Genomic DNA, 72089 nt, shown 5'->3' on the forward strand with positions numbered 1-72089 from the left:
AGTCAGATGAAATGACTTGGGATGTCAGTGCGCGTCTGAACGCCTCAAATCACTGCGAGAGAAGTCGAAGTCAGGACGAGACTGAGCTCCTGGCTCGGGGCTAATTATCCAGCAGTAATTAAAAAAAGGAAAAGGCATCGAAAAGAAGCAGCAGGGTGATGGTGGTCGTAAAACATCCTGGAGAAGGGTCCAGATAGATAATAAGGCCCTGCGGGGACACGCTGCGACCCTGAGGATAGAGTCCCACATCCAGGAATATTAAAGCCGAGTGTGCCTGCGTGTTTCTGCGTGTGTGTGGGGGGTTATTTTATTTATTGAGGCATGTGACTCCGGGCTTTTTGTGATTAAAATGGCAGCTCAGACACCGCGGACGTCGGGTGAGGTGTAGTGCCAGGCGGGAGGGCACGCGGGGGTAAAAGTGCGCGGGGAGAGACAAACTATTTTCTGCAGTGAGGGAGGAGGAGGATCTGTGGCCGGGAGCCATCCGAGGAGCTGCTGGAGGAGATGCATTCTTTTTTTCTGAGGAGGGGGAGGAGGGTGAGAGAGAGAGAGAGAGAGAGAGAGAGAGAGAGAGTGAGAGAGTGAGGGGGGAGAGAGAGAGAGAGAGGGAGAGGTGAGCAAGGCACACACGTCGCACTATCAACTGAGCCCATCTAAGAAAACAACTGCTAGGGAGTCCGGCTATGCGGATCTGCGCTGCGTAAAATTAACGCCAAGTTTGAGCGGCCGACCGGAGGAGCGCAGCGCACGGACGCAGCTGGCCGTCATGGCCCCTGGCGGATCAGGCTCAGGCGGCGGACACTTCGGCGAGTGCGGAGCGGGAGAAGTGGACGCTGCGATCGCCCTGCCGCCGCTTCGCTTGCTGCTGCAGACAGTGTTGAGTTGAAGGCGCAGCGGCTCCGTTTGCCGTGTGGAACTTGGGCAAGTACATACACAGAAAAAGAGAGAGAAAGAAAGAAGGGTGAAAAGTGCGGACGGAGCGGACGCGCAACCACGACCGCGGGGCTTTAGGGACGCTGGCGGGGGAAATATGCTGTTTTGTGGACTCGTCGGGTCCAAGCTGGTGCCGATCGGAACCGAGGAACCACGGTGTCACCGAGCGGAGCTGTACAGCGGCACCTCTTGAAGGACAGACGCGTAAAGACAGAGGGGGGAAGTTGAACGCGGTCGCAGGGTTTATAATGGATAAAGGCTCGCCAAAGGTACGGTGGATGTTTCTCTGTAACCCGGGACACGGACATGTAGAGGAGAGAATATGAGATTTAGCCTTGGCTCAAGTTCTGTATCAATCGACTACTTTTCCAATTCAAATCGGATTTAAATGTCGCCTTTAAAATATGCACCTCATCATAAAAACCAAAGCGCTCTGCGGGCACAGATATTCCCAAACTGACTGCTCCGCCAGTTCCCACTCACTTTCTTAGATTAATTAAAAATCTTGGTCCATGTATTTACAGGCTTATTAGACGTGTCTGTCTTCCAGTTACATATTAGAGCGCCACAAAGCGCACAGCTCCACATTTCTCACCCCGGAGAAAACCTGACTCTTTCTTTTTTTTTTTCTTGTTTTTTCACTCTCAATGCACTGCACGGTTTTCAATTCCCCCTTTGAAATAATTCATTCAAATGAACAGCGCTCGCTGGGCGGACTTTGAAGTATACCTGATCCGCCTCTTATCGCCTCTTTAAGACCCTATCCATTTTAAACTTTTAATTGCGTTTCTGTCGCCAAATCCACTCCTAATCGGATTGTCCTGGCCACATAGCTATCTCAGCGCTCATCTGGTGGCGAGGAGCTGTGCTCCCTCATCTGGAAATTAAATAAAAAAAGAAGGGAGGGAGAAAAAAAAAGTATTTTCGATGCACTTTCCCTCCTTGATCCGTGCATGTCCACAGTTTATCAGGCTGGGTGTTTGCCAACCCAGGTCTTCTTGACGCCGTGCCTCATTCTAAGGTTATTATTTGGGTTCCCAGTAACGTTTTATTCATGCAGCTATAATAATCTTGATGCTGCTGCCTTCTGCTGTTGGTTCTGCTGCTGTGGCAGCACATTTCATTGCCTCATGTGCTTGCTTATTCCTCCCCCCGTCCCCCTGAAGCTTATTTGATTAAATTTAGCTCTTTTAATTTAGAAAAGTAGATCACAGATGTGTGTCAAAGGATTGTTTCTCCATCTCTGCCACAATGAGCCAGCGTTGGCACCGTCTCGTCCACACAGCAACACAGGAAATCTGGAGAAGCTCGCAGGCAAATTGTTAGAATCCTGAGTGTTTATCACCAACTTTTCAAATATTCGTCTCTTGTTCTTTTCTCCTGAAAAAATATCCTGTGCCAATTGCTGCCTGGCATTTGAAATCTAGCTTGGAAATAAAAATGGACTAAATTCAGAAATCGTATGTACACTGGGAGTTGTGCTGGTCGGTGGCTGCTGCAGGCTTGACAAACCCGGTAGGACACCTTAATCCCACGCTCATGGCCGTTCCTGTGTTTAAGATTGAACCCATCCTGCCCATTATTGTGTGTCATCTAACTCTGGCCTAGAGAGTGGAGGTGATGGGGGGGGGGGGGGTTAGTTTAGCTGAAAGCAACCGATGACAAACAGTATCGTTCAATCATGTGGGGGGAGACGGAGGGGAGGGGGGGTGGTGTTTGATGGGTCATAAAACTTGGAGTAACTGATCTAGGGTTCTTCTATAATCCGGCGGCCTTGTGCTTTACCACTTGCCACCCCATGTTGAAAAACGGCCTGTATTGATCATTTATCGCAGTTGGGAGAACTAAATTATTTTCCAATCCCATTTCATTTGACAGCGTGTGTATGTCACTCCGGCGAGAGGAGTGGGCTGATATGCAGGGGGTCTCTATTCCTCGACTGTCCCCCCCCTTTGTTTTTGTAATTCCACTCCACACAGCTTTAAATCTGGAGTTTGATGATGGTGTGTTCAGGCCCGACACGTAATAACTAACTCCTCCTTAGGCCACCAGCAAAACAATCCACTCTGTTTACTGTAAGCGCTTTGTTTACTCCTGTACCTCGGCCCACAAGACAGTCGTAACTTGTTTTATTTTGTTTCCCCTTCCAAGAAATATCCTGTGCATCTGCAAAGGGCAGATGTATTATTAGCCGTATTTCTTTATAGCAATTCTTCCATTAAGCCTGCGTGATGTTGCTGGGAACCTCTGTGAATCCACAACTCTCTGTCCTTGCAGTGGTCTATTCCCTCCTTTGATAGAGCAGAGGGGATGAAAAGCCCTCTTTATGTCTGCGAAACCGGATGTGCAAAGAGCTGTTCTGAATATTTATCAGATGGTTTGAGTCTTTTTTTTACAATATCCATTGCATAATTAGAGATCAGCATTGAACGGTTTGTTATGTGACTCTGTCTTTGTGTTTGGGGGAGAAGGGCAGGGGGAGAGCGAGGGAAACACAGTTGGTATGCGTGTATGTTTGTATGTCAAATAAAGAGACAGAGGAAGAACGGGAAAAGATAAGTCCTTCTTTCCTCCCAAGAACAGGCCACCCCTGAAAATACTAATCTAGCATTTCGTTGTTTTCCCACAGGTCTCTGGATCCAAATGTCACCCCCCTTGGACTCTGCCCCAGTTGGGGACCAGCAGTGTGTGACGGACAGGCAAGTGGGGCCTGTGGTGGCTCTCTTCTGCGTGGCTTCAAATTGGCCCTGGCTGAGCTCTGCATGGATGAACGAGTGAAGAGTCCTGCTATGGTCTGATGTCTCAGCATGGATGGAGTCAGTCAGAGGACTGGCCACCACTAATGAGACCATCGCTCTTCAGCTGAGGACTAGCATTTACAGGATTACTCCCACGGTTTCCTGCTCTTTTCCCAGCTAACTGCATCATTATTTAACTCTCCTCATTGGACTTTTTTCCTGAGTCTAGTTTTCAGTGGATATATATATATATATATCTATATATACGTCATTGCGTTTTTTCCCCCCACCAAGTTCTTTTTATTGTTGTTTCCGTCTTCCCATTTTTTTTCACTATGGAGTTTCTGGCTGGACCCTGGAATAAAGATTGGGCTTCATTCTTGCAGTTTTGGTTGACTGTCATACTAAGCCTCCAAATGCAATTCAGCCCAGTTGCCTCTTGCCCGGTTGAGTGTCGCTGTGACAAGTTGTTTGTGTACTGCAATGAACGCAGCCTGACATCAGTGCCTCTGGGGATAGAGGAGGGCTACACGGTCCTCTACCTACACAACAACCAGATCAACAGTGCTGGCTTCCCTATGGAACTTCACAATCTGGCCTCTGTGGAGACTGTCTATCTCTACGGCAACCAGCTGGACGAGTTTCCGATCAATTTGCCCAAAAACACCAAGATCTTGCACCTCCAGGAGAACAATATCCAAACCATTTCCAAGGCAGCCCTGGCTCAGCTAACTCAATTAGAGGAGCTGCACCTTGATGATAACTCAATCTCCACAGTGGGGGTGGAAGAAGGCGCCTTTAGGGAGGCATTGAGCCTCAAACTCCTCTTCCTCACCAAGAACCACTTAAGCAGCGTTCCCATTGGCCTTCCCGAGGACCTGAAGGAGCTGCGGTTGGACGAGAACCGCATTGCTGTCATTGCAGAGGAGGCCTTCCAGAATGTGACGCGCCTGCAGCGCCTCCTGCTGGATGGGAACCTGTTGACAGATGAGGGCATTGCGCCAGGGACCTTCCAGGACCTAGCCAACCTCCGCGAGCTGGCTCTGGCCCGCAATTCACTGACTTTCCCCCCTCCCCTCCTACCCAGCCAGTCACTGGTCAAACTAAGCCTGCAGGAGAACCAGATCAACCTGATCCCTGTTGCAGCGTTCGCTGACCTAAACAGGCTGGAAAAACTGGATGTCTCCAGCAACCAGCTCCAGACTCTAACACAGGGTGTGTTTGACGGACTGTCAAGCCTAAGGCATCTCATAGTTCGCAATAACCCCTGGAACTGTGACTGTGCAGTGAAATGGGTGGTGGTGTGGCTCAAGTCGTTGCCCACCGCCATCAACGCCCGGGGTTTTGTGTGCCTGAGTCCAGACAAGGTGCGTGGCATGGCAATCAGAGAGCTTACGCTGGATATTATTGAGTGCCCGGTTGAAGAAGATCAGCCAGCCTGGCCCACACTCCGCTCTACTCCCCCGCCCCCACCCACAACCACCCCTATCACCACCATGATCTTCAATGTCATCACAACATCCGTCCCTTACTACCTTGACTCACCCTCCCCACCCTTACCCCCTATCCATGTTAACCCTCCTGGTCCCCTTCCTCCTTATGAGGACCCCCTTCAGATCTCCTTCAATGTGGTCAACGCCACCAATATTGAGGTTAGCTGGGATTCCTATTTCACTGTCACAGGCTACAAGGTCACTTGGGTCAAAAGGGGCCAAACCCAACTAAACGAAGGAATGCGGGAGCAGACGGTGAGCGGGGGCCGGCGGCATATTAGCCTCCTTGACCTGGAGCCCCGGTCTGTGTATCGGATCTGTGTACACGTGCTGGACACCCTTAACTCCTACAGGCCTGGAGAGGATACTATATGCTCCGAGGCCAGGACCAAGCCTGCTTTGTCAACTAAGATTCCTGGCAGAGACCAAGCTCCTCAAGAGAGCATCAATTCAACTCTGCTCATGGCTGGGATCATAGGTGGGGCGGTTCTTATCATCCTGGTAACGCTGCTCAGTCTGTTCTGCTGGCACATGCACAGGAAGAGCCGGTCAGCTTCGACCAAGTGGAAATACAACCGCGGCAGGAGAAAAGACGACTACTGCGAGGCAGGAACCAAGAAGGATAACTCCATTCTGGAGATGACTGAGACCAGTTTTCAGATAGTGGCGCTGAACAATGAGCAGCTTCTCAAGGGAGATTTCCGCATTCAACCCATCTACACGCCCAATGGGGGCATTGGATTTAGAGAGTGTCACCTCAGTAACAACAGTATAGTCTACTGCAAGAGCAGCAACGTGCCCAGTACAGAGTTCTGCCAAACGTGATGCAGCAGCAGACAGTTCAGAGGCAGTCACACATGCATACACACACACAAGAAACACTTCACAATACATGCATAACTACACACACATACACTGTTTGTGTAGACAACAAAAAACATTAAAATCCTAGTGAAATATAACTGTACTATATATATTTCCAAGTTCTGTCTACAATGTAATTTATACTGTGGATAATAATGTTGGATTCTCTGCTATCTTTTTTATTCTTAGAAAAGAGATACAAGTGTTTCTTTTTTTTATAATCAGCAGGGTTTTGAAAGTTGTTTTAATGGTCAGTACTGTACATGAACATGGATTCGTACAATCACGGCACCCTGGGTGTAGCTTCGGACAAACGCTGTCGGCCTTGGAAAATGTTGGGGCGCTTTGAGGGCTGGGATCCTTTGCTAACCACAGAATCAAAAAAAATGGCCTTTTTACGCTTTGACACAGTGAAAACACTCCCCAGTACAACAGAGCAGTAGTAAAGACAACACAGCACAGGGGAAATCCAAACACTGCTGATTAGAGCGCTATGGAAATAAAGCACTGGTTCATAGGTGGCATGTTGTAAAAAAGAATTGAAGTGCACTTTTCTTATTAGCGGAAGCACGGCAGGAAACGAGCAGTGGTTCGGGATCACATGGAAGGGACTGTGGCTGCTTGTGCTAGGGAGAATGTCACCGGTGCTGTTAGAAAGCCTGCTCTGAGATTTCCCTGAAGTACCCTAACACCAAGAGTATCTTTGTTCGGGTGTTTTACAGCCGAACAAAGGTGCGCTTAGTTAAGGGATGCGTTTGGAAAACTCTGGGAAGGAGCACATTTTCAGTTTTTCTGGTGAGGACGTGCAATTATTAACATGAGCTTAACAAGCAACAAAGGATTATTGTCCCTAAGGAGTTGCATGGATGTGCTGAGACATCCAGAGCCCTTTTGAAGAAATCCGCTCATTTGTTCTGCTTCTTTTTTTTTTAATGCATTTTCCCTGTGTTTGGGCAAGTGAGGCCACAAGGGGGCAGTTTCTCTCATCGTCATGTGTGGGACAGAGGAACAGCGGGCGAGACAGAGGGATCACTTTACCTCCAACATTCCCTTTTGAGTCCATTGCACAGACGGCATTACTCATGGTCAAACAGCATTGTTTGGAGTGTTATTGCTCATCGAGCTACTTAATGATGTGGAAACATTAAAAACTAACAGCGTTTTCTGTGTTTGGTGGCTAAATAATATGGATTTTCGCCACTGTGGTCATTCATGAGGGAGGGGGGCTGTTCCTCTGTGTGTGTGTGTGTGTGTGTGTGTGTGTATGTGCATGGAGTGTGTGATGAATTTACAGAGGACAAACACATAATGCTAATTAAACACCCACTTATTTCAGCCTTGTCTCAGCGTTCATTAGGCTTTTTGATAAATTAGGAAATTACAACAATGAGATCGCACTCCACCCATAATCCTCGCAGTGCACAGTTGTGAGTGAGCAGCTCATCTCGCCTCCCATCATTTATCCTTTTGTCTCCCGACGATGAGACTGTCTCCTTCATTTATGGTTTGCACACCTGAACAATGCACAAGATAACCTCCCTACATTAGTTCCCACAATGACGATCCTCAACCCGTTTCCCCCTCACTTCCTGTATCTTCCCGTCCCTGGTCTGTCTTGCTCTCTCCCTGTCTCCCTGTCCGTCTCTGCACCCCTGATCCCTGTGGGGGCTCAATTAAAAGAGTTTTCCCTTCACCTCGGCTCATGGGCGGTGGAGGCAGCTCTTTGCATGTGAGGTGCCAGTGACAGGTCTTCATTATGCACTTCTTAAGGAGACTTTATTTGATTTGACAAGATTTTTTTTCTGATGGGCCAAGCTTACAGAATTCCCACCGCCGACCCCGTCGCTCGCCCCCCCCCCTCATAATCCTCGACCAAAAAAGGGAGAAAAATATGTAGACCTTGTTTTCACTTGGCTGCGCGGAGCTCACACTGGGAGAGCGAGTGTGTTAACTCTTTGTGCTGCTGCTTGAACTGAATGACTGCAAACTAGGCCAAACAATTTACAGTGAAATGATTTTTAAGGGCTTGCACTCGAGTTACTCCTGAGTGTGGAGATTATCTCTGAGAGGATTTACCTCAGAGGTCAGAACATCTCAAAAGTAACTGCACTTACTCTAACGTCAGCAATAGCTCCGACCACGACTTTAATTTGAAGTGGTCCACAGTTAAATTTTGATCAAGCCACCGATATTCATGAACACAGCTTATTAAGGAAATTATCTATATTCACATCATGATGTTGTGTCCTAGAGTCTTATTTGTATTGACACATATTCTATTTATTGGGGGTTTCGTTTCTGTAACTTTTTTTTTCAGGCAATTGGCAACAGCTTGAAAAAACTAAATCTATTTATTGGGAAAAAATTTAGGAAGAAGGTTAACAAAAGTTCAACTAATCTCATGTCTGTCTAATTAATATGAAGCTCCCACTCCAAGCCACTCATCTAAGCTTAGCATAAAGACTGGAAACAGGCGGAAACAGAGAGTCTGGCTTTTTCTTGCCATGAAACCACATCGTGTCAGTTTTTCTACATTCGTGTTTGCACCCATTAAACAAAGAAGATATATTGTGTTAATCTGTGAGCTTTAAAATTGCTGGAAGGCAGGTTAAATTAGTTTTACCTTTGGAGAGACAGGTTCATATTTGCCTTACAGACATGAAAGTGGGCTCAATTTTCTCTGTCTTGGGAATTGGTGAAGCAAATTGTTCGTTTAAGTGGGAACATTTAAATAAACAGGATTATAGAGGAATGAATTTAATGTTAATATTGATCTCATTCCCCTGGCAAATTACATAGACTTTAAAGGCTAAAACGTTTAGCATGAATACATTTTAATACAGAACGTTGTGTAGATGTTTTTATTTTCATGAGCGGTTTACTGTTACTGTGATCTTCTGTGGTTACCAAAGCATCTCCACTTTTTATTTTACTCCTTTTCTACTAATATCCACATATCAGCACACCCAGTACACAGACCCACCAGGTTGCCCTGGCCGGCGTGTTGATTTACCCTGCTTAACAATCATGAAGCTAACTAGCTGAGCACCTAACCCAGCACCGGTTCACCAGCTGACCATCACCCCCACGCGGAGATACATTTACATAAGATATGGTTTCGATTGTTTTTTTCCTTTGAAGATTAAAGCCCTCTCTCTCTCTCGAGACACATGCTGACATGTCATGTCAAACTATTGCACCATATATTATCTCCCCCCATGTCTGTGAATGTGTAACGGAGACAGATATTTGCCTTACCTTTTATGCAGGACTGAATGATTAGCTCAAGAGAGTTTTGAGTAGGAGGAGGGAAAAGGAGCGAGGTAAGAGAGAAAAGATGAGACACAAAGAGACGGCAGAACAGAAAGCACATTTCTCCAACAGATTGCAGCCACGGTGGCAACAATAACAGTATTAACAAGGAGAACAACACTAAACATGACACCGAGTAGCTAACGAGAGACTGTTCATCCATAGTGCCAGACCTTAAGCGGTGCATAGATAATGAGTCAACCGGGACCGGGAAGGAGCATGGTGTTTGCGTCGCAGCGTACATTACTCTTAATTTTCTACTTGCTTGATGAAAGAACGCGGCAGCAGCGCCGTGACCAATGGAATTACACGAAATGTATTAAAGTCTGCAAGCGTCGGTTTATTACTGTTTCAGGGTGCCGAGAAGTAATTTCCCTTAAAGCTCATTGATTCACGTTGAAATAATTATGTTCAATCACAGAGGGGTCAGTTCAGACTAAACACACGAGAGGCTGAAACTGAATACGTTTTTAAATCATCTTTTTCTTCCTATAGGCAAAACCCTTCACTGCAAATAGCGATTATAGCCAGTGACATTCATTCAAGGATTTTTGCATGTACTGTATTTAGCTTCGTAGCCTTTCATTTTGTCATACCAGGTTTTGAACTTTAAAGTTTGTTGGGTTTTTTTTGTGTTTTTCCAAGCAATCACCCAGCGGTGGTTGAGATACAGTATGAGCTGGAATTTTACAGTGCATGTAAATCAGCTGGGTCGGGACATTCTGCCGTTCTGGCTTCTCACCGAGACGTTTTCTTAGGAACCAAAGTTAAATTTCTGTTCTCATGACGAAATGTTGATGTTGTTCCATGTATGTGCCTTGAGGTTGAACTTACAATGTAAAGTCCTTGAAACCTTTAAATGTTTTTGCACAAACTGTAAATACTTAAGTGAAGCTTTTTGAAAATAAAAGAGCCATTGGATTTGAGCAATCACTCCTTTTCATTCAGAAAGAAAAACAAAAACATTCCCTGTATTTGACAAAGAAAATGAAGTTTTCTGTGTGTGTGCTAATGAACGACCTGACATTCTTTCTCTTTTAAATGAGTTTTGTGCTGAGGAGTTTTTACAGAAAACCCAGATAAATCTCTTTTGGGTCAGACACTGGGGATTCTGGGTCAAAGATTTGTGCTGCACCACACCATTCCAACTTATCCTCTTATTTCTATACAGGAAGCTTCAGACATCTTAGCGTGGCCACCACAGCTTAGTGTTTAGCTTGGGAAAATCCAGGATACTCTTTCATTCTGCATGTACGGCACAACTAAATCCCAGAATGGGCTCTTTCTCCAAATCCCTGTGTTCTGCAGAAGTCCATCATTTTGACTTCCCCATGACCACATCCCAGTGTTGCTTTTGCAACCTCCAGCCCGCGGAGGAACCCGCACTAGCCCAGTCTTAATTCACTATGACAATTAACCACATGTATTCGACTGAAACACAAGAGGGTGTGCCATTCTTGTATTTTGAGTGGTAAATTGGTATTTTCTCAAAATCCCCAAATGTCAAAATATGATTTGTTATTGCAGAATTGAAGCTTTCTGAGGGAGGCCAAGTGGGTTGAGAGAGAACCGAGGCTTTATTGGCACTAAAAATCTTTTGCTTTGCCATCGCCCGCTCCGTGTGTGTTGTGTAACCAGCACCATGAAAAATTCAGAATGTGATCTCTCCCACGGTGCATTCATCAGGATTGAATAGTCAGTCCATTGCTTTCAACCTGGCTTCATTATTTACCCTTTTTTTTTTTGCGCAATAAAACGTTTGAAATGACTTACTGAGTAAACTGCCAGTTTTTATTTGTTGACAGGAAGTGTTGTAACACTGTCTAATAGCATCGATCAACTCTGCACGCTATATGTTGCCCTTTGTTTAATTTATTAATGCATACAAAAATAAATCTAGCATCCATTCAGTTTTAAAAACAAGTTAATATACATATATGACGAGTGTAAGGTAGCTTAAATTATTAGGTCTTACAGCTTTGTAAAATAGTTAATAAGTTATATAAATATATACTTCCCATTTATAGCATGGCTAGACGACATTTGATCAAATCAGATGTGATTATATTCAGTTGTGCCAGTTACATTAGTCAACTACCCAGCAGTTCCATGTGGTGTTTAGGAAGCTGACTTATAAACAAATAAAGAGCTCCTCGGCTTGTATTTTAATCCACTGAACTATGAGTATCATTGTCATGACTATATGCCAATATCTAAAAAAAAGTTGTTAAAAGCAGCTTCATCTCAAATCACTGCAACAGTAAAATCCATTTAAAATTTGAACAAAGTAGTAATAATAATAATAATAACACACCAATTTATATATAACTGTCATTTTCCACATAGCAAGTTGTGTTCTTCTTTTATGCATTTAGCTTATTTTACTAACTAGCATTTCAAGTTTTTTTACACACACACATACTATACTATATGTACAGTATATATGTGAAGAAACTGAATAAGTCCTCCATTGAACGTTATAACGATGTACACCAGTTGTTTTGGTGGCACTTATTTTAAATCAGCAATCTCTAAATCTCTACTGAGTAAACAATGAACCCACAAGCAGGTCAATCTCAAATTTATAACTGGTGCAGTCAGCTTCAAGTAACAAAGTTAAATGTAAAAACAGTCTTCAGTGTTTTCTATCACCATTTGTCTCCTAAAATTTGTGAATGATGTGGTTCATTAAAATGAAAGAGGTTGTGTTTATTATATTCCATATGCCACCGACAGAATAAATATGGACTTCTGCCTTTGAAATGTTAACTGAGCAGGTGTTAGCTTTAGCAGGTTTTTTCTTCTTTTTTAATCTTTCTCCGCCAAAAGAACATTTCATTTTCTTCTGGTTTCTGGCTCCCTAACAGCTTCACTTTGTGATCCTCATTTAAGCATCTTCTCATCAGGCTCAATATGGAGGCAAAGTCATTAAAGGATGCAATTTAACGCAGTCTTATTGCAGGTATTACAAATATCGACACCTGGTCCACTGCACATTGAAGTGACTGGTTCAGAGCGGTGCTCTGTTGTTATTCCCTCCGTTCATTGCCCTCAGTAGCCTTTAATTAAAGACTGAATGCAGGTGAAGCCTTTGCCTCCTTCACAGTACGTCAGGCTAATGCGTGTCAGGATGGGTCACTGGAATCCTGCCCATGCAAGAGTGAATGCCATGAACATTAAGTAAAAGCAGACTAAATCAATTTAGTATCACCTGCATCTGCTTCATTATATGAAAATGCTAATGAACAGCAAAGTGCTTCTCTTTTCTTCCCGTGTGCAGCTGGAAGAAAGTTCTGTGTCTCTGCTGTTTACTGAATGTGCTTACTATATTTGATGCAAGTCATTAAAATGTGATTTCCGCGACATGAAATAGACCGAAACACATCCCAGAGTCAGTAGAAATTCATCTGACAGCATTTAAATATTGAAGATTGGGGATATTTCAAACAAGCACAGATAAGGTGGCTGGTTTATATTAAATTTGTCCTCTCGGTTTTATATTACAGAAGTGAAGATTACCATGTGGGGGGAATGCAAACAGCATTCACGTCCGTTTTTCTCTCTCAGTGGCAAAGAAAGATTCAGATAAGCAAGGTTGTTTTTCCCTTTAGCCCACCGAAATGAATCGTGCCTGACAAGGCTTTAGTGTCTGCAGAGAGACTCGCTGTCCTAACAGGAAAAACCACAGCACTTTCTTCCAAAAAAAAAAGTACTCAATAAAAATTGTTTACTTCCCTTTTACAACTTATGAGAAGTGAGTCGCCGGCCGTCAGGGCCTCTAATTGGTGACAAAGTGAGTTTTACACTGTCTAACTGCCTGGATCCTTTCAGGCCCAGGAGGTCTTTACAGGTGTCAACACAATAAAGGCAACCCTTGCTGTTTACAGTATGATGCAACCCACTAACACAGTCTGGCAACAAATGCTACCGCTGTGCAGCGTGCAATGCCCAGTTGATGTTACTGTGTCCTAGAGGCACTGATTCAACCGTCAACTGGTTCTCTGGAATTTTGGGTTTCTGTTTATTCTAAGCGAGAGGTTTGACACCAGTGATCCCAGCTCACACAAAATCAAACTGTGGCCACTCTTACACCATAGCGCCCAACACCTTCATCCTTGCTCTCATACTGGAGTTATGTATGTTTTATGGACATAAATTCACAATGACGCCCTCAGAAAGTGTAACTCACAATGATTGAAGAAATGAGAGGATCCTATCTGAGTGGACAGGTTTGAGTTCTGACTTGGATTCTAACTGAAATTGCTGTGATTGAGAGTGAAGGGTTTGAACGTGCTTTAATGGTCTGTCACAGCCGGTGCTAGCGCTGACTGTGTTTGTGTGCAGAGCAAACGATAATGACTAACTTCCTTTTTTTTTAATAAGAATAGCAGTGTGCACCTGGTCCTCACACCCCATGCGTGTTCTCTCTCCGGCTTCCAGCACACAGTGAAAAACCCTGTGTTTTGATTACCTACAGCATCTTCTCTTCAGTGAACTGAGCCAATGTTTAATGAGCTCAGGGAGGCACAAACATATATCATACTCCAGACATATAAATAGGTTTCATAACTCTAAAAAAAAAGAAAAGAAATACCCTACCGGTTTTATATAATGTGCTTTCCAGTTGTTACTGAAAATGACACAGCAACTATACAACTTTAAATCTTATTTTAATCTTTATTTTGTTTATTATCTATGTGTTATTATCTTGGTGTTGGATACAGCTCAGAACCCACCAGTCTGTCTGTCATTGTTAATTTGTGCTTTTCTCTCCATTCTTACACTAGATTAATTTAAATGAGCCTAACATTGACCTTCTAGAACAATCTCATGACTCTACAATATAGAGTATAACTTGAGTTGGTGATTTACAAAACCCTCTGTTTGTACAAAGGCAGTATTAGACTTCATCAACTGAAGTTGTTGCTTCATTTACTTCCATTTCTTCAGGGAAGCTGTGGGTTAATCTATTTATTAATCCCTTTAAAAACCATCAGGTTGATAGATGGTTTTTAGTTTTTTGGTGGCCTGGACTTTTTTTTCTTACCTTGGCCACCTCCCTGTTTCCCTTTGTACCATTTGAGGTTATTCACTGGACTTGAACTTTTCAAATTTCAGCAGAGACGGGAAAATAAAGCTTTGTGTGTGCACGCGTGCGCTCTTGCGTGTGTTAAGCTGCCGTCGTTGTGGTAACGACAATCTCTCCACCTCTTTCTATGTCAGACCGAATGAGATGATAGTGTCAAGTGATGCAGAGGGGGGAAGAAGAAATTAGATCTTTTAATATGAACATGACATTCTAATCTTACCTAGGTAAGATTGCTATCAGTTAAATGTCCTCAAACAATCAAGTCAAAGTACTGGCAGTGCAGAAATATGCTCCCTGTGTTACTTACTCATCTGTTGTTGGATTCCTGATACTGATGCGTACATGTGTAAGAAGCATTTTGCTGTTGTAGCTGGTCAAGGTGAGGCTCATTCAATTTAATGTAATACTACTTTACATAGTGTTGAGCCAGCATTCTCACATAAATGAATGAAGTACAATATTCCCCTCTAAAGTTTAGTGGAGTGGAAATTAGCATGAAGAAAGTAAAGTTCAAGATACTCCAAACTGTATTTGAGTAAACCAGTGTACTTTCTCAAGCTGCCTGTTTTCTTGTCCAGTGTTAAAGCTCCACAGCTACATCAGAATTGGTCCTGGTCATTAGTGAGTCCTCCTCAAACAGTTTTACTATATACTGTCACTTTGTATTGTTTGTGTGCTGGACGTTGTGTGCAGAGCTTTTTATAAATATGTCTAAGTTGCAGAGTGAATTTTGAAAACATTGTGTTTATCCTACCTGGTTAATCTCCAGTGAAGATTTTATAGTCATAGTTTTTTTTTTGATAAATTGAATCAAAATTTACTTTCGCGTGTGTGCTTTCTATATAAGATTAAATTATTTACCGAACTCATGTTATTATGTCTCTCAAGCAATCAACAAAAGTTTTCAAAATAAAAGCTCTGTTATTCAGCTCGATATAAAGCATTGCTGCAACAAAACGACGGCTGTGCTTCTTCTTTGAAAAAGGAAGCGACCCTATGCATGTTGTTGCCATTATGAACACCAGCATCTGTCACCGGTCAGTTTAATATTATGAAATTAACTCATTAAATAATCATAATGATTTGACGGCAATTTTGACACACGATTTGACCCAGCTACTGACCACTGCGGATGTTTATCCGAGACGTAGAAGAAGACATGTTTTAACTCAGTCGGCCGACTGAAGGCACTGCCCCGCCTCCGCTGACTGCTTCAGAGAACTGGTCGCCTGTTTATTCAATTGTTATTAATATTAAACTTATCACGCGTCCAAATCGCACCAATATCGACACAGCAGTCCCCCGGGCTGTGGAAACCTGTTAGGATGAATAAGTATGTCTATGTACCTGGTTGGATTCCACTGTTGTTCAGTTGTGCCATTATAGCTTCAACGTTATACAATACCAAGAATCTGGTTCATTATACATACAGGGATTCTCTTAAAGCGTCAGTGTCCTATATCCGCAACCGTATGGTCGGCTTCAAATATGCATTATGAATTTCCTCATTATGCACGTACCCGGTGCATGTCACGCTTGGTGCCGTTAGCTCAGTCATTAAGAGAGATCACAGAGCAGACTGGTACAATGTGTGGATATCAACCTGTTACGTTGCAAAGATCTTTGTTTTAATGTACCGGTGCATAATTTCCCTCATCTCCATAAAAATGTTTGCATCCATAACTGAGTGGTGCTGAGCCGACTCAGTTCATCTGGCGCGTGGACTACCAAGTTCTCCGAGGCCGTTTTTCAATCTAACAATATAAACGGCTCCACTGTCTCTGACACATTTTTTCTTTGGTATAAAATTCAGCTTCAGATGTTAACACATGAAGCTACACAAAGAGAACCTGGTGCATATTTGTATGCTAATTGGTGATTTCTCCACCGAGCGTCGGGTGCCGTGGAGAGGCTGTTATCACGGGGAAGGTCATTTCTCCACCCGTTGATGTAGAAAATAATTGACACGGACCTAAACAGCATTTCCTGTTTGTCTGCTTTCCCTGATTGAGAGGAAATGTGCTTCTGCAGACAGCCACCTGCATTTTTCAGGCATATATAATATTAATGTTCTGGAGGGGTGAGCTGGATGAGACGCTCAATAGAGAAGACGTTCGTGCATGCACGGCACATAACGGCACAACAGGGATTGGGGCAGAAACCCTCAAAATTACTCCACATTTGCAGGAAGTTCCTAGCTCTGCCTGGCAGTTGTTTTTCCTGATGAAAAAGTTATTTGTGGCTCAAGTAAAAAATGAACCGAGCATTTTTCAATAATTAAAACACCACCTGTCGAGGGAAACTTAGAGCAAATTCCCCAGTAGCCGGCCAGATTAAAGTTTAACTCTCTCCCCTTCACCACATGGAGCATGGTAGCACCTCCATATGTTGAGCCGGTGGGTCAGGGGAGTCACAGTTCCAGGTGGGACGGAGCAGCTGTGACCTTGTGGGAGACTCAGCGTCTGGTAAGGGCCTGTAATGAATGAAGACGCTGATGAATAGTGACGGCGAAAGGCTCCGTGGCTTTCTGTAGGTGACCAGGGGGGAAACTAAAAATGGTTTCTCCTTTTTTTTTATGTTCATGTTCATTACAAGTTCAGAGAGTGCAAGGCTCCAGTCCGGGGACATTTATTGGCACTATTGAAATATCACACCAACCACTCTGGAGAGGTACAAGCTGAGGGAGGAGGAGGATTAATCATTGGGCCAGTCAGGACCAAACTCAAATATCTGTGTACATTTCAACCATTTGGTTCAGTTTCAGTGCTTTTTGTCCTAATGAAAACATGTGAAATGGCTAGAGAGTGGCTGGATAAATACTAGATGATAGCAAAATCCCTGAAATAAAAATAAAAAAGCTGCAAATTTAACTGCTTATAATTTATTTGTGACATATAAACATATAAACAGCCAAGGAAGGCCTTATGTGATGTATTTATGACACCGATTTATATTCTCTGGCACAAATAAATATGGCAGGTGGTTATGACTTGGAAATAAAAACAAATGCAGCATTTACAGGAAAACCCAAATCGTTAAATAAAAACGGGCCAGACTGGTGGAGTTAGTGGTGGAATGTGGAATGGACTCTCTCAGTGACTCATCCACACTGTAAACGCACACTAATTAGTCATGTTAAATTTACTTTGTTTTACTTTTTTTTCATTAGATCAGTGCCATTAGATACATTCTGTTTATGTTTTTTAATTAATTAATTAAATTAAACTCCAAAAAGCAAAACTGTAATCATTTTAACACAGCATAGATAATGAGTCAAATTAAGTGTCCAATGGAAAATTAAACTCAGTTGATGTCTTCTCGGGTTGATGCTGTTTTATCAAACTTTTTTCAGCTTTGCAGAGCAGTCGGCTGATGTATGTGAAGTAAATGCTCTGGGATCCAGTTTCAACATACTTCCATTGTTTCAGAGACTGTTCCACCTGATCATGCAACTCTAATGTTAGAGCAGAGTGAGGACTGTCCTGAGCCATAACGTCTCCTCCGCTCCTGAACTCCTTGCTCTCTGCTGCATTCTTTAGGCTGGAGTCACAAAGACAAAGTTATGGGAAAGTAAAGTGTGGTACTGCAGAGCTTTCAAGAGCAAAACATCGTCTCCCATTTGTATTGGAAAGAGCGCTGAGTGTTTGTTTGTTCCCTGGCAAACAACGCCGGTTGATGTAACACTGGAAAATAGCTCTGGATGTGCACTCAGTCATAGTCAGTCCGAAATTAGAATTCGCTTTTGCTGAGAAATCAGTATATGATGAGTAATTGTTTGGACTTGTGCCGTTATTGTCCCGAAAAGAAGACATTTTAGGGATAATTTATTCCCCTGTCATGACAGCGCTCCCAACATTAGCGATCTCCAAGGACTGTGAACGCTGACTGACAACAAGGGTACACATAATCTGATTAGTGCAATATCTGTGTCGGGCCAACTAAAAATAGTTTGTTATATCACTTCAGTCCCAACAGCCACACACAGGCGGTTAACCAGCTGTCAGCAAATGTTAGGGCGAAAACACACCACCACCAAGCGGGGTACGTCAACACAGCAGCATTGAAGCAACCACCTTAGCGGAGGCTATATGTGCACGTGTTGATGCACTGCTCCTTGACACTTAAAGCCACTGTCCTATTTTCAGCCTCGCCGCTCCGGAAAACACTTTGTCCTGCTATGACGCTTGCAACATGTTTTCATTTCTGCTTTGTACCAGCACCGGCTCGAGCTCTCCTACGTGTGTTCAACTCTGTGTGTAAGCTGCTCCTTCTTGTTGTGAATTGATACATGCTGTAGTCACAGGATTTCACCCAATCCTGAGACAGTGGTTCAGATCCTGGTTTGGTCAATACCTCCCTGCGTAGAGTTTAACTGTGCCCCCCCCCATGTCTCTGTGGGTTTTCTACTACGGTTTCCGACAAGGACATGCATATTGGGGTTAGGTCGATTGGATAATCTTAATTTGTGTTTGTTAGTGTTTGTCTCCGGATGTTGGCGCCGACCCTGGTTCGCGTCCAAATGCCTAAGAATAGGTATTTGGACGCTGAAGGGTGGGAGACATTTGTAGAAATTAAAAATAATAAGTTAAGACTGTTAAGATTTAGTATAGCATTAAGGTGTTATTTCACCCACTGAGTTGAGGCTGAATGGTCTCTTCCTGGAAATTAAAAAAATGCCTTTGAAACACACACCGAGACAGACGTAGTAAACACACACACACACCGACACACATACAGACGTAGTAAACACCGACACACGCAAGTATACATGCCTACCAATTAGCTTGCCAAAGCTAAGTTATCTAGGTTGTCCAGCTGTTAGCGATGACTCCAGCTGCAGCAGACACACTGTAACAATAGAAATGTGGTATGAAGTAGACGGCTACTTGCTTCCAGATGTCTTGCAACTGTCCGGGGATGTGTCCCCCCCCCCACAACCCGCAACTCTCAAAGTTATAGATGATGGATGGATGAATGTGAGCTTTGACAATCTGGTCATTTACCACAATATGATCAAGCTAGTTTTGAATTTAACACTCAACACAACTGCACTTACAATCCTTATTGTTAAATGTATTAAATATGAAACAATTTAACGATGTGCACAAATGCAGAAACATATTTAACTCAAATTTATTTTCACAAAAAGGGAAAACAATTCGAGTTGAAGTTTGACTTTTACTTATATCGTGAAATAAATTTGAGAATCCCCGCTAAGTTGACACTTTATCCTCATGTTGGCTCTACTTCATGTGGAACATTTCTATTACAGCTTCTGTAAGGAAATTAAAGAATGCAAGCGCTTTTCATTTTGTGATGTGCAGTGATTGGTTTCCCTTCTCATTTCGCCTTCAATTCAAATAAACTCTAAACTCCTCACATGGTTTTAATAGAATCATAGAACAGCAGGATCATGTGTGTGGTAACTACAGTAAGTGTTTTAACCACAGGGAAATCATTGCAGTCTAGTTCTGTCCTTGGCTGCAGGTAATAAACAGGATATGTATTACGGCTGCTCCCATTTCTCTCCCGCCACCTTCTGACAACTTCAACCTTTTAGACATGTTGAAAAATCAAGAGCGTCTCATTCCCTCATTCCCTCCCATTCCCACAGTTTCATCCCTGCTCTCAGAGAAAGAACAAATTCTCACAGTCCCAAACAAACATTTCTGTCTAAATTGGGAGCTCATTAGAGTCGCACACATCCAATGAGAGCACAAGAAAAGCGAGACATGGTAAATTGATTCTCTCTGTATCTGGACCATAAAAGCCGAGTGCATTAGCATTAGACAAGATGAATGTTGCATTTGAGATCAGCGCAGGGGTGAGAGTGGTGTTGAATTAAACAGACATGTTTAACAAGCTGTTAACAACTCTCACCATCCCGACTCTCCCTGTTTTTCTTCATCCCCCCTTTTATCGCTGTAAGCGGCGCAGACAAAAGACAGCCGTGGCCTGAACGGGAGCGAGATCCCAGGAGAAGGCGTGGGGAGAGGGGGCCTGCTGTGGCGAGGCGGCGACGGTTCACACAGAGCGACTGAAGAGGAGTCCACCCGAGAAAAAAAGCAGAAGCCCTTTGTCTCACAGCTGGGGAAAGTGCAGCTCCAAGCTGTTTAAATGTTATGGCGAGTAGGAGCGGTTCTTACGAGCCCCGGGTCCGTAGCGCACATTACATGTTAATGACTTGGAACTCAGACAGCAGAGCAGAGGCTCAAACTGCCAATTAAGCATATGCTGCAGACGCCACTGGTGTTCAGACACCACCATCTGATAGCGTTCAGGCTTGGCCTGCAGAGCTGAATTTCTCCATGGGACGTGGAGGCACTCCAATGGTGAGTCATTAGCCACAGACATCCCTAAAAAACCCACTGAGGAGTGTAAGCAGCTGCTGATTGGATATCACTCACTCCGCTCCACTCTGCGCCGACGCTTTCTTGTTTTGTAGGGCGCACCACTGTCTCTCTGTTTCTCGCTCATCTGTTTAGTCTTACACTCGGTGATGATGTTGTTTGTCTGTGAACAAGTAAACAAACTGTACTCCAGCGCCTCAGTACTTCAGTGATTCTGTGCAAGTGCCAAGCAGCTGAGGAATGACTTGCCTTTAAAGTGGCTTTCAGTCTGTGAAGTGTTATTACTGATGTGGAAAGAACTCCTCGGTTATTAAAATACATTAGAATGGAGGCTCTGAAGGGTGGGGTACTTTTGCAAAAATAAGTTGAGACTCATTTCAACACCTGGTTGTAGGCTGTAATAAACCCTGCATTATTAATAGATGCACCTTTTTTCTCTGTAATATTTCAACCCCAACAAATAACCAAAGAACCTTCAATTTTAAATAAAAAGGGATATAAACCAAATCGTAAAACCCCTGCACCAAAGAGCACCTTGTTGAATATTTTTTACACTTAGTTCTCCAAAGGGACATGCTAATGTTTATGCCTTAAAGCAACTGTAAATATTTTTATATTAAATTGGATTAATAAATTAATGTAATTAGAAACTTCAGACAAATTATGAAATTTTTTCGCCGTTTCACTGGTGGTTATGGAAATGCAATACTTGGGACATTTCTAGGTACTCATCATTGTAGCAAAATACCTAGAAATGTCCCGACCAATCAGAATGAGCCAGGCATTTTTAGGCACTTATCATTGAGGCCAAATGTCTAGAAATGTCCCACTCTTTGTGTTAGGGGAATACAATACGTGGGACACTTGTAGGCACTTTACATTAAAGCAAAATGCCTAGAAATGTCCCAGACTAGTGGTTACGGAAGTCCAATACTTGGGGCACTTGTATTCACTTAAAATTATAGCAAAAATGCCTAGAAATGTCCTGACCAATCAGAATGATCTGGACACTTCTAGGCACTTATCATTGAGGCAAAATACCTAGAAATGTCCCACTCTTGGTGTTAGGGAAGTACAATACGTGGGACACTTCTAGTCACTTATGATAGTAGCAAAATGCCTTGAATTGTCCCACACTTGGTGTTAGGGAAGTACAACCGCAGAAGGGGTCCGGATCGGACCCCTTCTGCGGTTATACAAACTACCCCTGTAGTTTGCCTAACAGGTATGTAGAACTCAGCAGGAGATTCTCCTTTCAGACACAACAACAGAGAAATGTCTGGTATGTTCAGACGAGGGTTGACAGGGCATGCAGGAATCAAGATGTATAAATTCCAATGAGGATCTTAGTTTACAGAACATCAACATCACAATCTGTCCATATCACCCAGAGCTCTCTTTGTTGGTGTCCTCTAGATGTATGGCATCGCTATTTATCCTGAGGTGTTTGTAATCTATTTTTTTGTTGTTATTTTATGTCCTTCACATGTCCTGTTGAAAATCTCCTGCTGTTTTCAAACATGGCATCATAGGACATTATCTGGATTTGTTATTGGAGGAGGAACTGCGGAGAATGTCTGCAGTCACTGTCTCAACTCGCTTACATCTCTTGAGCTCGAGATAATCGGAAATTATGCAGAGTTCATTGCCTGTCCGGAGGCAGTTGGTTTGGCCCCTGGTCCCTTCAGCCCTCCCACACAGACTGAAATAATTGTATGACTCAAAATGACACATTCCTTTCTAAGAAGAGAAGTAATTTACAGAGGCTTTACCTTAGAGGCCAGGTGACTAATACCTCCATGATACTAATGTGCCAACTGGCTTTCACAGTCTGACTCAGACTCAGGAGTTGTGCTCCGGCCACCCCTGGTCCTCCGAGAAAATAAATGTGCCAAATAAATATAAGCAAAAGTTCAGTCAGCTATTTGAGTCTCCCAATTCTCATGCACATGCAGTTCCTGATAATTCTCTCTTTCCATCCAATCACAACCTGACGTGCCTGCCTTGAGCCAATCACCTGTAAGCTGTCAAAGTAAAAAAATGCTTTCTCTCTTTCTTCACCTGTCAGTTCAGCACAGCGAACAGAGAGTAACCCACCTCCAACCCCTGCACCAACTCATACTGGCTCGTCTCCCTTCAACCATCCAATCAGAAGCTCTTTGTGAGATGTCCAATCTGCGTCTACCATCCTCACCACCAGTGTCTAGTCTCCGCTGGGGTCTAAACACCAATGTCTATGAATTGAGTTTTATTGTAATTGGCTCATTTTCCTTTGTTTCTTTCTAAGTCTTCACTGACTGATCCGCCTTTCACCCCCTGACTCTGGTGGACCGGGCAACATTCAGACTCTGGGAAGAGGCTCATGCCCCCCCCAGGCCCCCTCTCTAGTTTAAACCAGCCTTGTTTACATTATCGACTAACAGTGTGTGTGATTAAGCTTTTTCTGATGGAAGAAAAAAACTCAAAGTGAAAAGAAATCTCTACACATTGATTTAATTTGAGACCAAGGATAAAACACTAAACAACTGATGGCATAATTCCCCCACTTTGAGTCGATACTCAGCAGAGGCTCCCTCTAGCAGCAGTTACAGACTTTGACTTTATACGTAGCCGTCTGTTTCAGTTTGCTCGTCTGGACACTGCAAATTTCCTTCCAGTTTTCTTTGCCACACTGCTCACGCTCAACCAGGCTGCACAAGGTAAATGGATGAACAGAGGGTTCTTTTTTCATATGCAGCTACAAATTCTGGATTTGATTGAGGTCTGGACTCTTCAGGACAAAACCGGCTTTGCTGCTTTTGAAACCGTTCCTTGTAGTTAGTTTTTTTTTTGTTTATCTTCTCCTGCAAACTTGCAACACACACTTTTTGCGTGCTTTGCTGAATTCTATTGATCTTTTCCTTCTCAAGCCATCAAGGGCCTGCTGCTGGGTGGCTTCCCCACAGCATGGTGCTGCGAGCGTGGGGATGATGGTTTTTTTTTTTTCCTGGCACCCTACAAAGCGAGTATTGTTGTCACGGGATGTTTCATCAGACCATGAAACTCTGTCATTTGAGTTATTTCTTTTCTCTTTGTCACTCTAAAAGCAGTAGCCATTGAAGGCCCCGGGCAACAGTTTTTATACGCACATCCCAGCACCAAAATTTGCCGCTCTTTCGAAGCAGCATAGTTTTTTGTGTGTGTGTTGTTGGCCTCTTTTACACTATGCGATTTGAGACTGATTTGATGTGATTTTCAGCTTAACGGACTGATTTTCAGCTTCCCCGAGCGTTGTTTGTTGCGCAGTGTAAAGGGGAGCGCGAGAAGGGATCGGATGTTTCCAATGGCTGGGTGAATTTTTGACATGTGAGAAATTAGTTCGGCCATCCTCAGAATCTCAGTGTGTTTGTCCAAAATGATAAGACATAATATTAGATAATGTAATTCATGGTTGGCAGCAATTGCACAGTCAGAAAGAATAATGGGCGATAGAGGGGCTCTTACAGTAATCACTATGTAACTAGCGATCAATTTACAAACCATATCAATGTCTTTTAAGCCACCTGCTTGTCAATATAGTGATGCCTCTTTTTGTGGAGACTTCGGCAGCAATATACTACTGTCATGTCGAGTCAGATGATCAGACCGTACGGTGTGAGAACATAAATCGGGAGCTTTGGCTTCGCATCTACTCAATTTACAGTGTCACACAGTGTTCGCCCTACTTTACTGGCGTCCTTCTCACACAGATTCTCTCACCTGCAGATTTACTGCTGTGCTGTATTATTCACAATTTTCTCCAAGTGACCTTTCTTTACTCTGATGTGCAACGTCTATGCAATTTTCACTGATTGGTACTTTTCTGTAAACTTGTAGTGGATTTGTTTGCAGCCTCATAACATAAACGCAGCATTTCATGTGCTTGTTTGGTGGTGTGAAAGCTCTGGCCTGATAACATGGGTGCCTAAATAAAAAACAAGACATTCCTTGACAAAGACGCCACTCAAGCAGCCAGTGTGGCCTGGGCTTTAAATGGTTGCTTCAAGATCTCATGCAGGTGTCATTGGGTACTGGGAGATCTGATAAGGTTAAATGCGATTGAATATGACCGTTATAAATTTAGGCTCATTAAACCATTTAGTGACGCCCTGTGCTCTGTATAGAACATATAATTATTGTTTTATTAAAAAAAATAGGACAAGATGGAGAATATCCCTTAAACAAGTATTCAGCACTATAGATAAGATGCCAACCACCAGTGGATGTAAGGGACATATCTGTAGTTGTTTACATTACTGTTGAATGGTGTTTCGACCTTTAATCCCAAAACACACACTTTTATGGCAGGCCCACCACAGGTTGATCCATATCTTCTTGAGGCCCAGTTGGGCTCTTTGCTCCTGATCCTCCTTATGTTTGTTTTATGCCCTTTGATTCCCAGATCTCTGAGCAGCATGATGCTGGATGTTGCAATAAAGCTCTGTTGGCCAACCTCCATGGGGTGAACTATTGCCCTCCAGCCACATTGTTCTGACTCATATGCCATCTCCGCATACCGCAGCCTGTTCCTCTCATTTGCTTCATCAACCGCATCCTACCAGAATGATCATTAATATTGCCGAGATGGTGAATGAATAAAGTAGAGCTCACTGAATCTCAGTGACAAAGACATGCAGGCAGCGATCCAGCTCTCTGAGGATACTCTAGATCGTTGTTGTACAAGGCATATACCAGGACCTCATATTGTGCTATTGTTGGAAGAACAGTCTCTCCCTGATATGCAAGCAGCTAAATCAACAGTGACAATTCAATTTTCCACCTTCCACGACTGTTCAGCCACTCCTGAGCCCAAACCACACACATCTGCTGATAAGCATCTCCACACACCGAGGAAAGTTGGTGCCAGAAGCAGTTTGCACCGCATCTCTTTGACCTTGGCATGATTGCCTGTGAGGCACTTTAATTTAATCAGCTTCCCCAAGCTTGAAGCTGTGCTCATTGTTAAGGCGAGCGGGACCAGGGTGCACTTTCCTTGCATGTACACATACACATACACATTCACATTCGCACTCACTCTCTCACACACACACACACACAAGAAGGAATACTGCTCCTCATGCCGAGGCAAGGTTAGCAACAAACCAAAGCTCCTGGGACCTGGGTCTCAAATTCACACAAAGGCCAAACAGACAGAGGAGCTTGCCAGGCATCTCCATCAAACAGGCCGTCTCTAATTATGTCATCAATCAGGGACGAGATGACGGGCAGGTACTCAATTAATGGCCATTGGAATGCAGCGCAGGGTCTTTGGGCACGGAGCCATCTCTGTCATCTTAGGCAGGCAACAGGACACACACTTGGAAAATGTATGAGGCTGGGCCGAGGGCAGACACATGCAGCCATTGTACGAGAAACAAAGAATGCTAAGGCTGCATTCTTTCGAATATTAATCTGCTTCTGTGTAATTACATGTCTGCATGATCATACAGCCGAATTTGTTGATTAGTAGCGGGATGGCCTTCGTTTGTTTTCCCTGTGTGCAGTCTTAATGGCTGTGGTGGTGGCTGCTTGTCCACCTGTTCCACATACTGCAGAGGATGAAGAGATAATGTAATGTCACTATTTAATGGAAGTTAGAATTGGCCCAGTGAGGCGGCAAATCCTGTTTTTCATTCAGCACATTGTAGAAAATAATCCTGATGAAGACACGACATGTAGCTGTCCTCCCTGCATTAGTGACTGTCACAACCAGCCAAACTCTAATGACAGAAGGCTAATGCTGAATGCATGCTACCCACACTGTTAACAGAAGGCTACAATGAAAACATAGATTCGACTTGACTGCTCTCAAGCATAGGATGTTAAGCACAAAGAAAATTTTACTTACGAAACCAGAAATAAAAAAATCCTCTCTCATGATGACCTTTGATGAAGATAATTATTATGTAGAACCGCTTTGTGCCATTTAAAGGTACCATCTTTAAATGGCACCTTTAAATGGCGCCATTTAATGCTGGTCAAACTGATTTTGTGTCATTCAAGTCATTGTCTGGCTGAGCTTGCTCATTAGGGAAATAAACAACTCATAGGACTCGGAGACTTTTCAAAATTGATTTAATCAGGTTTCCAACATTTTTGATTACATATTATTTATTTTCAATGCTAAGAAGAATGTATTTATCATTTTACAGCCGTTCTTTTTTTCTAATGATTGTGTATGGAGAAATTGATTTTTGGGTCGTTGAGCTTTATGTGATTTGAAATCCCCGGCTATGATCACTGCACTATTTTAAAGCCTACAATCGCATGACAGAACAAGCATGTGGGTGACACAACTGCAGAGGGCGGTAATGAAAATGCAGGCTCAATATTTCACCCATTGACAGATGGCGTTAATAATGGAACAAAATAGAAAAGTTGTAAGAAGACAAAAAGGAATTTCAACAACACAAGTTTCCAAATATTAGGACAAAAAAAATGTGTCCACAAATATCACACAATGCAACCTTACTGTTAAGTACATAATGCATTCAAATGGGTGCAATATGTTATTCATAATTTTCATGTTTCATCTTCAAAATAAAAGCTGTAGTTAATGAAACTTGTGAAAAATTATCCACTTTTAGATAGGTAATCCTTTTAGCAGTTACTATTTAGCAGTGCAGTACGTGTATGTTAAATAATAGAATCTATCTATAATATTATATAATCTAATAACAATGCGTTAGGGCACCAGATTCAATCATTTGGCATTCCATTGTGTTGGAAAATGTGACACCATTACATGCACTTCTGTAGAATGAGAGAAATTATTTCATTGACAAATTGACAACAGCATTGGACCTTACATGTTATCGTCGTCATTTCATCTCACAAACAGATGTTGAATCTACATCATTTGTGTACCGAGATGCAGAGGTCCGCCATCAGGCCATCGTTTGGAGCGATCTCAAATGGACTTTGATCAGTGATTTGGTTACAGAATGAATCGCACTGGAATTAATGATGTTCGATTACCGAGCTAGCCCACATGCGAGATGCTAACTGCACTCATTAGCCCCTGAACTGGGCAGGCGTGAAATGGGCGCCCACGGTGTGTCAGTGCTAGCGTCTGCCTCAATATGCAGCGCGCAGCATTATCAGCTGCTGTTTAGACAGGGCCAGCTGATATATAGGAGGGCAGAAATGCACTTAAACTGATTCATTTGATTAGTATTGGGTGTGTGCTATTTGTGTGCAGACGACCTGTGCCGTTCTGTGAAGGGTTTGTGCCTGTTTGTGTGTTTGGTGGAGTGTGTGTGTGTATGTGTGTGTTGTTGACTGATCTTCTTGCAGTCAAACCGTGAAAATACCTCCCCAACAAGTGAATTAAGGAGAGGCCAAAACTTATGCTCACACAACAAATTCTATATTTTAGCTGGATCAATACTTTTCTGCAGTGAAAATTCCTTTTTTCCCCTTGAACTTTATATATAATTTACCTTTTGAATTTAAATTACTGCTCACAAAAAACGTGGGGTTATATAGAAGCCAAAGAGTTGCTGTGGCAAAGAGGAGAGATGAAATCAGGATAACTGACTATTGTCCAGTCACATTAATAATTGTTTGTGCACCTTTCAGGCTCAGTGTTGTTCAGATTTTCCACGTAGTTTTTGGAATTTGTTTAATCAGATATTGATTTTTTAATTGAAGCTGAAATAACAAAATTCCCACAGACTTTATAAACCGTGGCTAGTTTTCTAGTAAAATAATGTTAGCGCCATGAGAAGTGAATTAATGTTTCAAACTGACACATTTTTAAACAATACCTCTGTGAACAGGGTCTCAAGGGGGTCATAAAATCTGAGGCTATCTGTATGTTGCTGTCAAAGTAAGTATTCTCACCAGTTTAAATTTAACTTCACTTTTGTTAATTTATTTATATAAAATACAAATTACTGTATTCTGTAAGCTAGAAATGTCACCCCCACTCATCAATAATTTAATATCGGGCAGTGAGCCATGTTTATTTTTCACTACTATTTACCACTTTTCTTTCACTGCATTTTCACAGAGACACACACACAAAAGCACTAGTTCATATACCCAACCTGATAAGAAGCTCTAAAGTCAAATGTTTGCTGCTTATTATTGCCCGATGTAACCAAGCTCGACCTAAACCTTTTGGTCGGAACCCAGTGCAACCCATCTGAAAAACAATCTGCAAAACAATGTTAACACAGTATGCATGTGAATAATGTGGCAACTGTTTGGGGTTTCTCTAAAAACTTAACGTCTTGTCCATATTACGTTATGATTTGGCTCTTTAATTTGGACTGAACAGAATATATTTTCCTTCATTTTGCCAAACACTTTTGTGTTAAGCACTTTGGAAGCTGGTATAGAAGAAGTGCTTTACTAGTAAAGTTATTATATATTACAATGTATGTCATGCAGAGGAGTAGTTTTCACAGCTCAGACTGTTAAACAAATGCCCCACCGTCCCCTGATTGACTCTCCTTCTATTCATCCTTTCGATCGACCTTTGTTACGACAAAACTTCATGACAATGTGAACGTCTTCACGTTTTCCTTTCGCCCTGTGTCAGTCAACAGGTCATAGTTTTGGACCACTTCCATGGATATGCAGAGGGCTGAGTTAACCTTTAATAACAGCCTTATAGTGCAAAGTGTTGACAGGCAGCAAAATCCATGGACTCTAATAACGAATGCACTAAAAGATAGCTGGGTATTCAGGACACACACTAACAGGGACATCATCAGATATTCATAGGAACATAACCGGACTGCAACAACAAAAAGAAAGGTCCCAGTGTTTTGGCCCCCACCCACCCACCTCCTCTTATCACACTCCAGTCTTCACACTGGCCCACATTTGCATATGACCGTACTGCTCCTTAACCATGTTACGAGTAAGAGGGAATCAAGGACAACTAGAGAGGAAACAAGGTAAATACCTTCAAAAAGTGGTGGTGCAAAATTCTTTAACTCCACTGTGATTAATTCAGAGCCATGAATCATACGTCCGCCTGCTCCTCGCTCCTCTCTCTCCCTGACACTCTACTTCTCTGGGGATGCGAGCTCAGCCCGTCTCAATGAGACACGAGGGCAGACACAGATGGGTGAGGTCTTAATATAATGATACAGTCAGGGCCCTGATAAAGATTATCAAAACAGCTGCATTGACATAAAAATACAGGTAATGCACACATTACTGTGTAATAAATAAATGCATCCTTGGATTTCTCAGTTTCATATATTGTCTATCAACGCCTCAATAAAAGCTGGCACCCAAACACATCTTTACTGGTCCAAACAGAGTGTTCTACCGATAACAACAACCAACATGCTGACTCACGGCTAATGTTGATAAAAGGTGGTTAGCAAAATAAGGATGTTGTAAGCCACATTAAAAGCAGTGCCGGATCTAGGACATTAACCTGTAAAGGGGACACAGTTTACAAAAAAGGTTAAATTATATATCCAACATTTATGCACATCTCCTGATTTAGTAAGGTGTACATTTAAATTGCTCCTTATTTACTGTTAACCCTATAGGTCAGAGAAGAGCTAGCTGACTTATCACTGGCAAAAGTTTACAAATACTTGTCGAAGCCAACTGGTTTGTGCAATTTGTTAGCTAGATACTACGACCTATCCAGATAGTAAGAGGAATGTTACAACTAGCTAGCTAGTTGGCAACTACGCCATGTATGCAAACGTTGCTAGCCATACCTGAATTTGAGCATGCAGAATTTGTTAAATTCTAATGTTACCAAGATATATCTGCAAATTGATTTCTCCTCAACTCAATTATTTATTCAGATTGATCACAGGGATCTTACTGGGTTCCTAGACTCAAGCGTAGCCTAGTCTGGTGCCAGCCAGCTCTTTTTTATTCAAATATACTATTTAATCAAGATATTGCGCTCAAAGAAGGAGGAGTTTCAAGATATGATTGGGCAAACCCAGTTAAAAAAATTAAACTATCTACAAGATTTATGAGCCCTTTAGACAAAAAGAGAAAGTTGTGTTGGCCTAAAAGACCCACCGGCCCTTTGGGAAAATGCCAGGTCTGCCAGATGGCCAGTCCAGCCCCAGGCACAGATTGATAATTTGAAATGTTATGAATCTGTGCTGCAGAGGAGATTTCCACCTGGCAGCAACACAATGCACAGAACAATCAGTTTCACTTCATGACTTGACTAGCACAGGTTCTGATAAAGGCTCAGAGGTTCTCTCCAATCAGCCCCCACTGCTATGCTAAACTAGCCCAAACTATTTCTTTGACTGGTATTGATCCGCGTGATGTCTTTTCAAAGTCATCGCTATACTAAATTAGGTGATGTTGTTAATTTCCGCTTTTTGTGGGAAAGCATCACATTTGTATATAGTACCAGCCTATAGTCTTTATTTGTCTCATAAACTTCTGTATGTTTTGTGTCTTCTAGATATTTTACTCACAGTTTTATTTCTTTTTTTATAACTAGCAGTTTTCTCTGTACTGATTAATCTCCCCTGACTTGACTGGTGAATTTTCAAAGGCCTCAATCTTTGTATTTAAGGGTGTATTAGCACAGGCTTAGATACCGATTCTGGAGCGCTTAATTTGGGCTTTTAACGAACTGTGTGCTGAAAAGGTCAAACAGATTAGTTCATGTGTATGTCAAAGCAGTGCTGTTAAAGCAGTGCATGTGCAACCCTAACCCTAAACCTCTGACTTGTTTTTTAATCCACACATTTATAACCATGCAGCTTCAGCGCTGTACATGCAATCAAATTGGCTTCACCTCCCCTTTTCCTCACAGTCTAATTTCTGACAATTTATCTGCAATATGACATTCTGAAATGAAGGCCTGAGGGCACGAGCAGCTCTCCAACACATAACAATTCATCGCATACTCCAAACAGCTGTCACTGTTAGTTATACTTTGACTAAGGGGACCATACATTATACAAATGAGACATTGCACCTTGTATACGACATGTAATAATTTCATTTGAGCCACAAAGTCTCTACACTAGTCTTGCAATGCAGGTTGTATTTTCAATGTTGGATGAAAAAAAAAACAAAAAACTTATGACATGTGATAGACAAACATCCTAGATTTCAGTATATATATATATATTATTACTTATTATGTTAGATTTATTTTTGCTTTACTTCTCTTCAAATAGAGCCTAATACTCATGAGTAGCAGAGATGTATTAATTAATTAGCAGTTTCCAACTACTCTGAACTATTCGTCATTTAATATAATTTCTTGTAGTGTTAGCATACTGAATCCAACCATCAGGAAATCTGGATGAGAGGAATGTTACGGTGTAGGCTAATAAAGGCTGACTGGGTGAAAGAGCAGAATGGCGCCAGGGAGCTCGCCTGGCCTCAGCCCCTCTTGGGAATCACAAAAGACCTGCAAGTAGAGGGGATCATGGCCCTGCCAATCCCTGATACCCTTTGAAAAGGACAGACATTGTCTGGCGTGCGCTCTGATGCCTGAAAATAAGCATTCCTCTGGGCAATTTGAGCTGTTTTGGGTGCCAGGAAGGAAAAAGGATCTGGCGATGCAAGGGTAACGTTGGCAGATTGAGAAGACTTATTCACAGCTGGTGTTTTGTTTGTGCAGGTGAATTCATGCATTTGGGGAAGTTTTATTTGAAATTTGATTATGTATTCACTGATCTTCAGGAAACATTGTTTAAACTGTAAGGAATTCATTATTATTATGACTTTATATGTATAGTATGTACATATTCTGAAGGTGAATAGGTTACTTTAAATATGAATTATTTCATTATGGTTCAACAAATGAAACATCGTGGTTGGTTCATGCAGGACACAAAGTCATGTACTCGGCTGTCATAAGCTGTCAGCTGCTGATACTGGTTTATGCGTGCTCATCAGTCACTCACCAATCACAGCCCATTCTTACAACAAAGCGGTCCCTTTAAAAACGCTGTCCTTCTCACTGATCCCTGCTCAGCTACACTGCCACTCATGCTCTGCCGCCGGCAATTTGCCTCCACCACACCAGCCTCCACCATTTAGTACTGAGTCCAAACATGGTTGTGGTAAATGGTATTCATCCTGAACAAAATGTATCTTGCCTGCTACGCCCACTGTTTTTTTTTGCATCTGTTTCATCTTTGCATGCTGTGTGGCTAATCCAGGGAACATCCAAAGAATGGAGCCATCCGCACCTAGAATAACTGTATACTGTGGAAACCTTCAGATTTTTTTGCCCAGTTTGGACCACTGTAAAAAACATAGCAGCCTCCATAGACGTGACGTGCTCCCGATATAAATATAAATGATTTAAATATAAAGACCCATTCTAAGATAATGAAAACAACAATGTGTAAAATTGTGATGATCACACACTAGTCATTTTATATTCAGTTTCTGCCAATAGTTCCCTTCACCCAAATCTTACACACTGAACCCTATAATGCTAGCTTAGGCTAACTAACATTAAATTTATACATTACTACATTTTCATTTGAATGAGTATCCACTTTGCTACACTTGGCATTCACACTGCTCTGGAGTTTTAGAGCGGACAAATGTGGCAAATCAGAAGCAGCGTTTTATATGTGTCTCTGCCTTGACTTCCTTTCTTTGTCCTGTTTCCCCGCCCTTGTGATCGTCTCCACCTGCTCCTCATGTTTTTCACCTGTGTTCCATCAGCCCTGCCTCCCCTGTGTATATAAGTCTCTGTGCTTCCCTTTGTCAGTCTGTCGTCCTACATGGTTGTCTTAAGTCACCGCCCTGTCGTCATTCCTTCACCGTTATCCCTCTCTTGTGAGTTTTTTCCTTGTTGCTACTGTTTTGATCACAGTGCTTTTTCGGTTCATGGATCTTTGCATTTTGATTGTTGTGTAAGAACTTTGCATAAAAGGACACTTTATTTTAGAAATGGAGATGTTAGGAAATTATGAGACGCTCACAGAAAACACTTTCTATTTGGGTCTTTTCACTCAGGACATAGCTTTTGCTGACACGTCAGGCTCCTATCACATGAAGGAAACAACCTGCGTTACCAGTGTAGAATGCAACATGGATAATCAATCGCAAGCCTTGATGACCTCATGTTGTGCAGTTAAGTTCTGCACTTTACAATGATACAACTGCTTACATGAGTAGAAGCTGACCTGTTATGAGAGCAATCTGTGTACAGTAGCAAGCACATGCCTTCCTGTTGTCACTGGCACATGCATGACCAGTGTATGTGAGCAGTCCATGATATGCATTTCCAGAAATGGGATCAAAACTGATGCGGAGCCGAAACACTTGTGAGGACAGGAATTAAAACGTAGTAGGATGTAGCCTCAATGGGACCTTATCATGTCCTTCCAGTAATGCTGATGAATTCAAACACTCTCCAGCTCTTTACAAACCCTGTTAAGCCGATACAGTAGGCTTGCCAGTTCCCAATGTTAGCAAGGCCTAATTACCCACATCCAGTCTGGTTCCCAATACGCATCCCCTATGATAACCTAATACAGGCGTGTCAGCTAATATCAATCTCCCAGTAAAAAAGCAAACATGCCCAACTCCAAGTTATGAAGTGTTGGAGGTTTAATATAACCACTAATAAAAAGTTTATTTACTGTACTTTTAAGGAAGATGGTAAAAGAAATTCTACTATTGAATAATGAGTGTTAAACTCCAGACCTTGTAGTTATCAGAGATAACATGACATTCCCATAATGTTACTGGTCATTTTGAGACGGTGCCTGTCGGTAGTGGCACATTGTTGCAATTCCATAGTGAAGTGGAACAGGACAGTCCAGCTGGAGGAAGTACTGCTGCATGACAAAAGTGGTTCAATGATTGCCATAATCACAGAGAACGCGTCTCAATCACTGATAGTATAGCTGACTCAGAAGCTTGACCGAAACGTTTAGCAGGTTAGAACAGCTGGCGTGTCTCCGAACGCGGCAGCTGAAAGGATTTACTCAGAGGGGATGAAAACACTGCCGGCGCTCATCCACATATCAATCAGTGCTCTGAGTGCTTTCACATGCAGTCATGAGCAGTGGATGAGCCGAGATGTCAGAGGAAATTGTCCAGGCCAAAGGGAAATGGAAGCACTCATCACAGACATCAGAAAAATTGTGGAATGATTGCATTGTGATGTAGCACGTCGGGAATATATTTAATTTACGAAATGCTATCTCTTTATGTCTTTTGTCTGTTTTGTAAAGGGACACTGAACACCATCAATCAGAATAAAGATATAGGTTTATGAGTTTACCAAACCTTTCTCTTTTTTTTCCCCTCGCCCTGCCATATTGGGCCATAGATCTACAAGGGCTGACACTTCGATGAGCCCATTCCAAGCGAGTGATATTGCACCATAGATTTTAACAACGTGACAGAAACACCAATACAGTGCTGAACAAAAAGGCATTAAGGCAAAGATAAACCTCTGTGAAAAGCACATAAATCTGCGAGGGCCCTGGTTTAAGATGGAGCCCAGAAGGGTGAAAGCTACCTTTAATCAATAAGAACCTCATCAGAAACGGTTTCCGTCACAAAGATGAAACTTATACCAACACTGCTTTTACGGTTAGTTTTGCAGGCCAAATTATTTACTAATTGGGAAGGCACAATTTATCAGTATTTATAGACCCTATATTTTTAAAAAAAAGAGGGGGAAACCCTTCTTCTTTTTTAGATTATTTAATCCATCCGAAAAGGTTCTTCCTGGTGACCGATCAATAGTGGCGCTATTCTCTGAGATGAAGCTCGAAAAAAAGGTGAAAAATGTCAATGTATGTCATTGAAAAGGATTTATATGCAGTTTTATAGTATTGCTTTCTACAATATTCAATATTTCAATTTGGGTGTCAACAGGATTTCTCTCAACAGACATGTGACAGGTATTCTGTTAACCAATATTATGCCAGGATGGTCATCTCAAGTGCTAATCCCCAGACTCCATCACTTAAGTGGACAGTGGTTGGTCACTGAGCCGAAGGTTCAATGTGAGACCTGGGATCAGCTGATGCAACTATCAGCACTCCATCGTAGTCGATATAAGGTCGGCACTGTGATTGGCATAAATCAGACTAGTTTATCACATCATGTATTAGGGTTTGGGTTGAATTTGTCCAGATCTATCAACCTTTTTGCTTTATGTCAGCTGCAAATAAATGTTGTGTTTAGGTCTAACTGGCAAATAATGCCAAACTAAGATGCTGATAAACGTTGACATCAGCATCTTGGCACTTTTATTGTTAGGATGTTTGCTTAATGCTGTTTGCATCCTTATCTAACTGCCAACAAATCTGTGGACACTTGAGGCTTGTTTGACCTTTTGTACTTTTAGACTGAGCACTACTATTCATTCTAGGTGACAATCTTATTTGTCATTTTGTCATGACTCTAGACATTACCTCGGATTCTTAAATGAAAAGTGTTTAAGCTTTGTCTTGTCATCAGGTTATTTTAGACATATCCGTCTCTGTTTGGCAAACTTGATGCAGTCATTAAAAAAATAACTCTATTCTCACAATGTTCCTGTGTTCAAATCAACAGAAGAATAACAGGAAAACATATTGATGGTGATTTTTGTAGGAAAGGCAGCATCCAATGGTTCGCATCCACAGGGGGCACAGAACTACACAGACAGCTCTCTTCAGTGCTTTAGGCCTTTGTGCCTTGTGGTCAATTGTCATGTTGTATTAAACATAGGAAAGAAATGTCGTCTGAAGAATCTTCTGAAGGAGGCCTTTTGAAGAAACCTTCAAATGCATCTTTGAAGGTGCATTGATCTGGAAAAGTGAGCAAAGGCAGAGAGATCAGCGGTCACCTTGTGTCAGTTTGGAAACAAACATTCAAACCATGTAATTATCCAGCGCTGTGATCTCACAGTAATTGCAATGATCATTTTTGTAGCAGTTTACACCAATCTTGCCTCCAGCCAGCTCAGATCCACACTATGTTGATTCATTCTGGTGGTTGTCAAAAATATGTGTGTGATACAGGTCTTTGTACAAAGTAGGGCAGACTATTTGAAGTGTGACTAAAGGCAGAGCAAATATTTAACCAAGGATGCTTTCACACATGTAGTTCAGTTCATTTGATCAATCCACAGCAAAACATGATCTGTATGAAGTCAAATTGACCAACACTTTGGATGACGTCATTTTACATCTTGGGCACGACATGGACCCAGATGGTGAAATCCATTCCCAGTGACTGACATCAGATCATTTAGCACTGTACTGCACCAGTCATTGTTTTTATTGATCTGACGGCTCAGATGTCACCAAAAACCGTCAAGTCAGTTGTTTAGGTCATCAGTGAATAATACTCTGTTTTCTGGATGTTGCTTATTAATAAAAGGCGACAATGCGTCTTATTAATTTTTTGGATCCCCCAAACGTGAAGCCAAAACATCACATAACCCCAGTGGTGTATAAAGTACTTGAAAGCCATACTTGAGTAAAAGTACAGATATCTTACCTGGAAGTGACTCCGGTAAAAGTATAAGTCACCCGTCAGAGAATGACTTGAGTATATTTGGTTACGCCTCAAATGTGTTTGTCTTCTCCCGGAGATCCTTGACCTGCTCTGTTACACAAGCAGTAAGAATATATTTTTAACAATACCCTATTTGCACTTCTTTATATATACGAAGTAGAAAGTACAGAAATGTGTGTTCAAATATAGTGAATAAAAGTAAAAAGTCATCAGGAAAAATCAGTACTCAAGTAAAGTACAGATATGTGAAAAATCTACTTAAGTACAGTAACGAAGTATTTCTACTTCGCTACTTCCCACCACTGCATAACCCCCTATGTGGCTGGCTCAATTATTGGTCCTAAACTTTGCCTTTTTACGTAAAGAGATAGGACATGGACCAAGTAAAAAAACTGTTTATATAAATGTTTTGGTTGATGTATGTCCTTAGTTTAGTCTTAATTAGTAAGATGAAGAATTAAGAAATGTAGAAATAAATAAATATATATAACAAATGTAGCAATACAGACATAGGCTTTTCCATCAAAGGCTGTATTTTTCTAATTTAATTTTTTTTTTTTTTTAAATTAATTATAATTATAATTTTATTCAGATTGACAAAACTACAAGTGTGAACATTCCTGATTTATACATTTCAAACCAGTGTTCCATAAGCTGTTAATACCGAAGCCAAAGACATTGATAACTACTAGATTAACAGTACTGAGATGATGATCAACATTCACATAGATTAAGAGGCCACATGTAAGGGAAAAAGAGTTGAGGAAAATGTCTGACCAAATTACATTCCGTGTATAATTATGACTATTTTCCACATTGGAAGCACAGAAATGTAGCCCTCACAGCAGATGGCATATCATTTATTCATCTCACATATAAAGCTATTATAAAGCTATATTCAGAAGGTCTTAAAATATCATTTTCAATCTCACATCATGGCAAAGTCATACAGAGGCTCTCTTCAATCAAACCGAGTCTGAGTTTACAGATCATTTGTCTGACCAATGATAGAAGAAGATATAAAGGCGTACAGTACATGAAGGTCAAGGCCACAGACATTTCTGACAGGCAGTAGAAGGATCTTTAATTTTTTTCCTGAATTTTACAGCATTCTATTTTTGACAGCTCTGGGACCCCGTATGTCGTCAGTATTTCATGTAATTCCACAGGGTCAGCACAGCCCTTGGAAGCCTTGTGTCCTTCCTGAGCCCAGCGCACACGGACTGCAAACACCTCGCGGCTGAGGTGACCTTATCCCCGGGCTTCAAACAGGAGGGTATCAGAAAAGGCCAACAACTGCAGATAAATCAGATGGTGAGAACGACAAGCGTCTGTCAACTGACAAAGCCTTTTGTGCTTTGAGAAGAATGATGAAGATAAAAATATGTTTGTGTAATCTCTCCAATCGGATTATGTGTCACCTTTTGCCGCGACGGAGTGACGGCGGTGTTGTGTATCGACGCTGTAATCTTTCATAATATAATGTTTCAGCGTCTCCATGAGGAAAAAAAAAACGAAAACATGTTGGCATCTTAGATTTTTGCCTGGGTTTCTCATCTTCAGTAGTTAAATCCCACCAGCATGTCTGCATGCTTATTGTCTTGGAAAGCTGCCTGGCACAAATCTAATATCAACCGAGAGACACCAGTGAAGCGAACACAAAGGGGAGGGATGTTTGTGAAACATGATGAAAGATCTCTGACAGCAGCAGGTAGCTTTGGGTGCAAAATCACCTAATGGTTCTAAATAGTCAAAGATGGCCCGTAAAAATCTTTGAAGATATTATCTCATGGACGGAAAGACAGGACATTGGCAAATCCATTCCTATTCATTTTTCGTTGTTACCATTAGGACTTAAACTTTATTTTTAATTCATAAACCTTTTGTACAAGGAACATAATAGACCATCTCTGATGAATTCTCAGTGGCATTGTGAAACAAATGAGAGTGGAAGTGGATTGATATTTACCGTAACAGCGGAACAAGTGGGAGACATTCGGCACAAACACGATGCTCTGTAATTATCAGCCTGCAAATATCACCCATCTGTGCTTTAATGTGTCCACTTTATCCCACCAAACATTTCTAAAAAGACAGTAATTAGTTTGTACTCGGCTGAGAATGTGGGTCCCATTATATTTTGGTTTTGGCCGAAACGCTGCAACGGCTTCCTCTCAACGCCGCAGCTGAGATTTATTAAAGTTCGTCTGGTGATGCTGCGCTATGATCGCTGGGTTCTGCTGCACACTGTCGGGGAGTTTTAGAAGCGTTCATCAGACGTATTGGTCTCCTTTTCAAAACATATGTCGAGTCAATTTCCGCCCATATGGCCTCCATAACTGAGATACTTGAGGATTATCTGGTGTAAGCGTATATCCAAGATGCAGTAAAGGTGGTGTTTTATCGTAAGTCGTTACAGGCCGCAGGGTGTTAGTCAATACTCCTTACATCTTTGTATAAATTGAATTGACCGTGTGCTGAGGCCTGGCCGCCTTAGTTATGGTTGCTCCCCCCCGAGAGCCCTTTTCAATGTGCTATATACAATCTACACAGACGATGGTGACAGATTTATTGCTTAAAATTATTACAGATTTTCAAAACAATGGATCCTTGAGTGCACAGAACTGTAGATAAAAGCATGTGTTTTCATTTCTACCCACAAAATGTTGATGATTTTTTTTGCCACCTGCAATGAACTGTTGTGTGCAGATGTGCGTGCACACACACCACACACACGCGCATGCACACATATGCATTTATTACATACAGTGTATAGCACCTTCCAGGTACTGGATTCAGTCACCACACAAGAAAATGTGTTGATCTGCGTTCAAAGCAAGTAAACCAGCATTTACTCCTTATGTGTCTGTTTGCGTGTCACGTGGTTTTGTGTGTGTGTCGGCATGTTTGTGTACATATTGTAAGCTGGTTACTGGCTGTTAACCCTTCAGAGGGGACCAGTCCGCGTGCTGTACATGTCAACTGGATATGAGCTAATGTGAGAACATACAACACAATCGCCTACTCATTTCCGAACGTCAGTCAAGTGAGATCTGGCTGTGCCGCAATAAATCACTCACTGACACACAATGTAATTGGCCATGTGATGCAATGAGGTATGCTCGAGTATCTGATGGCCAGAGGGCCGCCTCTTAAGACAGCTCTCACTTTGCTCTCCAGCACATCATAATTACTCTGTTTCCCTACTGGCTTGCAATCCGTCTCCATAGCGATCCATCTTTTTTAACATTCAGGGAGCGTTGGCTTACACGTATAGGTAAGCACGCACACACATGTACACAAACACACGCACTTCTCTCCCTTTGCATTCCTCTAAACCCCCAATTAATCTCCGCAGCAGACCTTTCACAGTCATTTTTCACACATGTTCATATTCAAACGTTTATAGGATCGGTAAATTAGTATCAACATCACGCTCCGCTCATGCAAATGAAATATGGGGGGGGGGGGCTGGGACTGGTTATTCATTATGAAAGGTTTTCAATCTATCAGGCTGGATCTGAACTTTATTAGTGACTTGTGAATCCTACTGGCTGGAGTCTGGGGAAGCCTCAACGCTGCAGTGTTTGTTTTTTGTATCTATAATGTATCACACTATATGTCTGGGTACCAGCGTTCACATTACATCCAATGATTTCCATTTGACATGTTTGTATATTAAAGGGACAGAATCAATGTAATCAGAAGCTCGCGGATGAAGCAGTTCACTGTTACAGCCTTATGAAGACTGTAATCTACACTTCATGGGGAGATAGCTTCAATGATAGCCCAGGGAAAGGCTTGGTACAGCTTGAACTCATCATTTATAAGATTATATAGACTTTCAAGGGCAACTTTTTGGAGTAATTTTTTGCTCATCACATCTCCTTTTAAAATGATTCCTTAAGGCTTTTTCAATGACATGGTTTCATTGTCATGGTTTTTGGGGGGATGGGCTCAGTTTAATCATAGGTCATTTACTGCTGATATCCTGAGGTTGTGCATGACAGGAGGAACAGCAGTATTTTCAGCGACAGTCGGAGGGAGCCAAGGACAATTATAGCCAGTTAAAGGCGGAAAACACAAAAAGGAGTATTAAGAAAAGACAACAGCAATACATCAGCAAAGGATATGGGCAGGTGAGTCAAGGAGGTAAAAAAAGGAATATGTACAATTTCTCTGTTGATATAAACTAATTTGCTTTTTTGAGACTCATTGGTTCACTGCAGTTTCAAGGTGGAAAAACTCCGCCATGGTGTTAGCCGCTCATCCTGCTCGTGATATGTTTTATATCATATTAAAAAACACTTATAGACACGTTAACAAGTAATTTTTTTTGTTATTTTTATTGGTGTGATTTTTTAAATGCATTTAAGCAGTGTAAACAAACCATTAACCTCAAGCTACAGTGTATATATAAAAGACACATTTATCACCAGCTCTTCACCCTCAGTCTGTGAATAAGTGCATATATACAAAGACAAACAGAAAAGTCAAAACGGCAGAGCTCAAGTCAATTAATAATAACACTCAAAAAATGAAAGAGAAGAAGAGATTAAAAAAGAAAAGTAGAACTATCTGCCACACAAAATTAATTCAAAAACTTAAATTTGCAGTGTTGGATTATAGTTTCTGGTTTGGAGAGGCGTAGTATTTAATTGGCAGGATATTTGATGGACTTAAAGAGAGTGCATGAAAAAGCTTGAATTATGCAAAACGATTGCAAAGTGTCAGATGTTGCTCTACACTCTGTCAGGCAACATATCCAGTAACAGCGACGCAGCGCCTCTTCACTTTGTTTTGTCACAGCTGCAGCGACTTAAGACCTGAGGTAGAGGTCGTGAAAAAAAAAAAACTAACTCACTGAAGTAGAAATTGAAATGGAGACTGAAGACGAAGAGGATGTGTGGGTTTTGGCAAACATCAACAAATTCATTCTCCTTGTGAGGCCTTTGAAATGTGACAGTTTGACAAGTGGAAACCTCTGGAGAGATGCTTCCCATAACACTGCAGGAAATGAAATATGGATTGTCAGGAGCCATCCATGAAGGACACAACTGGCCAGACTTGGGAAGCACACTTACTCTCTCTCTCGCTCTCTCTCTGTGTGTGTGTGTGAGTGTGTCTATGTGTTTGTGTATGTGTGTATAAACTGAAATTAGATGCAGAACCCTAATAAGCAACATCGGTACATGTGTACGGTAAAAAATTCATTGATGTTTTCAACCTGTCAAACCTCTTTAATCATGTAGCCACCGATCTGTACTGATCACTTCACTCTTGTCCTGACACTTCAACATTAACGGAGAGACAGAACATGTTGCAGTAGTGTACGTGTTTGAAGAACTTGGATTAGAATCATGGCTGCGTTTTTTGTTGTAATATTAAAGAGATAGCAATGGTCAGGTCACCACTGTGTTTTGTCTGATCCATGTCCCATCCACCAACAAGGAGGAGGCTGGATTTATACTGCAGCCAGCCACCAGGGGGCAACAGAGATGCTTTGGCCTCAGTTTTGGCAAGCTGCCATATCATCAATCTTCATATAAAGTCTATGATTAAAACAGCTCACTGATTTTAATGTTGTGGCTGATCGCTGCAGTCAGTTTTTTCTGATTCATCTCTGGAGTGATGCGGAACCTTTTGCAATAATTCATTCATTTCCTGAAGCTTCGTGGCTTCATCAAGTCAAAGAAAGTGAAAACAGATGTGCCACAATATTAAGCCCGGTGTTACCTGTTTCTTGCGGTTCCAGTTCCACTGAAAACCGCCTCCAGTGGGCACCATATCCTTGGAGGGATTCATTTTTCATTTACTAACTAATTTATAAGTTTAATAGGGGCCATTGTGGCAAATGATTAGGATGATCATGAGTTTCAAGAGCGCTCTCTGCTGAACTTGTCTGTTCTGCTTGAATGTAGAAGATTAATTTTGACCAGGAATACATCATTACCACATTTTCCCCATGTTAGAACAAATGTTTGAATCTTAAATGTCGGACAGCCCCCTAATGCAGATATGCATGGTTCCAAGAGGATTAATCTAACAGAGCGTCAGGCTTACCGCCCACTTTGTAACTCAAGTATATTTGTCATTCATTTAAAGGGGACATTTTATGAAAATTCCACTTTTTTAGTGCTTCTACACGTTAATTTGGGTGTCTACCATCCCAAAAGCTCTGGACTCAAATCTAGGCGATTTGTTGTGGTTCCTCATGTCAGAAACTATACCCTATAGTGCGCCCAATGGGATTACGACCAGAATTTACCTCACAGTCAGTCTACATGGCATAACCCCCCCCCCCCCCCCCCCCCGAGGCGGAGATCTGGCGGAGGAGGAGACCGGGCTAGGTTACGAGCCACAGTCACCTCCTCAGCTAGGGGCGGTGGGTGTTAGCTGGGAAGCTAGCCGCGGGAGGACGCTAACCAGCCGGGGAGCAGGATGGGAGGCGGAGGTCTGGCCAAGAAGCAGAGACTGCGGTCGGGGTAAGTTACGAGCGTTTGTTCTGGGGACGTGTCGGTGTTTGTTTACGGGTAGCAGCAGCCAGTCTGAGTAGGGTTGTTTTAGACAGGGTAAAAAGGTGCTCTTTTAAATGATCCTTGTGGTATTTTGACCAAATATATGGTCTATAAACAAAATCTCTATTCAGAATATTTATATTTCCAGAGCCCCGCTGTTGAGCTCTATTGGCTCTGATTATCACCTTACTTGTGCTCATAGGTGAAATTAATCACACTCCCTGAGAAATATGTCACCATCTTTTTGTTGTTCAATTCCCATTTGGAAAAAGGTACAGTTGTCCTGTGTTGTATGTTGGTTTTGTCATGAAGCGACTCTCCAAACCTGCCACCATGATCCCACTAAAGTAGGCCACCACTCCAGATTCAACCAGGGTGCGCTGCAAGGAGGTGAGGGGTTGAATGGTTCCCCGCTCTTAGCCATAAGCCTGAGTGACTGTCGGGGAGCAGCAGAGCCAGCTCCCACTCATCACTGGAGTGAGAGGACTGGGACACTGTGGTCCTAATAACAAGTCCAAGATGAATCCTGAGTTCAGCAGAGAAACACTGTGTACCTTACTCTAATTTCAGGAGTCAAAAATATCAGAACAAGCTTAATTTGGGTTGAATTATTTATCACTCAGACACTTAGATGACACTGTAGTGCGCTTTCTGTAAAAGCTTGATCTCTTAAATCCAGCAGCAAAAATTAGATGAGTGATGTATTTTTTATTCTGTGTGGGTGTCACCAAATACATTTTTAATTTCTTTGTCTATTTTTAACAAAAGCTTTAATGTATGACTGGTTCTAATGCATAGTATTACATAGTTTATGATACATTATCTTTTATCACTTGATGTTTGAGTTAAATAGTGGTAATGAAACTGATAACACACCCAAAATAGCAATGGAACACAGGCACAATTAACAGTAACGAAGCTAATGAAAATCTCACTTTGATAGACAAAGTATTCGTCGCAAATATGTCAAAGATATGAGTCTAAAGGTGCTTAATTAGCAGAAACATCTATATTAATAAACAAATGTCTGCTGTCTATAATAAAGCCTAGATTTGAGTCCTGGTTGATATGGAAACAGCGGTGATTACCTGCACTGCTGATAACTGAGCAACTGGTTTATTTGTTAAGCAAACACACAAAGTGTGGTGACTTATACATTTCATATACTGCTGCCACCTCACAATTTGAATTTGATCTGAAACAAAAAACACATTTTTGTTCTTTTACTCGTTTATGGTTTTGAAAAGTAAACTAACTTTATGTGACTTGCGTTTTTTTTTTTGTTAACCAAAACTGCCTGATCTACCTATTCATTCGTCAGTCCCAAAGGAAAAATGAGATAAGGAATAGAGAAACTCTTAAAACAGATGGTTTTGGATTTGTTTGTTTTTCTCCATTTTTTTATTCTGACCCCAAAATGTCTATTTTGTTTTGAAGCAATTCTTATTTTTATAATTACTAATGAATTACACATTATCCAAGGATACCTAGATGCCTACCCAATCTACCAGTATTAGGAGATGTTGGAATAGCATCAGCAGGGATTTAATACAGGTATGAAAGTGTCTGTATGATGCCAAAGAAATATATGCAATGAATTGCTTGTGCATGTGAATTCAAATTGATTCCATGGTGAGAAGGATATTAACTTTATTTAAAGAATGTAAAGACAAAAAATGGCTGAAATAAATCTCACCCTAGATCGTATCAACAATGACGTCTATTGTGTGAAAATCGTATAAAAGCATAACTTGCCCTTGTATCCTTGAAATATTAGATGAAAAACATGCCCCTTGGTATCTTGTTCCTTTCTATAATTGAGTAAAATGCCCAAAGCTGTCAGAGGATTACTGGCCTGAGCGTCCCACTGCTGCTCTCTGCATCAGTGCGCAACATCTGGCTCAGTGACCTCTGAGACAGGACTCACTGGACTTTCAACAGCTCCTTCTGGTGCTTCGTGTGTGTGCGTGTGTTTATAAGAGAGTCTGCCTGCTCCCACCCAAATGTGTGTGTCTGTGCATCTTGTCATGCACGTATGCAAGCGCCTGGTAAAGCACCCGACATGAGATCTCACAACCACACACACTCCCCCCTGCCTTCAGGCCTGTGTGCCCCAGCCTCCAGAACCTGCAGATGAAACAGAATATCAACTCAATGTGAATTAGCATTTCTCCCCCTTCAGCTCCCAGCCTTCCCGACCGCACATACCTGAATTTCCCCTTCAGTCTCAGATATTGAGTGTGTCGTAAAGGCGTGGCACTGGAGGATGGATCGGAGGCAGAAATGTGCGCGAGGAATATGGAACGCTGTGCAGCGGTTAGTGAGATAAGTGGCATTTGTGTTTTCTCCCGTGGCTAATTATGCTATTTATACCCCGGCAATAGAGGAGACGCTCTGAGCTGGTACACCAAGATTAGTATTCTCACTAACATTGTTTATCCTCCTGAAAGTGATAACAGCACACACCTCTTGCTTTAGGGGTGATGGCTGTGTTTGGTTCAGTGCGTATGTTTGATGTCTTGGATGTGTTTTTTTTATTATTAATTTTTCTATAAATAAAGTGTTTCTATCATAGACTGTAAATAAAGATGGATGACCTGTTTCACAATCAAGAAATGAGGCCAAAATATCCCACATGTGAACGCCGCCATCTTTGGCCCAAAACTCTTTGCATTGAGCCTTGGTATGAAAGTGCATCGTCGGTCAGTCTCAGTTTTTCTAAAGTCTAAAGATATTCTTTGAGCATTTCAACTGTATTGATTGGATAGAGCAACTATATCACGGGAAGAGCGAACTGGACAGCTAAAGGACAATGACTCTAATCTATCTCTCCCTCCCTCTCTCTCTCTCCCTTTCTCTCTCTCTTTCTCAAGGTGAGAGAGGAGTGAGCAGGGCTGGGTGATGACTGACTCTCTGTAGGTCTGTCACTGTGCGTGACCTCCCTCACGCTGCAAGAAATTAGATCAATTGTTAATTTAAAATTATTGAGTATGGCAGCTTTAATGTCATGGAAGAAGTTGCCGCGGAACAGCTTTAAGAACAATATGGAGTGTGATAAAAGTGGCCTCGGGCTGTTCGAAATATAATAACACCCCATCTACAGTATATCATATCTTATAGATATCTACTTACTGCATAGTCTGCTAGACGGATGCTGCAGCGATCCCTCCATTCATCATCTGGATGAATTGAAAAATTCATACTGTTCCTTCCCCTTTCACACTCTATGCTAAAAAGCAGGCGCAGCAATCTGACAGCTGGTCCAGATAGTGTAGCGTTGTGTGTCACCGCAGAGTTTAGTATTAATATTCTCAAATTGTATATACTGCACAGGCTGCAGGGGGGAAAACAAGACAGGACTGTATGAACAATATTCCTAAAGCAAACTGTTACATTATTTATAATTCAGTCAATATGCAGGGTCAGTGAAAATGAAGCCAATGTATCTCTCTCCCTGATGGGCCATCTGAAACACTTTCTCAGCTCTGACACCATGTATATTCTAATCACTGCTGTGGTGCGGGCTTAAATCCACGAGAGCCCAGAACCAGCGACAGATTTACATAGTGTTGCTCCTCTGTTGAATTTGGTTAAATTTGAAGCAACAGCAAATCTCTCTACCTCTAAGAAAACTAATGAAAACAAGGCTTAGAGTTGTGCTTGCTCAGATGACCACAATTTAACAGTGGCTGACCATCATAACGTCAAGGTAGTTTGTCTCACTTGAGCTTCTATTGGCCGTTTTCAGATACGAACCTCCTGGCGTTTTAATTCCAGTACGGAGATGAGATGTTTTGGTTTATATTTGTCTGTGTCTTCCACTTGTATGTCTTCTCTTTTTCCTCAGTTTTGTATCTTTAGCGTGTTAGAAGCGCCATCAACACGCCCACTCGTTCCCTCTGAATCCTGCTGAGGATCACCTGCTGTATTTTCACGTTTTTATTTGGTGACTGGTAGGAGGAACTTCAGAAAATGTCCACAGCAGCCGTCTCGGATATTGCATTCCTACATACAGCCCTTACCACAAATTTCTGGAGATTATCAGGAGTTCAGTGCATGACCGAAAGTCCATCAATCTAACGTCAGACTGATAAACGCTTTTTTTCAGGGGTTGAGATTCCTGTCAAAGAGAGGCACTCCTATATATTTTTATTTTCACGACAAGCTTATCCCAGCAGAGGCAGGTAACATAAATATCACTGAGCCTGTCTTTACTTTCTCTACTGGCACAGAGGGAAGTGGAAAGACTGCATCAATCACAGCTCAGCTTTTGGAAGAGGAAGACACTGGTGAAGATGATGGAGAAAGAGAAAAGTGATGAAGATGAGGAAGAGTGGGTACTGGCCCAGGTATAGGACTGACCTGAACACATGAACAATGTATGCAAGCACCACCACTCACATACAAACCTGTTGTTTTAATATTTGGGTATAGTTGGATTTCAGAGGTGTTTGAAGTGTAAATTTCCCATAAATAATTTAGTACGTTTTAGGATAATTTTAACCTTCCCTGTATTTCCAGATAATAGTGGGGCTCATTAATGCAACTTTCAACCTGATAGTTATACATTACTTTGACAGTTAACATGTCCACTAACATGGGTTTAATGCTGTTATTATCAAATGTTTGCCCTTGCAATTTTGACCTGATGATGGTGCTGCAGATTAAAATCTAAGTGATCCTTGAATGTATGACCGAAGAAACACTAAAATACACAAACATATAACAGAAAGAAATCTGATGGGATGATTTATCCAATAGCTGTTGAGACAAAAATAGACACAATCACCAATATTTCCTGAAACCCTTCTGCTAGCATGACTATAAACATGCATTATGTCTCTGTGTGCCTGATCCTTAATCCTCACGTTTAGTATTTTGATCCTGCTTCTTCCATGCTGATGAAGAATTGGGTACCAGGTCGTGTAAGTGAAACTTGGATCATGTCCATAATAATCTGCACCAGTCTCTTGAGATCTTACTTTAACAAAGAGACTCGATTTGTGAATTGCAACAGCGTTGAAGCTCCATGTTTTTCACGTGTTATATGTTGCTCACGTGTTGGACAGAATCATTACAACACAATGCAACAAGCTACTCAAGGCAGATGGAGTGCACATCAAGTAGCTTCACGGTAGGTGTGTGAAGACGTCCTTGTATAAGGACACACATGGGCATATGCTTCACATCAGTCCTCAGCCGGGAACCTGAGGACAATATGAAGTACTGTCCATCAACATCAGCCCTACTGCACAGCCAAAATATACGACTCGAGCAGCAGCAGTCCTTCCACTCGCGACAATATCCCCAAGAAGAACACCTGTGTCCAGTTCAATTTCTGCAAAGCCAAAAAAACAAGTTACTGACAAGACCTCAACTTCTAATCCTTCTCAGTCAGTAAGCTAAATTTAGTAAACATGTAAGACAGCTTTAGTTTTGACTTTGACATTTTTTGTCTTTAGCCCGTATTTTGTAAAAATTCACCACAGTGCTCATGGGCTCATTTGCATCTGCCTCAGAGACTATATATAAAAAAGAAGATAAGGCATAGTGAGTGCCCCCTGTTTGCTGGCAGCATGAATCCTACCTTGTCCTCGTTAGTGGATGGGACATGGAACAAACCATAAAGGACGCAGAATCATCAAATAAATAATTCTCAAAGATGTCTTCTATCATTTGAAGGTGTACATATCACATTGACGTATGTTTCAGTGCGTAATTTTTGTTTAAATTAGCTGTTTGATGCTGTTAATTTGAGAGGTCATGATTGACAGCTGAGACTGACTTATGATTGGTCAAGCATATATATATATATTGGAGCAACCTCAATGCAGTGGCTCCACTAACGCTAGTGTGCAGAGTCTGGCTCCAAATGACCAGTGCTTAAAAGTCCCCAGCATACATGGGATATTTTGTTTTTATTTTTAAGCAATGGGAGAAGGGAAAACATATCTTTTCATTGGTCCGCAACAGATTGATTATGCAGAATGAGTTTTATTTACATTTTGAGATGAAGGGGAAAAAAAACAACAATATATAACAAAAAAAATCACAGAGAATATGGTTAAGGGTAGATAATGGATTCTGCAGCCGCTCAATGCTCTGAAAGGCTACACAGCTGAGTCATGTGGTATCAGCTCTTTGTGTTCAATGTGCAGGACAGATCATCCCACTACACTGACAGATTCCCGTTGTCTCTTCCCCTTTCTCGGAAAAATAATTCTGATTTACAATTCCATTGATACCAAAAAGGTTCCCAAAAAGGATTTCCAGACAGAAAAAATCCTGCTGCAAATGAATCATAATGAACCATCAATTCTTCTCTTCCTCTGCCTCTGTATTCACGTTATGGAGGAGTTCAGATTAGGAAGGCCTTCTTTAAACATTGCAAGGTCTGGCTCAGGAAAACTCGAATTACGGTAAATTGTTCGTAAAATTAAATTATAACAACGCAGCAAGAACAATTACATTTTGTGTCAGGGCCATAAATTGTGTTTCCCCGACAAGAACTGTTTAGTTTTTATGTTGTTTGGGCTTGTTTCAGGTTCTAAGCACAATTTAATCAACCACTGCAGGTGCATAAAACAGAGACGAGTGTGGTTTTGCAAGACAATAGCAAAAACGCAAATTGGATTTTCCATTCGCTTCTGCAATTAAACAGTTGAGCTGCTGATTAACACTTTTCAATTTCCTTCCTCCCCGGCTGCAGCTGCTCTCTATCCCTCGCTCCCTTGTTCTCTCTATCCATCTGTCTGTCTATCTATTTGTCAATCTCTACCTCTCTCTGTCCATCTCTATCTGTCTGTCTGTCTGGATGTCGGTGTCTGTCTGTCTGTCTGGATGTCGGTGATTGTCTGTCTGTCTGTCTGGATGTCGGTGTCTGTCTGTGTCTGTCTGTCTGTCAGTATCACCACTGGCTCTGTGTGGCTGACTCCTGTGACATGGAACAATTGTGCTGCATCTATTTCTCATGATTGATGCAAGCAATGAATATCAGTTTTGCTGTTTTCACAGACAATATGAAAAAGCAGCTGTCGTATCGTGTGTTGGCCGATGAATAATGGGAGTCGTTTTTTTTAGCCGGCATGTGTGTAACCGATTAAATTAGCTTTCTGTCAATTGTAGCTTTTCTCATTTTCGGCCTCACGCTGCTCTAAAGCAATGTGGCGTATCATTATTATTATGATTTAATAAAAAACCAAAATCAATTTAGTTGATCTCTGTATTTTTGTGTAATTACCTCTTCAAATCCAGAAAGCTTCTGATGGAAAAAGAAGTCTCAGAGCTGCTCGATGAATGAAGACACTATTGGCCTTCATATACAGCAAAATTTAATAAATCAAAAATCCAGTGTGACAGTTTTATGAAAGTGATAGTTATGTACCTCCAAAGACAACGCGTCCCTTAATGGAAATGTACATTGACTTTTTCTGATATAAGCACTAATAATTTTTGTTACGGTAGCATATCTCACAAAATATCAAATGTAAAAATTTCAACTCAAATAACCGTCATATATTCTCAAATTAAATTGTAATCTCAGTTTATTCAAAGGATTGGTTTCAGACATTAAAAATAAACCCACTCACCCCTTGTAGTGACCAGACAGTTAGAGTTTCTCCCACCGAGGTTTTGCGATAAACATCTCGAAGATTTGTGGCACCACCAAGGAACAATGGAGGTTTGTGTTTTTGCCTCTCAAAGCATAAAAAAGGCATTCAAGAATTCAGCAGAAGCTTGTCCTACCTGAAGACAATGTTCGATTGTCAGGAGCATGCCTGAAATTCCAACGTGTCGGGGTGGCTGCGCAGGGACAGATGCTGATACTGAGACATGTGGAAAACACACTCATTTGTTTTTTCGAGTTACAAGACAAAATCTGATACCACTCTAATGTACGAATATGGGTTTGATATGAAGCTACAAGTGGCAGTACATTCTGTGACTCGCACACTGAAACTAAACAAATGAAAGACTTTAACGAAGATTAAAACTTGTGCAGGTTAGATTACACCCCTAGAGGTTAATGGTAGGAATTTTCCCTCAGTAAGCATTATACACAAATATAAAAATCATACACTCCAATACCCTAAACCCTGGAAAGTAATTTACGGAGAGTTACTCCAAGGTTAATGCCCTATCTCGCCATGCAGACAGTAGAAGGGCCACCACAATGAAATGGATGGACTCAGTGATCTCCCCTTGGTGGCTGGCTGCAGTATAGGTCAAAAAAACGCCCCTTCTCCATGTTAACAGATGGGACATGGACCAAAAGGTGAAGGTATACATTATAGCAAATGTTTTCCCAAAGATGGTATAACACTGCTATATGTTTAAGTTAAAAAATGTTGTGTTTTAATTAGTCACTTACTAAAATCAGGGAGAAACATCATGATTGACAGCTGCAGTTTATGATCGGTAGAGCGTGTGTATTGGCAGAATCCTGATACTGCGGCTCCATACGACATCACCATTCTGCAGCCTGCATATGTGTCATTGAAGGATTTTGGTACTAAGATATCGTCGTTCCAAATACAACTTCTGAGTTACCGTTTGCATATTTTTGACAGAAGGAGGTGAATTTCCACTGTGAGAAATTATCCTTTGCACCTTTTGTCTGCTTTTGAGATCGAAAGGTGTATTTAGTTTATGCTAATGTTCAGATCTCACAGACGTGCAGCACCTCGTGAACAGATGGCATTTATCAGTCTGTGATTCAGGACACTTTTGTGTTGTTAAGAGAGGTTGGTGAGTCTGAGTTGGAACACTTGTCTGAACAAGCCTCACAGAAAAGGGTAAGATGATTACAAGGGCAATGAAATGTTCTTGCATGCGGCCGATGATCCTTTGGAGGGGATCTGACTGACTAATCCGTCAGTAACATGTGTTACAGTGTTTCCTGTTTTAACACTTTGTCCCGAGAGAAGCTTCCAAAACCATCTCCCGGCTCCAGCTTCAAATTTACCGCACAGACACGAGAATGGTATCTCCTCAAATAACTGCATAAAAAAATGAATATGCTTATTTCCGGAGACATCGAAGAACTCCATCCAAAGCTCATAACTTCTACCCCCAGAAGAAATAAAATATGATTTTAAGATGTGTTTCGTAAAGGATGCCTCTGGGCCTGCAACCTTTTCTGTTGTGTTAGGAAAAAAAAATTTAAAGGGCAGAGGGCAAATATAGGGTTCACATTCAAAAGCTTTTGACAGCCTCCCTAACAACTTCACAGGCACCGGTCGCTAGTCCACAGGCTCAAACACACACTCAGATTTTGGCCCAAGCATGATAAGGATCTGGTGAAGGTCGTGAGAGGGATCTCTTTCTCAGCAGAGATGAGTCCACCGATAGCGTCAGTCCTGCGGGCAGATTAGCACAGTCTGATTCCAGTGCTGCCCCAGTCGTCCCAGTGGTGTCATAGCTGCTGCGCTGATGCTATCTCATCCAGCCAGATACCGATGACCCTTAAAGTCCATTAAACATTCAACAACGCCGTGTGCCTGTGTGTGTCTGTGTGTGTGTATGCGTGCAGAGGAAGAGTCTTTAGTTTTCTGCATGTCTGCGTATCTTATTCATCTCATTGGCTTCACACCCAGGATGTGTATTCTTGATTGCCCGAGGAAGTGCAGGGTCGAATTTGGTGCCATTTGGACACACTGCATTCAATATTAATACAAACTTGAATAAACAGGCGACCAGCGCTCTGAATCAATCAGTGGGGTTGGGGCAGTGTGCCCTCAGTCTGAGGACCAACTTGAAAATGTCCTCTGATAAACTCCATCATCGGCGGACAACTGGCGGCAGGCAGGTCGAAATCGCTGCCAAGTCATTTGGATTATTAGTTTTTTTAATTCCATCATATCGTACTGACACAGACATTCAGGGGTGAACTCTGTCATGGCAGCAGCATTAATAGAATATCTTCCACTGAATTTAAAAGCACAATGTTCGATTTGGCACTGCAATGCTTTGTATCGAGCTGAATTACAGGGCTTTTATTTTGAAAAGTTGTTTGCTTGTGTCTGAAGATTGTGTTGATTCCTTTACAGACCTCTGATATAGTGACGTGTCCGAAAAATAACACCAGTTCAGCAAATCATTACAACTTAGAAACAAACCACACGCAAATATCTTCATTGCAGATATACCAGGTAGGATGAAAACAAAGTTTTTTAACTTCACTCTGCACATTGGACCTGCTCAGAAAGAGCTCTGCACACAATGTCCAGCACATAAACAATAAAAAGTGAGAGTATATAGTGGAACTGTTGACAGAATGATTCTGTAGCTCTGGCACATTAACACAGGACAAGAGAACAGAACTTACCAAACAGGGAGGTTTAGAATGGGCACTGCATTACTTTCACTGAAATGGAAGCTGCAGAGGAAAATTAAAATTTTCGGAGCTGCTCCAGACGAGTAATTCAATTCTTGCTGAAGGCACATCAAGGCTGGCTGCTGAGGGACGGGTGTCTACTTCTCTCCCAGTCGTCCCCTCCAATAGCGTAGGGGAGGTCAGAGAAGTGGCTGCACCGACAGCCTGAAGGTGAAAAGACAGACATGAGAACGGAGGAAACATTGTCTTGTCTGCAGTTATTGTAGCTGATACATTGTGGAACTTGGACGTTGAAAGAGAGACTTTGATGTCATTTTCGCAGATTCAAACTCGACAAGCCGATCTATTCTAATCATGAAGATCTTAGGACACACAGTGCACCTCGCTACTTTGAATCTCACATTATTCACCGCGTAGTGCAAGTTGTTGTTGTTTTGCACACCAAATAACGTGCTTTTGTGCAGGGGTGACAAAAAGCCAAGTTTAAAAATAAAATAGTGGCTAGAGGATGCTCATTAGAGCTGCTGCCAAAGAAAGAAAAATCAAGACCCCTTCATTCTTCGTCAATAATTAAACATCTTTTGTTGAGGTGTCATTCAGACATGGATATTTAAAACCATTTTTGGATACAAATACTTGTTTTGGCTTCATCATCGCATTATCAGTGACAAATATATTTCTGTCTTATAATTAAGGAAGGATATTATGGCGGATATACCTCGTCATCCATTAGGTATGAACGGCCTTTAGTAATGGATTACACAGGTTTATAAGTGGATTATTAAAAAAGGGTTTTGTGGCATTTATAAATTGGCGAAGGATTAAACTGGAAGGAATAACTGACAATTATATTTACATTTTGCAGGACTTTAGTGTTGGATTGTGATAATCCCTTTGGTTCTGCTCTTGTTTGTTATGATTTTTCCTTTTTTTTTATTTTTCTCAGCCTGATTCAGAGAAAATGCATTTCTTCAGGTGTATGTATTTTTCAAATTAGTTAAACTGTAACCTTCAATGAAATTGCACCTCTATTATTATATTGGGGGTTTGATTTTACAAAGTAATCATTAGGCACGCAGGTTGTCGTAAGTTAACATGACCTTTTCAGGTAATATTATAGTAAATAATCACACGTAAGAGCCACAATAATGACTATTCAACAGAAAACTAATAAACGTCAATAAGAATGTTTTTAATATAAATTAAATGTGAATTAAAAAACAGCAAAATATGTCCATAATAATGTTGAATCCAATGTTGAAGTGTAAACAAGAAGTAGAACTAACAGCATTTGTTTTAAAGATCAGAAGCTCTGAGTTTGAGCCTCTGGATTAAGCAGAAGCCTGGCTTGTATGTAAAATAGTTGATTAAAGAAAGCTTAACAACAAAAGGATTTTCTAGTATTTAAAAAGTATTATTGGATATAATGGACACAGAGTTGTCACTGTTTTATAGATGCTCGTTTTTTGATGATGGAAAATTGCTTCTTACGCAAGTATGTGGTGTTGAATGAAAACCTTACAATTTGCAATACTCTGTGTGGCCACTATGCCAAAATCACAAACTAGCCCGGTACACAAATGTTTTGAGATAGATGGATATGTCTTTTTAACGTATATAAGTCCTGGTGGGTAATCCTGGTATTGCAACTTAAAATGTCCCGTTGCCCAAAAATCATTATCATCATAATGTAAAGTTGAAAAATAAACACCAATGCACATGTTAAGTGAACTCAGGATAGTGCACAATGAAACTTGATTATATTAAAGTTCATGTTTCATTGTTTTTACAGAACTAATGTGGCTATTGTTATAGGACCTATGAGCCAAAGTCTATTGGTCTCAAGTCTTTACCCTAATAATAAAATATATTTAAAAATAAATGAATACAGTGAAATTTACAGTTTATCCAGGCGATATATATATATATATAGTGGTACGAGAAAAAAACTTTAAAGACTTGTATACCCCAGACAAATCATATTAAGTCTTGTTCCTGGTTCTTCACACAATCCAGAAATAATAGTAATTCCAGGTCTGAGAAAACCTTAAAATAAAATGTGAAATTATTACAAAGCTACAGCACGACAGCATTCTGTGAATACTCATAGCTGTTTTGCATTTTTCAAAAACTGCATTATCAGGGATAAACCTTGGTGTTATGTGACATTCGAAGGGATGTACAATATTTAAATTTAGAGATTTAATAGAATTCTAAGATATCTAAAGACCCTCTCTCCCCTTTCTTCCTCAAAGATGTTTGAAAGCAAAGTCTCCACCAAAGTGGCCACAATGAAAATGTAATTTCTTTGAACATGGGACATATTCTCCATCCCCTGTTTTTGTTACTTTATTTTATTTGATTGAATGGACCTTTCCATTTCAAAACAAAATACTGCCATATGTTTCTTCCCCCGGGAAGTACTATGCTCTCTCTGAGTGTATCAAGCACCAACTCATATTCAGAGTGGCTCTGGCCTTCACTGAGAAACATTCTCAAATAATGCATTCAGTTATGAAACCCACTCCTTTCATGCGTGCACTACAGTCTATATGACCCCTGTATATTTCCATCCTCCTCTGGTGGTGACAGTGGAGGGAGAAAACAGTTTTTCCGAAGGTTGAAGATTTACAGGGAACCTATAATTGCGTGTTATTCATTGCAGCCTCCAACAGTGACTCGTACATCCATCAAGTGTTCAAATCTTTGCTTTGTTTTTTCGAGCTAATTTCACACTCTTTGAAGCAAACGATCATTCCTGAGCTACGGCTAATTGGTTCGGGGATCAGGAGAGGCCACTCCTAAAAATCCCCACTGAGCAATATTAACAGGTAATCACCTCATGTGCCAACTTCTTCTTGTATGTCGGCTGTAGAGATGACTGACAGGCTGGTCTCCCCCCTGCTGTTTTACTGAGGCAATTTGCTGGTAGAGCAAAGTCCTCTCACACGCAAAGCCGTTGTTATTAAGCTGTCATTTTTCACTTTTTCTTGTATCAACGATGTAAACAAGCAAATTCAGAGATGGCAACAAGACATTGAGACTGCCATTGGCTTTCTTTGGTTTCCACGTATACTGTTTCCATGAAGTTATATTATAGGCTTTAATGACACATTTAATTTCATACGCCAACTCTGTAAACTACACCACAAGTAGATGACACATGACACACGCACTCAAAATATGACACTGGCATCATTTAACATGTATTTGAGAGTTTTGACATTTCAGAAACTATCTAACCTCTGCCCTTCCAATATTGTAATATGTATCCCCACCTGCTTGTTGTCAAAACCTCCAACTGCCATAAGCACATGACCTCATCGGCCTGGCTGTGATATGCTAACCTCTCCTTTCTGTGCCGTGAGATGGCAGCACCGACGAGAGCTCGAATCAGTTCGGCAAGCTTTTGTTCTTTAACTTTTTCTCTTTGACTCTCTTTGCACACACAGTGTTTTAACGATATCACCGACCCCATGAATTGTATTGATGGTTTATTTTTTTATTTTATTATTGTACTGCTGAGCTGACCAGTTTCTTCTTGACCATCATTGTACCATTGAACCAGAGCCTGTTCTCCATGCCGCCCAGAAAACAACATTGTGCTACAATGTTTCCATGTGACACGTCTGACAGCCCTGTGTGGTTTGCTCTGTCACTCTGTACTAATATTTATTAAATTAATATATATTCTATAGAATCGTTAGACAAGTGGAGGCACTACACATTATCATAAATAAGAAATTTTAGAAAAGAGATGATGTAGAAAATAATGGAAATAAACCACTGAGTTTTGGCTCCGCTGCTGGTGGTTATTAGCAATGGATGATGATCCAGTATCTCCTGTACTGAAAAAAATAAGAAGCACTTGTGTATTAAAAATAACATCATTATATTTTTTATTGCATTAGCTGTATCGGGCCCATTCGAAAGCTGCTCCCCAGATTTCCTTTTATGCACATTTAAATATGAAATCCTATTTATACTATGGATTGGTTAATAACTTGGAGTGTCGTTTACTGATTGATGTATGACAGTACTGCACAGTATGTCATGCTAATTAGTATTTTTAATTCAATATTTAACCAGTACTAAATGTCAATCCATTGCTCTTCATCTTACATCAGTCCAGGTCTGACTACAATGATGCTGCTGCTGGAAAGCTTGAGTTTAATTTGGTGCATGTGTATAGAAAATGCATGTTGATGCGTGACATTCTTATCTTCTCCAAGCTGCACCTTATACACCGTTGCCTATTGGCATTTATCAAATGTAATGTGTGTTTCACCCTGACATTTGTTAAAGCAGAAAATAACTGGCAGACAGGAGAAACGACTGAGAGATGCAGAGCAGCCGGAGCCAGACTGGAGAGAGATGCACTGCACGCACACACATCAACTTAATGTTGCTTTAATTTGCTGACATTAAACGTGGAGAGGAGAGAATGCAAGTTAACCTCATTGCTCTTTCTGCAGTTCACTCTCATTTGTGTTTTTTCCTCCCTCTTCTTTCGTTTTTTCCTTTCCTCACAGGCATGGATCTGCTTTATCCTCTCATCCGAGTCATAAACATCGACACACACTTTGAAATGAACAGCAGATGGATTCCTTCTGTAATTTGAGAGCAGGGGTTTACCGGGTCTGCACACTGGGTGTTTTTAATAGAAATGACCAAGGCTACCACTTCTGACTGCTGTGCGGACGCCTCCTCACGTTTTATGAGAGAACAGAAGAAGTTGAAAAAGAGCCACCAGCCTCCTGGTGTCACACTCCTCTTCCCTCTTCTCCGAGAGTCAACTTTATTGCCGGGAGATTTTAATCACGATGTTCGATATTTAGAGCAAGTCACTTACGACGACAACTTGTGACAACACCTGTTATTTCAATTTGTCAGAAAAACACATTTCATTAATGTTTCATATCTCATGATGACATGTATTCATATTTAGTTTGTAATGAATAATAAATCTGTGACTCAGACACATTTATATTAGGATAATTGAACTTCTTTTTAATATAATTTGTCAGGTTGTAGCTGCGTAGTGTGAACACAAATCAGTCTGCTACTGTCATTTGTTATTTATAACTTTAATCACGTTCAAAAATTTGAGTTGAACCTGAATGTAGAATGCTATGCTGTCCTTAGATCCAGAATAAGTCCCATATCTTATACATTTATTTGTGCCTTTACTAATCTTTTATTATTGTTTTTATTGCATCCTTTTTTTGGAGATAGTTGTTAAATTGTTAAAGTTGTATATGCAGTGATGTAGTCAAGAAAAGCCACACCTGTGAATATGATGCACAAAAATAGTATCCACAAGCTGTTTTTAATTCAATTCAATTTAATTTAATGGTAGGGAGCAATTCTGCTCCTTGTACAAAACTGCGATTTGCTAATCCCTCACGCATGCCCAACATCACTCGCCAGTCTTTCACCCGACAATTGGAATTTTAGGACTTTGGAGGCGGTCCAGTTGCTGTTGCTCCCCTCCCTTGATTGGTCACTTGTAGCACACCAGTCCCGATCTTCTAAGCGATATTCTCTAATTACATTGAGCCAACCACTTCTGTAATGCCCTTAACACAAGTAAATAATGCAGAAACAACATAGAGCGAATATATATGATCCACAAAGTTAACAATAGTATCAAAACAATTAAGGGAAAGCATATTTTGGTCTGTGCACTCATATTATATGCACGGGTTTGATTTGTACGTGCGGAAATTTTGAGAATAAATAAACTCTATACTTTCGCCTGTGCCCCTTAATTTAAAGGCTAACTGTGGATAAACCCCTGAGGCATGTGGTACTCTACACTTTAGGCCGTGCGACATCGGCTGTTGTTGACGCTGCACTTTAGTAGAAAACGAAGTTAGACGGTCGCTTCTTCTAAAGTTAGAAATAATTGACATTACAAAATGCTCATTCAAGGACAACCAGCCATGGCTTCCAGCCAAACGGGACACACATCGGACTTTGATGCACAGACACACACACACACACACACACACACACACACACACACACACACACACACACACACACACACACACACACACACACACACATGGTAGGAATGAACAGATGCTGAAGGATGTGAATATTAATCAGCACTATATTAGCCAAGATATTAAATATTCAAGTGTTAGAAAGTATTGAAAGGTAGCGTAATTCTGTTCATCAAAAAGCATTTCATGATTATTTCCACTTGGGTAAATATGTCATGTCTGTAGGCAACACTGAAAAATCTCAAATCCTTTATCTTAATAAAAATGATCACAATGAATATGCTTCCTATATCAAATGGAAAAACCTACATCAGCATGAGATGATAAACCGCATATTTATATATAAAATGTATATTATGTTTGCAGATACATGGGCTGAAGTGACAAGAGGGGTAAAAAAATAAAAACACCCTCTAAAAAATCGGTGATGCATTAAGCATACTCATAGTCGTAGTGGCATAAATCATCCTGTCAGAGTTTGGATCAAGTACATTTATCATTAATAAATTAGTCGGTGATAAGGAGGAGGAGGAGGGTGGCACCCGGGTCTGTGCATGTGCGGTTTAAGGATTTTGTGTCTAATTAGATCCTGGAGAACACGATGAGCTGGGATGAGGGACTTGAAACGCGTCTGATTGTGTCTCTCGGCAGGTCGCAGGGGATAAAGCCTCGGCAGGACCACCGTGACATTTGAGAACAGCTGGCTGGCCTTCTCTGATCCTCACGCGCCCTGCTTCATATCACTGGTGTCACAGAGCAAATATCCGACGGTCAACTGTACGGAAGTGGATCTGAGGCCGTGCACGTTTCGTCTTGTGTGCCTGTGTCCAACGTCCACGTCCAGGTCGCGCTATTGGCAGAACATCTTGTCGTGCGGGAGGAATGCAGCGTTCATGGTTCAGTGTTTTTCGCTGAAATTTAATGAGAGCGTTTTGTTGCTCGACTCGAGGCAAGACCACCGTTGTTGAGTCCAATTCAATTTTGTGATCAGATCCAGTCTTGTTTCGGTCTCGGCCGTGACCATAGAAAAATCCTGAGGTTTATTAGTTTACAGTTTCCTGTAGCGCTGTATGGAGCAAGCAGAGGAAAATATAACTGTGGGAAAATAAGTGCATTTATGGTTTGTTCTGTCTATTTATAGATCAGGAGGAATATTAGAAACACGTTGATATGGTTCATCAAAACACCAGAATTGGCAGTAGTGTTCCTAATAACCTGGTAGCTCGTTGTTTTGTGTAACTTTATTGTCAACCTTTGTCGGGGCAAAGCCTCGCTCTGTGGCTGATCTACAGATCCAAACAGAAATGCAAATCAAACATCAACATCGCCACATCTGTTCTGTATCTGCCACTTTGTTTGTTTACTCTGCATATTTCTCCTGCTCGGGGGGGATTTGTCTTTCCGATCACTGATTGAGATGCATGAACATCACACACTGTGAAATATTTATCCTCGGAGCCTCACCACAGAGGTTTGGACAGGATCCTCTCCGAGGTCTGTGTGTTCCCATCGCTGCACAATCAAGCTAACATAAGAAACTTTAGCCTTTATTGTGTCAGCACACGGTAGCATTGGGCTGTGATCAACCAACCAAAGATATGGCGATGCCTGCGAGCTAGTTCTGGCAGGCAACTCGAGCTGCGCTGCGCCAATCACGTGACATACATCACGTGACATGCATCACGTGACATGCATCACGTGACATGCATCACGTGACATACATCACGTGACATACATCATGTGACATACCTCAATCTCCACAACCATCTATAATACACACCCACCTTATCAGGTGGTCTATTTAACCAGAGAGACATTTCCCATCAACCCCTCTTGCTCGCACTGCTGCTGCAGTATTGCTACCTGTTGCTTCAGCGTCTCAGCCGTTGACCAAGTGACCGTTGTTCCTCCGTGGGTCATTGTCTCTCTCAATCCGAGTGATTCCTCCTCCGAAAAAGTTCGCTTTATTTCCGAAATTTCGGCTCGGTCCTTCAAGATTCACTACGTGTGAATCGGACGTCAAGCGTCTGCACCACGACTCCCGCGGGCCTCTCAGCGCGCACCACATCCTGGAGGAGCTGCGCACCCGAAGCCTTTAATTCATCCGGTCTGAGCCACGAGTTAGTTTCAACTACTTTTTGACTGAAGGCGGCTGCGCGAGGCCGAACAAACGCTGGTGGCAGCGTCACTGACGGCAGCTTCGCTGACGGATTCTTCCCGGGACATCTCTGCTCTACAAACTTCTCCCTCACCGCGGGATGTTGTCCCTCGGAGGCAGAGGAAGCACGCCTGGATCCGCTGGGGCTTTCATCCTGTCTCCTCTGCTGAATGAAGTCTGCACTGAACGTTATGAATGAAACAATTCAGTCTCGAATCACACGCCATCTTCCCTGCACGTGATGTAAATAAAACTACGGTCCCGCTCGTGCTATAGTACTTCCTGGTACGTCACTCCAGCAGGATTATGGGAGTTGTAGTCCAATCTCCAGCCATGGGTTTGAAGCTCCTGTCTCCTGACAACAGTACCTTTCCCAAAGGAATCAAATGCTAGCAGGTAATATGTTTTGTTATTCCGGAAACATTCAATTATATAATATAATATATATGTGGGTAGAGTGGTCTTCCTCCAACCAAAGGTTGGGGTTCAATCTTGTGCAAGATACTGAACCCTCAAATGGGCCCTCATAGATGTTGTATGCAATAATTGCAAATAACTTGTATATATGACTTTCTTATGACTTCTGGCATGACATGGACGGAGATTCAGGGAGGTAATGTTAGCTTTGGCCTTGATGCACTTGTTGTACTATGGTTTGTGGGTTGTTTTTTTTCAGGTGGTTAAACAAGGTAGTTGTATTGCTATGCGGCGCCAACACAACTCTAAACGCACTCTGGCATGATTTGTTCTTGGTTATCATCACTTGCGCTAAATTCCAAAACTACCAAACAACGGATGATGATCCTTTTCGAAGGACTAGCTTCTCGCCATAATTTCCGTGATCAAACGTGAGTTGTCTGACAGAAATATGGCGACGCCTGCGAGCTAGTTCTGGCAGGCAACTCGAGCTGCGCTGCGCCAATCACGTGACATACATCACGTGACATGCATCACGTGACATACATCATGTGACATACCTCAATCTCCACAACCATCTATAATACACACCCACCTTATCAGGTGGTCTATTTAACCAGAGAGACATTTCCCATCAACCCCTCTTGCTCGCACTGCTGCTGCAGTATTGCTACCTGTTGCTTCAGTCCCTCCACCACCCCAGCATCCACCTGTAGGCTCCAACGGGGGGTTACAAGTATTTGCTCATCACTCCCATCATTCCTGTGTAATCATATGGGGGAGTGATTAAGTTAGACACTTAATCTGTTGTAATAAATATATTACATGATCAAACGTGAGTTGTCTGACAGAACTGCGTTTATGCTTGACGGATTGATCGACCGTCACCTTTCCCTCTACTCTTGCGTTTGAGGTGCAAGACTTGGTGAAGTCTTCTCCACAAAAAGGCAAAGAAAATGGCAGAACAGTTTGGGAACTGGGTCGTTTCCTCCAGGAGCAGGTCTTTGCAGGAGCAGGTCTTTGCAGGAGTACGTCTTTGCAGGAGCAGGTCTTTGCAGAAGCAGGTCTTTGCAGGAGTACGTCTTTGCAGGAGCAGGTCTTTGCAGGAGCAGGTCTTTGCAGGAGCACGTCTTTGCAGGAGCAGGTCTTTGCAGGAGCCCGTCTTTGCAGAAGCAGGTCTTTGCAAGAGCAGGTCTTTGCAGGAGCTCGTCTTTGCAGGAGCACGTCTTTGCAGGAGCAGGTCTTTGCAGGAGCACGTCTTTGCAGGAGCAGCTCTTTACAGGAGCAGGTCTTTGCAGGAGCTCGTCTTTGCAGGAGCACGTCTTTGCAGGAACAGGTCTTTGCAGAAGCAGGTCTTTGCAGGAGTACGTCTTTGCAGGAGCAGGTCTTTGCAGGAGCCCGTCTTTGCAGGAGCACGTCTTTGCAGGAGCAGCTCTTTGCAAGAGCAGGTCTTTGCAGGAGCTCGTCTTTGCAGGACCACATCTTTGCAGGAGCAGCTCTTTGCAGGAGCTCGTCTTTGCAGGAGCACGTCTTTGCAGGAGCACGTCTTTGCAGGAGCAGGTCTTTGCCCTGACAAACCAGTTGCTGAGTACTTTCCATAGTCTCCTGCAGAATGTCGCGAAACTGGATCTGCAATCTCTCTCTAGGAACCATCGGAGTTTGCGAATGGGCTAGCAGAGTGTATCAGGTGCCCTGTTAAAAAAGTGACCAGCCAAAACAAGAGTACGATGGTGGAGATTATGATGAATTATTATTATTCTTGTTAATAAACCAGACATAAGAACAAAAATAAAGAGGATAATTGCATTCTGCATACCAAGAATAAAGTGTGAATGTGGGTAATGAAGTCAACTCCTCTGGTTCTTATATCCAGGTGTAGGAGTGACAGACAGCTATGTGAGCTGCAGAGCTTCAAATCCTCAGACTGTTGAGGTGTAAACATCCATATCCTTGAATTTGTCCGTCCCCTACTTCAGTTAACATGAATGCAGCCACCTCCTCTGATCTTGTGTAGTTTCTCCCTCTGAACAGTTTTCATCACCATCTTTTCAAAGTCCTAATCCTGATAACTACACTGTGTTTAGGCATCAAAAGAAACTTCCTTGAGACTAAAAAAGATTCTTAAGAATAATTAAACAAATACACCATTTTATATAGGAAGTCAAATAAGATAGTAGTTTGAAATATTCTTAAAGGTTAGACTTTAATGGTGACATTTTCAGTTTATTCTCGACATTTAAATTGTATCATCGTTATGCAAAATTGAGAAATAATTTTCCAATTTAGTTCAGCTTTATACTTAATAAAATAAAGTTTGAAATTGTTTCTCTAAACGGTACACCTTAAATTTTTTGCAATGTTTTCCTTTGCCTCAATTCTCCTCCATCCACTTACAACAGTGTGCAAGGAAAACATGTCCAGAATTAATTAGGTGTCAACACCTTTATGAAGTTTACAAGTAAACATCATTGAAGAATAATGAAGCTTTAATTAATTAATTTCAAGTGCGTGTCTGCACTTTGAGAGAGTGTGTCCTGCAGCTCTGGTGGTGCACAGGGACTGACACAGACTCACAATAAATATATTCTCTTCTGGTCAGATAATGTGTAGACAAGAGTACGGTGTATGCTGTTATCAGATAATGAATGTTAGGATGTTGCCTTTAAGCAAAAGATTCCCTTCAAAAGTTGAGTTAGATACATTTGCTACTTTCCCGGGAGGTGAAGTTTTGTGGTGAAGTTTTACTGAGAGGAGAAGCAGTAGTTTATCCCATCGTCAAATATTGCTACGGCTTTTCAGTTCCATTTCATCTGTGGTTCTCGAGATTAGATTTTTATGGATCCTCAAGATCACTTAGATATTGCATTGTCCTTGATACAGCAGCTACAGTATGTACTCGCAGCCTGCAGATAGTTTTTAAAGTCGGTAATCTATAACAGTGTAATATACTTTACTTTTTCCCCCGTCAGTTGCCTCGTGGTGTCCTTAGAAGTGCAGACTCATTTGGTGCATGTGCTGATGAAAGGCTATAAAAGCTGAGATATGAAAGTTGGCTGTGAGCAGCATGCGTGAGCTGCGCTGCCGGAAAATCATACCCAGAAGACGGCTTGGATTTGAGAGTTGAAAGTGTAATGGGAGAGTGACAGCTCCTTTTGAAAAACACCGGTGTTGTTGAGCAGTTGTGTGTTGTTGCGCTGGTGTGAGTACCAGATGATTGTCGAACATCAGATTCCCTAATGTAACAACGTCGGTGGCAAAGAGCCTCCAGTTTTCCTTTGTTTACCTTTTAAGATTTTTCCTGCATGAATCCTCCCTCAGTGCAGCCTCCTGTTTATACTCCTGGATCAATACATTTGTCGGCTAAAATCTCAGCTAGTTTCAACCCCTTTTCAAATAAATGAAGCTGTAAAACAGATATCGTATATTAACAGGTAATGGATCTACTTTTCTGTAATTGTATACAGCAATATCTGATACTGAATTTGATTATGTTGCTAGGAAACAACAGGAAACTATGAGAACTGTCTGCTTCACAAAGCCACTTCACAACTCGGTCCTGTGTGCCAGCTGTCAGTCAAACTGGATCAGCTTATCATCCGATGTCCCTGTCAGACTCGCTGGTTTGCCGGTTAATACTTTGCACATATGATAATTCAATCAAGCGGTCATTACACTGACGTTGAGATTCCGCCACTTGTCATTTCCCCCGTCTCTGCACTTGTAAATCCAAGTAGCCATGAAGTAATTTATTCTGAAATGCTCTGGAAATGGAGATTTCATATTACATGGCGTTCATGATGTCTTCGCTTACCCTCTCTCTGCATAATGCTAAAGCTGGTCTCACTCTGCTGCTGGAGAGGAAAATGCTCGTGCACTTTACTGCAGCTGCGTCAGCTGAAGGACTCACATGACACTGATAAAAGAAAAGATCAGATGTGGCCAAAAATATCACTTGGACTCACGTGTTCATCTCCATTTGCCAAATTACAGATATGATCACAGTCTGTATCAGTAAAGCATCGGAGGCTGTTGTCTAAGAAAGTCATGTGAGTGCAGCCCAGAGACATGAAGCAGGAGAGCAGGTGATTGTTTAGTTCTCACTTTTATCAATGTTCTTACACAACTCACTCAGGCCTGACATGCAACAAACCGGTTGCAATGCAGAACTTACTAAGACCCACACACTTTCTCTCAACTCCCCTTACTCCACCAACCAGCAGCGTGCACTGCTCTCTTCCATGCACCCAGCTGATTGGCCGAGAGCACAGGAGCTTGCCAGGCAGACTTGGACAAGAGGGATAATCTACAATTTGACATGTCTCTGTTTCCTTCCACAGAAATAGCAGAAATAAAGAGCCAAAGAATCCCGGATATGGGCAACCATCTTGTGCATTTGTAGCCAAAGTCTGCGGACTAGCAGTCGGGGGGCGGAGACGTAGAAGGTCTGCAGGAGATCCTCTTGACACACACGCTCAGCCAATCGTGAGACTGCCTTAGCTCAGACTTGAATAGTCATACCCGTCTTTATAGCATTAAAAAACTAAACTAAAACCCAATTGCCTGAAAAATTGAAGTAGCTTTGAAATTATTTGACATGAACTTTACTTTTATCTAGGTTCAAGTAACTTCCACTAACATGGAGAAGAGGGGGGGGGGGGGTGACCCATACTCTAGCCAGCCACCAGGTGGTAATTGAGACACTTTGGCTTCACTTTTGGGGAGAATCAGCTTTAATTGTGGTGGTGTGGCCTAGGGGGTAGAGTGGTCGTCCTCCAACAAGAAGGTTGCCGGTTCTAACCCCACTCTTCCCCATTTGCTTGCCGAAGTGTCCTTGGCAATATACCGAACCCCTAAAATAGCCCCTCATAAATGTTGAGTATACTAAATTGTAAGTTGCTTAGGACAAAAGCGTAAGTCAAATGTAATGTAATGTAATTGCTTTAGCTCCATAGAAATCCCTGCTCTCTGGCCCACAGAGATTATACCAGACTAAAATGTGTCAAACCAACGCTACCACACGATCGACATTACTCTTTCTGTGTGGATACTGTGTGAATGCTAAAAAATGACTACAAGGACTTTCTTCCTTGAGCTTTAATCAGACAGCGGAAATTTTCGTCACTTCTATTATACTGTAATTAGCCACTGAATAGATGGCGTCTCAGAGGATTTCGGCTTAGATAACCTTGATTACATCATCAGGGGGTTTTCTCAGTGCTGCTGAAGGTCCAGCAGAGCCACAGAGGATGTTATACAACTGTTTTTACAGGGTGAGGGGAACTCCGTTTAATTAATTGAGAAGATGCTCTGAACAGGATTTTCACAAGGTCTTTTTGAGGCCATTTATCATTGAGCATTTTTTTATGTAATAAATGCTTCTTAACATTGTTCTACATTAAGAATTATCACACTTGGTCTGGTTTAATTTTTCCTTTTCATATGCAAAGTTTTTTTATAACAATATGTTTGCTGCGGTCATGCCACATTAGATCCTTAAATAATTGTATGTCATAAAGACAACGAGGAAAATAAAACACTACTGTATTGAAATCACAAAGGTTAATCATATTTTTTTGTATTTTTAAAATTGCTTCTCCTTTTAGCCATTATTTTACGTTCTGCTGTAATACATCTATACATAGGCGATTGGAGACAATCCATTGCGCAGTTGATTTGAGATCAGAGCTGCCAGTGAATGTACCACAACAACAAGGTTTCAACACAGAAAACCTGGTAAATATTCACAGTAAACATTCAGTGCTGTATTTACAGAGTCTTCAAAAAGAGAGCAGTTCAATGCGGAATTAAAATGCCTCTGAAACAAATAGTCACATCAGAGGCCTCATTTAAAAGGCAAAACACTTCCCTTCTGATGAAAAGAAACTGCAATTCTCTAGTTCAGAGCATTCAAGATAATTAGTCGGTCTTATGTGACGTGAAGGATTAATCTTAAAATGCTCCCAGGTCGATGGTGTTGTATACAAGTACAGGAAGAGATGTGATGTATCATCAAGAGGAAACTGCCATTTTTTTTAGCTGGGCTTAAAATAATTGTATCAGGAATTTGTATCTGATTTTCTCTTCTGATTAAGCTTCACAGAGATTGTCGATCAAGTGATTTAGAATGAATGATGATCCGTAGCTGATTGATCAGAGGACTCTTACTAGAGAACCGACCTTCATGTGAAAGAGCCAGAGCCACACACTGTGGACATAAAACACACAGCACACATTTCACTTGAGCTTAAGTACCACTCTACGACAGTATTAACCAACTTCCTGACATGACTTGTGACTTGAGTGTATGGAAAGACAATGTTTTGTCTAACAACGTATAAAGCATTCCTCACACTTATCATGACGACCGGTATTGTCCCTCAGAGAGCCGTGAGGGAGCTCCAGAGGCGTGCGACAGCAGAGGACGGAGCTTGCTCACTCTGTGTCGAGGGAAGTCATTACTTATGCATTAGCGAAGTGAAACTAATTGTATTCATCGCCAGCTCGCGCGAGCCCACAGAGCCGACTCATCATTTGAATTTAACATACTGAGCCATTTACATATACAGTACCTGCCAACAGTAGCTCTCGTTCATGCATGGGCGCCCGGATTGAAGTTTCCCAACTGACCGCTGTTTTCTCAGCGCTATTTTCCGCTTCTGTAAACTTTACTAGCACGATACAGTTTGCATTGAGTCTGGATTGTGCTTTTAGTGTCGCGGGATGAAAGAAAAATGTTGACCAGCGCTCAAGTGTGTACAAATTGTAATAGATTACCCTAATACAGTGAACAAAGAACCAAAGCGTCACTAAACCCGGATTTCAAACAGTGTGCCGCCGCATCTTGGTGCTGGGCTGATGGCCTGCGAGACATCGAAATGTTAATGCACTGGAACCTTCCAAAGTGGAAGTCGTTGCCCTTGTTTGCTCAAACAACATAAAACCAGGAAAATAACACAGTGGCAATTTTGGCAAAACGAACTTGGCAGATGTGTGGGCGTGCAATAACCTTATATCTTCTCCAAACTAGTGGCCCAGAGCTTCATCTGCGCAATGGGCTGTGACTGGCAAAGCTCACAGACGAGAGAGAGAGAGGGAGAGAAGGAGAGACAATAGGATGAAATGTGCTGGCAACAGAACGGAGCAGGGAGCCAGTTTGGCTCTCTGCCCCCCCCCGCCAAAATCCTTATCTGTGTCTCGATCTTTCCTAATGCGACACCTCCATTCCCCCCCCCCACCCCCCCCCCCCCCCCGCTCTGCATTGCTCCGCTCTGAACAACCTCAATTACACAAAGATGCGATGTAGTTACAACCACTCACCACACACAGATGTTGATCCCTTAAACACTGGAGCTAAACGCCGGGTTGGCTACCGTACAGTAGACCGTCGCCTCATTGGCCACTGCCATGCAGATGCACTCCATTCAGATCAGTCTGACAGCGCGCCCCCCCGCCTCTGAGGCCTGGTGTCAAGCAGATATGGAGACTCCCACACCCACTCTGGGTTAGGAAATATGGTAAAATGAGTCAAGCAACAAAATAAATGGTGGCAACAGTATTTTAAAGGCTGTCACTTTGTGAGGACTTCACTTGACACGGGCTGTAATCTAGCACTTTACCTGATACACTCCGGCAGGATGGGCCGGATAAACTCGGCACAGTAGTAAGCACTGCAATAACAGCATCCTTTGAAGATGAGAGTGACTGGTGAGCTAGTAAATTGCTCTCCCTATGTTCCGTGGTGGTAGAAACGGTTGTAGAGCATTTTTTCGTTGACCTCTAGGATAGAGATGTGTTGGGCTTTCTGTTAAAAAGAGAGAAGATTTTCAGAAAATAGAATCGTACATTCTACACAGGGCAAAGTTATCATACAAATACAGTAATTATCCTGCATGTGGCAACACTGTACCAAATTCAAAATACAGAAAAAAAATCACATTTTGGAGTTGGCTGCTGGAGCAGTAACCTGGATTAAATAAGAGAGTGGAGCCAAAAAGAGTTTATTTCCAATTATTGAAATACTGAAAAGAAATCATCCAAAGCTGTCATGCGTGAGTATCAATTATTTATACATAATCAAAACCAGCACACCCCTTGGACACTGTCGCAGGTCAGTAAAATCTACTTTTGACTTCACTTTTGATGCCAAACTATTAACTACAATATTTGTTTGTGGTTATTAAAAACTACCAGAGAAGAAACAGGACTTGATAAAGGCATTCTGAAGCAAAGCTGTTGACATGGTGTTGCAACGCTAATATACAGAAAAATCTGTCCACTGCATTTTTTACAGTGTAGGCAAAAAACGCTTTGCAGAGGCCTGGAGGCCGGGGGCAATTTTTTGCACACACAAACCCACAAAGCCTCGGACCAGACCTGCTGCCATGTTGACCGTCACCCCGGCCTGTCACCTGCAATTAAACACTCAAGCTACATAGAAAGTCGCTAACATCAAATGGGTTACGGCCTCCTCATCCTCTTGTTTTGGTGGTTTCATTGTGTTTTTAGAAAAGTATCTGAATTGTTGTGGCACCTGTGCACCTGCAGATGTCTTTTTGTTTCCTTGGTGACACCTTAGCGCTTGCGGCTAACAAAAGCTAATAAATTGATGCACCTTTTACAAGCGGCAAAGCCACTGAGAATATATTCAACACAGGGTATTTCTCTCTTTGAGCTCTAGCTACTAGTGACAGTGGTCTGAGTGGCAGTAAAGTCAACACCAATTCTTGCAGTTGACTAGTTTTCATATGAGCAATTTTCGATACTGCACAATTTTAATTTCTTAATTAATTCAGAAAAAACACACTTTAGTTTTCACCTGTTCCAATCATTTTTACCCATGCACATGTTTTTGTATATCTCTACCTGCAGGTTATCTCAGACATCTGAATCGCTTGCTGCAAGAACTAAAACATGACAGTATATTAAAAATATGGATTACATACTGTTTGCAAAATAATGGATTTATTTGTTTAAATGCAGATTGTTTTTTATTTTATCAGCCCTGCATGTAGAACTATATTTGTAGATGGCCAAAGGAAATTACTATTGTGAGTTTAGCTTCAACGCATTTACCTGTGAGTCGAGCTCCAACAAAAAAGAAATCGATACCACCACAGTTCATTAAACGATAAGCTCAAGGTTCTTATAGACAGAATTTAACTGAAAACGGACGTAGGCTTTTCCCAACCTGGAACAGAAAGGAATTTTTTTCTCCTCCCTCTCTTGACTCTCTCTGGCTCACACGTATGGAGCAGTGAAGCAGGTTTGAGCTATTTCAGGTAAAACTGGTTCCACAAGTTAAAGTCCCATTCGTTTCTCCCATAGACGGTGTTACCTAACTCACATTCACTTCTGCAGCCCGGATCGATACGGATCTCTCAGGGCTGAACCACCAGTTCAA

The 72089-nt window shown here is 41.7% G+C and overlaps 1 protein-coding gene across 1 annotated transcript; it reads left to right on the plus strand.

Annotated features, from left to right (window-relative positions):
- Positions 1-618: 618 nt before the first annotated feature.
- On the plus strand, positions 619-10266 carry flrt2 (fibronectin leucine rich transmembrane protein 2). Its single transcript, XM_062411306.1, has 2 exons — positions 619-1202; positions 3563-10266. Exon 2 carries the CDS (start codon positions 4007-4009, stop codon positions 5987-5989), a length of 1983 nt encoding a protein of 660 aa, XP_062267290.1. The 5' UTR covers positions 619-1202; positions 3563-4006; the 3' UTR covers positions 5990-10266.
- Positions 10267-72089: the final 61823 nt, after the last annotated feature.

This window comes from Platichthys flesus, chromosome 18, assembly GCF_949316205.1.
Source record: "Platichthys flesus chromosome 18, fPlaFle2.1, whole genome shotgun sequence".
Lineage (NCBI taxonomy): Eukaryota > Metazoa > Chordata > Actinopteri > Pleuronectiformes > Pleuronectidae > Platichthys > Platichthys flesus.

Excerpts from the sequence above, each read along its gene's own strand:
- flrt2 (XM_062411306.1), top strand. The coding sequence starts at position 4,007 with ATGGAGTTTCTGGCTGGACCCTGGAATAAAGATTGGGCTTCATTCTTG.